At 41.6% G+C, this 70558-nt stretch overlaps 1 protein-coding gene across 3 annotated transcripts; it reads left to right on the top strand.

The window, feature by feature from the left end:
- Positions 1–12067: 12067 nt before the first annotated feature.
- Positions 12068–40358, top strand: PPM1A (protein phosphatase, Mg2+/Mn2+ dependent 1A). 3 transcript variants are annotated; one of them, XM_063399573.1, is made up of 6 exons: positions 12068–12793; positions 26655–27506; positions 29232–29349; positions 34347–34455; positions 37038–37095; positions 39347–40358. In XM_063399573.1, the coding sequence occupies exons 2-6, from the start codon at positions 26673–26675 to the stop codon at positions 39392–39394; spliced, it is 1167 nt and encodes a 388-aa protein (XP_063255643.1). In that variant the 5' UTR covers positions 12068–12793; positions 26655–26672; the 3' UTR covers positions 39395–40358. The 3 variants fall into 3 exon arrangements, with proteins under 3 accessions (XP_063255643.1, XP_063255642.1, XP_063255644.1); XM_063399574.1 differs by having other exon boundaries at positions 12145–12793; positions 39419–40358; XM_063399572.1 differs by lacking the exon at positions 39347–40358 and having other exon boundaries at positions 37038–37161.
- The last annotated feature ends 30200 nt before the right edge of the window (positions 40359–70558 follow it).

Genomic DNA, 70558 nt, shown 5'->3' with positions numbered 1-70558 from the left:
TGTTTTATAGCTGAACACAGCCTGTTCCCAAAGCAGTAAACTAGAGACATTGCACTTTTTTTGCCAGAGTAAGCTGCATCTGTACCAGTCAGTCAAACAGGGCCAGGGTGTGGAGTCGTACACTGGCATTTGGTCATCCATACTTTCAGTCTGTTCCTGAGGTTCCTGATCTGGCTTTGCACACAAACACTGTACCCAGGAGTGTGGGGCATGCCTGAGAGACATCAGCTACTCACACAAGCCAGGTCAGTCCAGCTGATCTCAGTACTAGAAAGCTCAAAGATTGCTTTACTTGCTAGCAAAGACGGAGGAAAAAGTCTTTGCAACTGTTTAGTTAAGTCAAGTGTAACTCTGAGTAAATCATTCTCTCCTTCCCTCCCCTCCTTACACCTCACTATTCGCTCCCTCAGAAAAAAAAATAGAAAAATGTGTAGAAAAATGTCTTATAACAACAAAGCATAGCAGAAAAATACAAAATAGCAATATAAAATACACAGGGGTAAGGCAGTGCTTATTCAGACAGCCAGGACAAAAAAGAAGAAGCACTTTCAGGCATGGAAGATGATTCCTGGTTGTTGGTCAGTGACTTTTTGTGGCATGCTCTGGGCGGGATTTCCTCAGTATAAGAAGCAAGAGCCATTTTCCACCTTGTACCTGGTGTGACATTTGTGTTTGAAGCAGTAAAACTCTGCAGGGATCCCAGCCACCTGCAGCTCCATTTGGCCCTGCCCTTCTTCCCAATTTCACCTCCATGACTTTTGATTTGATTATAAACTGCCTGGCTTTGGGTTTTGTTTGCAAACTGCTCTGTGAGCATTCACTGACACCTGCATTAACTGTATTTGTTTAAAAGAGGCACATTACTTTTAAAGGACAACGTTTGCCTCCAGACAAAGAACTCCTGCACATCAAGTCTCCCCCTTCCCCGACCTAACTGGATATTTTATTGTGATTGAAGTGATCCAGGTGTGTCACATAAGAGTGAACTCTAGTCAGGTCTGCCTGAGACCTGCACATTCCTCCAGACCACTCCATTTTGACTTCTCTTCCTGTTTATTGACATTAAAAGCACTTTTACTTGGAGAAATAATAAAAAGAGAAATCCAGAAAGACTTAAACCTTTTTTGCAGGCGATGGGCCATCTATATGAAGATAAGATTTGTTTATTATGATGGGACACTGATGGAACCCAGAGTCCTTGAGTCATATTATCCATTTCCTTTTCATAACACACTTTTTTTTAGTTTACATTATGGGTGTGACTTAAATCACCTGTGTTTATTTAAATAACAGAAATAGAGAACACATTCAGGTAAATTGAAGAAAATCCCATTTGATGATAATGGCATTTTGTTTGTGTGACATTACTTCTACATCATTCTTTATGATTATTCAAATGAAACATTGGAAGAACTCAAGATAGAAGTTGTTAATTCTGTTCTGCTTTAAAGGAACAGCTTTCTTGCTTTCTTGCTACAGAACAAACCATCTTCACCTCATGGTGAAGAGGCAGACAATATCATTGTTATTTACATTCTGATTCTTAGATCCCTGTTTTGTGTCTATCACCGTGGGGTGGTTTTTCCAAGGTCACCAAATTCAATGGAAAGATTTGCATTCCCTTTCTACATCTGGAGTTTTATATACATATCTATCTCTACATATGTGTACATATACAATATTTATTCCATTTCAATCTGCTGGGATGAATCTAGAAGGGTTTCTTTCCATGTGGGCTCTCTCAGAGCACTAGAATCAAAAGGATTACTCAAAGGGAACAGGGAAAACTTTCTTGCAACATTGAATATTGTGAGTGAGAGGCAGAAGGAGGAAAAGGAGTATTCCCAAAGGCTGATTCTGCTGAGTTTTGCCTCACAGGGCACCTGCAATAGTCAGCAGAAACAAACTCCGCCATGAGGGTGGCCAGGAAATATAAGTTGGGAGCCTGCTCTAAATCCTACACTGAAAGAGTTTTTCTTCCTCCATCTACTGACACAGCAGTAACTTAAGGAGTAGCTTGTGGAAATGTCTCTCAAAACCCGTGAAAAGATACTTCAAGGAATTGGTCCTTTAATAGCTGTTAGCCAATGACAGAATCATATAATTAAAATGTCTTTCCTAATTGCCAATTTTTTCCCCTTATTAGTTAGTACTACTTTTTGGACAGGCTCTTAATAGTGCATTTTTCTTAAGAAAGCTACTTTCCCTTCCGTTTCACAGATGTATTCTTCTTTGGTTTTAATAGACAGCTAAAATAAAGTGAGGTTGTTTGGGGATTTTTACACTGATATTGTTCACAACTTCAGCACAAATCTGGGACGGGGTTTGCTGTCTGGCTTAGGCCCCCTCTGCTGGTCTTCCCAAAGCAAAACACAAAATACCAGGGATTTTTCATTATTAATGAACATTTTAAGAGAAAAATCCTGATTTCCCTTTCTTAACCTTTTACTATCGGAATACAAATCACAAGGAAGTTCAGCTTTGGGGCTGTGAACCCAGCATAGGGGCAGTTTTTAAAACAAATTCAAGAAAATAATTGCATAATCAAGCATGTGAACCTGTGGAATTTCTCAGGCAAAAAGTCCAAAAGTGAACATGGCCTAAAAAGCTGATCCCAGCCTGATCTGGCTCATAGCAGCACCCTGTGATTGGCATTTTAATGAAGATATTATGTAAGGAGCTTGAGAAGCATAGGCTGCTGGGGATGGAGTTTTTCTGTATATCTCAGCTAACAAAATCCAGAGGCAGTAGTCCTGCTCTGACAGCACATATTTGAAGGAGAGAAACAGGTAAGGAGGTAGAGGGGCTAAATATTAGCACCCATTCCAGCAACACTGTGAAAGAGAGATCTAATTATCTGGGAAAATCCCTGGATGTCAGAGAAGTAAATTAAAGCACAGTGCTTCCTTAACCAGATGAAGGACAGGACACACCGGAATTGGGAGAAGTTTGGTGCACCTGGTACTCCAGGAGTTCCTTTCTGCTGTCCAAAACCAAGAAAAAGAAGCTCCAGGGATGCTCTAACTAATACCAACACCTAAAAATGTTTTCTGCGTGGCCCAGGATGAGGCAGAAAAGGGTGGTAGCACAGGCATCAACCCAAAGATGTTCAGGAGAGTCACAAAAGACAATAATGGTTTATTTTGCGTGGGTGGGATTTTTAGTGATGTTAAAAAGCATTTTACTTGTCACAGGCACAGGCAAGGTCCAGGCCATGGGTATTTAAGTCAAAGCTTTGCAAGCAACCTCCTGTTACCTGCCCTGGGTAAGTAAATTCTTGAATGTACTGGAGAAAGTGCAGTGGAGGCCAGCCAAGGTGGAGAGAGACTTAGAGAGCTGCCTTTGCTCAGCTGTAAGGGGAGAAGGATAAGGGAAGGTTTTATTGTTGCCTTCAATCACAGACTCTTTTCAGAGATACATAGTGAAAAGAGACCACATAAATTATAACACATTATATCAATTCTGATGGGAAACACAAAAACAAGTGCCCAGTCAGGTGAGATTTCCATTCTCAAAGATATTTGGGTTGGATGTTAGGAAAGGGTTCTTTACCCAGAGGGTGATTGGCACTGAACAGGCTCCCCAGGGCAGTGGGCACAGCACCAAGCCTGGCAGAGCCCAGGGAGTGTTTGGGCAATGCTCTCAGCACAGGGTGGGATTCCTGGGGTTGTTCTGTGCCGGGCCAGGATCTGGATTCCATGATCCTTCCAACTCAGGATACTCCATAATTCTATGGCTCAGCTGGACAAAAACCTAAGCAACTCCTCATTGGACCTGCTTTGAGCCAGGAATTGAACTAGGTGACCTCCAGAAGTCCCTTTCAACCAAAATTATTCCATGATTTTATGGTAAGTGACTACTGGATCATTAATCCAACTTAACCTGATGGAAATTACTTTGACAGTTCTAATGCCTTCCCAAGCCAATAAGAAATTTAAACCCAATCCAGACTTGCTGAAGTCAGTGGGAATCTTGAGCTTAACTTGAAAGGCACTGGATCAATTTCAATGCTTTTAGGATTCATGTTCAGAAAAGATAGTAAACTTTAGCTTTGCAGGCAACACTAGAAATTGCTTTTTATATATATATATAACTATGAGTATCTCAGTAGGTTGTCTCTGCAGTTGGATGAGAACTGCTCTCATTTCAGTAGTCACAAATCCTGCCCAGAGAGTCACCAGCAGAGCAGGACTTTGCTAAGTGCTCTGAGAGGTTGTAACTCCACTTTTCAGTTTGCACTTGCAGGAAAATTTCCATTTGCCAAGTAGGACTGGTAATGACCCTCTTGTCTAACGTGGGTTCAGCTCAGGTCAACTGCTGCTTTTGTGTTGAGACACTGTCTATAATAATTGAAATTTATGTCATAGAATGGCAATCATGTGATCTCTGTAGAGTGAGCTAATGGTTCCAATCCTGTTTTCAGCAGACTGCTGTGAATTAACACAGCCACTGCTTTCCATTTTTCACCTCATCATTTTTCTTTGTAAGACAAGCTTTTTCCCTTTTCCTTATCTTGTCTTTTACAAGGGATCCTATTATTTATCTTCATTGTGAAACAGAGTAAAACAACATAAGGGAGTAATTACAACACAATAAATGTCAAGTACTAGCCAATTATTTTGATTATTCCTATGAAGGTTAAAAAATTAAAAAGAACCCATGACTTTGTAAAAACATAGTGAATGCCTTTACACACACAAAGAGAATGGAACCATAGATTTATCTTAATAAATATGGGAGTAATATACTACAAAGAAAGAAAACAAGCAAGGAAACAAACATGTTTAAATCCTTAAAGAAATCACATTCCCAATCCCTCAAGAAGTGGCTGTCCTAGTCCCTTGGATTAACTGAAATTTCCTGAGAAGGAAGGATACCTTTCTGGTTAGGGTGGAGACTTGGATTATGTCCAAGTAGCATCCACGTTTTTGAGTAATCCTCTGATATGAAGCTGCACCTATGTTACTTGCACTTAAATGTTCTCCAAAGCAACGTGTGCTAATGTGACCTGCAACATGAGATTTTCCTTTCCTGATACTTCCTTCTCTGTGGACTCTGGGCTTGAACTCTGGGCACAACAAGCACTTTCTTTTCACAATGTCCCTTGTTGTTTTGCTAATATTTTGTTCTGCACCATCCCCAATGAAATAGAACATCATCACTGCAGGGTGAGGGTTGTCATAAAATGCTAAAAATCCAAATTGCTGCCTTTTGCTTTCCTAAGAAAGACAACACATGGAATTTGTGATCTCATATCCATTTTTACCATGTCCCTCATGACCGCAAACATGAAACAATGTCTTTACTTCTTTACTTCTTAGTCATACCCCATCAGCACCTATGTAATGAAACTAAATTTAAACTTTGGTTATACTATCAAATAAGAAAAGGCATAGGTGGCAAAAATTCAGGTCCAGACCAGGATTATCCTGTAAATCCAGGACTCTCCAGAATCCTTGGTACTGTGGAAAACTTACGTTGCAAAATACTGAGTAATGTTTAAATTTTAAAATACCTTGGTTATTTGATTTTGACATGTTGCTTTTAGCTTAATTTAACTCTTTAATTCACACAAAAAATTCATCTGCTCAGCCGTGTCCCAGCTCTCAGCTTGTTAAAAGACACAACTGATTAAACACATTTATGTGAGTGAATGTAGCAAAGCATAAATTGTATGTGGTTGTTCAAAGAAGATGACTCCATGCGACTACTGAAAGAAGAAAAGGACTGGTAAGACACATGGGCCCAAAAGGAGTTTACAGAATATAAATCTTATCCTCTCATCCAAACTAATCTCCCTCACATCTGGAAATTCTAATCTTTATCAAATTTCAGAGTCTCTTGCCTGGCTGTTAATAATTATAAACCCCTTGGGAGCATCATAAGACTCTTGGTGAGTCAGGATGAAGCATTCTTACGCATCGTCACTCTCTCATGTAATTTCAGCTGTGATTGCTAAGCTAATTCTTAGGTTCAACAACCGGCAATTGTGGGCAGGCCCATTACAATTGGCAGGGTAAGGGCGGGTTTTACAGCGCACTAATGACTGCGGGATTGATCCTGCCATGCTGAGGTCAGTGGCAGCTTTGTCACCGGCAGCTTTGTCCTCAGTGAGGACACGGCGAGGCCGGACCAGAGCAAACCAAAACAGCAACTTCCATATGAAAAGAGCGTCTAATGAACAGAATAGGTGAAAACCTGGCTGATAAAATATTCTGGGTGTTCTCCACTTCACAGGTTGTCTTGTAGCAAAAGAAGATCTTGCCAAAAGAATCAGACTTTGAGAAATTGAACACCAAGACATAGGCATTTCTTGGTGTCCAGTGATGAAGAGTAAATGAAGTGTACCCCTCCATGCTGGAAAGAACTTTGTAAGGGATCCCTGTTGGAGTCCTGGTGTGTATTAATCTGTCCCGGCCTTTTAAACATTTCAAATCAACTTATGTTGTCTCCTGAAGTGGCTTTAAGCTGATTGATGGTTTCTGTGCTGCAGAGAAGCACAGATGGCCCCAAAGAGCCCATGTGCATTGTACTGCCGAGATGCTGGTGGAGAGTTCGGGGACAGGGGCCAAAATGAATTGGCATAGCCAGGCAAGCCGTGCCAGCGCTTCTTCAGACCTCAAACGTGGTTTTTATCCTTTTTCCACAACAAGTTCCGGACACACAGGCTTTCTAGCAAGACTTTTCCATTTCAACTACTGAGGCAGAAGAGATTCTAAAGGGGGGGGGGGGGGGGGGGTGGAAATCACTGTTTAAATATTTTTCTTCTTTCCCCTCATTTTTCATTTTCTTTAAAATTCCTGTAGACTATACTGATATATTTTTTTAATTTCCCCATTAAAAGCAAATTTCCCACAGGAATAGCAAATTTTCCTAGCCACTGGGTCTTCGGTGACATTTTGCTACAGTAGAAGGAACCATGTGAAATGCAGGTGCTTTGCAGATGAGCTCTGAAAACCTCAATAAACTGCATTTCTCTTCCCAAGATGCCTGGATTTTTGTCACATTTGGCCTTTTGGAGAAATTGGGAAATGCCATGTTTTTCCCATATTTCATATATAAAAGAAAGAAAAATGGAGGGATGATCCCTCCCCAATATTTTGGAGTACAAATAATAGTTTTATATACTAATTTATATTTATGGTAAATATATTACCTTTATTCTCCTTTTTATATTTTCTTAATCTATAATATATTTTTATATGCTTGCATTTCATATGCTTTATTTTGTATTATGCTTATATTTATTACATTTTGATTTTTATTGTGCTTATTTTTAAAAGCTTTGTATTTTTATTATGTTTGTATATTGATATGTTTTATGTTAACTTTCAGCATAAAATGATTTTGCTTCTGTTGATATTTTGATCTTTATTCTACTTTGCTTCTGCTGATTTTCTTGAATTAGAGGTTACCTCCATCAGCAAATTCTCTTAGGAAAAATAAAACTCATGACTGAGCATCACTTGCTTTCTCTTACAGCTAAAATAAGAAAACCACATTGTGATGCTCTAATGATTTTGTACCTAGTTTTGTAGTTTGAAAATTACCAGCATTTGGTTTTTAAATGAGGTCATGACTGTTGTTTTTTAAAGCAATCAGCAGAGTGTGGATCCAGACTCAGAGGCAACAAAGTATGGCAGGCTGGGAAGCACTTTTGAAGAGTCCAGCAGAAAGGGAATGAAATCAAAAGTGTTTTGTTTCAAGAATGCAGGATATTGGCATGTGATGACCACAATCTGACATCCTTCAGATAAATTCAATTTGGATGCAGGATACACCCTAGGTGTGTGCTTTGGATGATTTAAACATCATGTGGTTATTAATCATCCCTACAGTACAGGCATTTTCTGGAGTTCCTAATGGCACAGCTGCCTGAGCAGATCCCTACAGGTGCCATCACACCAGGGTGCTGCAGGAATAGCACCAGGAAGGTGGGAAGCCTGCAGGGTAATCATCCAGCTGGCTTTGGGATTCCAAAAATAGGTGCAGCCCTGTGGAGAAGGGATGAGGCAGGGCATCAGTGTTTCCCAAACCAAACATGAAGTTATGGCAACATCCCGCTATTATAGGTAGCACATATCATTAATATGAAGAGTTCTGTAGATAATCTCTAAGCATCTCTAAGGTAATGAATTAATTTTAGCTATCTAAAAAGAAAGGATTTAGTCTAAGTAGTCATCTCAGCTTCTTCTGAACTCACAGAAACTACAGAAAAGAAAAAAATCACCTTCAAAGGACTCACCCAACCTGCTCCAGACACTGATGAAAACATGACAGTAATGATTACCTGTCTCCTTCCACCAAACCAAGGTAGCCTGGACAACAGCTTGATTATACATCTAATATTTAGATGAGTATTAGCAGGTGATACAAATCCTTTTCCAAACAAAACCCCACAGTTTACCAACTTTTTAGAGTGCGGAGTAACTTGAAATATATTGTTGCCCATCTACATCAGATATTGATGGCAGACCATAAAAGAGAGGAGGAACAGGGACAGTAAGGAAGGAAAGCTGAAAAAAAATTCAGATGAGAGAAATTCAGGGTTTTCTCTGAAAAGTCAAGAAATTTAAATGGTACAATACAACAGTTCACAGTTATAGCAATGATCCTCCACCTCTACTCTGCCCTAGTGAGGCCACATGAGGAGCCCTGTGTTCAGTTCTGGTCTCCTCAGTTCAAAAAGGACAAGAAGCTACTGGACACAGTCCAGCAGAGGCCACAGAGATGATCAGGAGTGTGGAGCATCCCTCTTATGAGGAGAGATGCAGACAAATATCTCGAAGGTGGACAGATGAGGATGGTACTATGAGGATGGTACCAGATTCTTTTTGGTGGTGCTCAGAGACAGGATGAGGAGAAAAGATCGTGAACTAAAACACAACAAGGTTCACCACCACACGAGGAAGAACTTCTTACATTGACAGCGGCAGAGCACTGGAACAGGCAGCCAAGGAAGGTGTGGAGTCTCCCTCTCTGGAGACATTCCGAACACATCTGGATGCATTCCTGTGTCACTGCTCCCAGTGACCCTGCCTTGGTAAGGAGTTGGACTGCGTGATCTCAAAAAGGTTTTTTCCAACCTGGCTGCTCTGTGATTCTGTGATCCTGTGATTCTGTCATCTTGGTACCAAAAGCCCCTTGTTTGAGGAAAACACAGACAAAACTCCAAGACTTCATGATATACCTTATAATAAAAGAAGTTTAATCACCGGTATTAAACCAGAAAGAGTTAAAAGGGGTGTTGGGCAATAGAGTGTGCAGAGATCACAGCAGGCTCGTACAGAACATGGCCCCTGTCATGGAAGCTGATTCCAAAATTGCCATGTGATCCCAGTAGCAACTGTGGTCCCATTTTCTCTTTTTATGGGAAATGATGTCATTGGGAACAGCTTCATTGGGCTAAGCATGGAATTTTCTAAATTGAGTTTTAATGAATAGACTGGACAAGTCATCCTCTTGCCTGCAATATATAAGTGTGCTTTGGTGACAAAAAACTTTATTTAAATACACAGGTTTTTATATATATATTTTTAGAAATACTCTTAGCAATTACCATCCACCTAAAGCCTTTTAAAAAGCTATAATAAGAAACAAAATTAAAATTGTCCAAACCAATATTTCCTAAAAATAGACTGCGGAGCAGCACATCATTTTAAATATGACTATAATGTTAAAAGAATTTTCTTGTTCCAAACAGTGAAATATGATCCTTCTCAATAACTCATAAATTATTTAGGATACAGAGTTGAGTTTCACAATGGTTCTTGTTACTGTGGTGCTAACGAGTGTGGTGACTACAGGTTTCAGCCATCTGTATCACAACTTGATGCACAGCTAAAGAGAAAATAAAGAGCTGTATGCTGGGAGATGTAGTCTCATCAACTACATATAGAGAGATATGATATATACAGCTGTTTTATCCTAATTAAAAGTGATGCTTGAATTTCTTGTAAATATTTATTACCATTGTCAGTGCAACAGGCCAAGCAAATCTACAGAACTAAATACAAGTTATGCTTTAAGAAAATACTGTAGTAATTTGACTTAGTCCAATTTCCCCTGAAAAATGTATAAATAGCAAATGAGAGCAGCAAACTCTCTGCTGTCATTATATTCTTCCAGCTTAAAATGAGGGCATCACCAGAAAGATACAGGGCCATGTTTTCATTCAGTTTTATTTAAAAAAAAAAACAAACTCAAACCACAGATATAGGTAACATGGAATCTAAATGAAATCTGTGATTGTATATAATTTGAAGTGCTAGGAGAGCTTTATTAAAGTGGAAAAGGGGGGTGAAAAATTAAATTTATTTTTAAATGGAGAGAGTACAGAAACACAGCACATGCCTGCAGGAACAATTCTGTGTAATCTTGGGAAGGGAAGGGTTAGGGCTTGCATTTAAATCTCTCTATTGGTCGTTTCCATCAACAAATTTTACTGCATTTAACTACAAAGGCCCAAAATTTCTTAACTAAAGGCACTTAATAGTTACCTGAACACTGAGCACTACTGAGCAGTGCTGAGTATTGACATAAGGATCACAATTAGGGTGAATACAGGGAGATCAGGTCCAAACATTCCATCCAGACACATGCAACAAATGGAGATTCTGCAATCCTACCAAAACATGGTAGGAAAAGGAATCACAGGAAAGCCATCCAGCGATGAGATTTCATTCTATTTTTCACAGCTCTTTTAGCTCTCTCCAGTAGGGTTTTGCTGTAAACTGCCCTCAGTCACTGATGAATTGCACTAATGGTTGTCGACAGTGGGAACACCACCTGCAGTTGGAGGCCTCTCTGATCATTCAGTTTAGGGAATGCTTTGGTTTGGAAAGGACTTTAAAGACCATCCAGTTCCAACCTCCTGCCAAGGGCAGGGACACCTTCCACTGTCCCAGGTTGCTCAAAGCCCCATCCAACCTGGCCTTGGACACTTCCAGGGATGGGGCAGCCACAGCTTCTCTGGGTAACCCGTGCCAGGGCCTCATCACCCTTGCAGTAAAGAATTTCTTCATAATTTCCAATCTAAAACTACTCTCGGTTTAAAGCCATTAACAGCCACACAGCTGTTTGCTGTGATTACTGTTAAAGATGGAAACTATCTAGACAACCTTGCTAAACACCCACTTCATCTTTCCCAGCCCTCAGCATCTCTCCCTCTGTACTCAATTCCTTCTTCTCATCCTCAGAGCTACAGTGGATTCCTAATCCTCCCCTTGAAACACTCCTGGCACACACTCCTCCTCAGAAATCCCCAGCCATGAGATTTAACCCTGGCTTGCTGGAATAAGCCATTCCTCCCAGGATCACCCCTCTCCCATCGCAGCCTCCCTGAGCATCCTCCTCCCCTCCTGGAGACAAAAGAGAGGTTTGTCTAAAAGCTTCTCATCTCCATTTGTTCCCCGCAGACTGGTGGGGGGAATCACCTCATGAACACACTCCCATGTCTTTTGTCCACAGGCCAGCCCTCATCAAAGGGGGCTGAAACCCGTGGGATCATTAAACCCATTACGCGTTCATTACTGGTAATCCGCTGCTGATTTTGCCAGCGGTTGTGCTTCCAGCGGGAAATCCTGCGGAGCTCCGATTCAGGCGAGGAGGAGTCCCTCAGGAGCAGGGGACATAGTCACAAGCTGTGCCAGGATAGTCCAGGTTGGACAGCAGGAGGAATTTCTCCACATAAAGGGTGATTAGACATTGGGAGTGATGGAATCGCCATCCCTGGAGGTGTTTAGGGAATGACTGCACTGGACATGACAGTCAGTGCCATGGTTTGGTTGACAAGGTGGTGTCGGGTCATAGCTTGGACTCGATGATCCCAGAGATCTTTTCCAACCTAAATGATTCTGTGATTAAGGGAGAAGAGGCTGATCCCGCCGGCGCCTCGGGACCCTCTGTGCGCTCCATCGTCCTCAGGTGGGCTGAGCTGCTGCCGCCACCGCACCGCGACCGGGATCCGGATTGGAATCGGAGCAGGACCGGGATGTGGATTTGGATTCGGGATTCGGACCGAGATGTGGATGGCGATTCGGATGGGGCCGGGGAACACCCGCCCGCAGCTCCGCGCCAGCCTCTCCCCCTCAGGGGCAGGGGCGGGGCCGATGACGTCACCGCGGCGCGCGGCGCGGGGCCCGGGGCGGAGGGTGATGTAATACCCGTAACGGCCCCGCTCCGTGCGACATCCGGGTACCCTGCCGGGGTGCTGCTTTTTTCTTTTCCGCCTTTTTTTTTAACTCTTTCTTTTTTTCCTTTTTTTTTTTTTAATCCGAAAAGCTCCATTTGTCGCTTTTTTTGGAGTGTTTTAATGATGTGATTTTTTTTTTTTTTTTTTAAACGGGGGAGGGAGACGGCGAGGAGGGAAAGGGCGCGGGGGCGCGCGCGCGCGCTCCCGCCTCCCCTCCCCTGCGGCGTGCGCGCCTGCGCAGAGGGGCGGCGGCGGCAGCGCAGTGCGAGTGTGTCCGTGTGTCCGCCCGTCCGTCCGTCCGTCCGTCCGCGGCCGGCGCTCCGCGCGGCGCTGCGCGGGTGGGCGCGGAGCAGCTCGGGCGGGGGACGGGGACGGGGTGGGGGGGGACCGGCGGCGGGGGCGAGATGAGCGCTGGGCTCCCCCTGGGCACAGAGCCGCCCTGTGAATGAGCTGAGGCGAGGCCGCCAGCCGGGTGCCCCCCTCCTTCTCCTCCTCCTCCTCCTCCTCCTCCTCGTCCCCCCCTCCTTCCCCTTCTCCCCCGCGCACCGCCGGGAGCGCGGCCCTGCCCGCACAGCCGGCGCCGACGCCGCGGCCGGGGGGGTAAGTGGCGCTGCGCAGTGCGGGGCCGGGGCGGGGTGAGGGGGCGGCGGGGCCGGGGCGCTGCGGGGCCCCGGGGCCTGTAAACAACCGGGGGCGGCGGAGCGCGGAGAGCGCGGGAGCTGCGCGCCGTCCCCGGCGGCACAGCTGGGAGCGGGTCGGGCGGCCGGAGGGAGGGAGATGGATGGAGAAGGGGAAGGGGGGAGCGATCCCGCTGGGATGCGGCTGCCCGGAGCCCCCTGCGCAGCCCCTGCATTGCAGGCGCCTGCTGAGGGTGGGGGTGTCCCCACACCCCCCCGGGCACGGCGGGAGGAGGGCGAGCAGCGGGGTCTGGGCCTGGCTCAGGTAGGAGCAGCAGCTTTCCCTTTCTCCCTGCCCCCTCCTTTCCTCGCCCAGAGTTCATTTAATAAAGGCTATAAACAGCCTCCTCTCCCTTCGCCACCCAAACGCTCGGGGCACGGCACCGACTGGGAAAAAAAAAAAAAAAACAACCAATACGCATCTATTTATAAAGCACCCCACCCTGGCGAGGGTCGGAGCATCAAGCACTCCCCAAATAGTGACATTGTGATGCAGCGGGCGGCTTTCCCTCGCCAACGCCTTTCGGGCGTTTTAAAGTTTGTGAGAGATTTCGGTGCCTTTGAAAATGTCGCGAGCAAAGGTTGCGCTGACGATCTGTGATCTGTCACAGCGTGCGTGGTAAAAGTCCGTGGAAGAAAATGCTGTCCTCGGTGAGAAAGTTGTGCGGTGCTGTGCTGGGTAATTGGGCTTGCGTGTGAAATGCCAGAGGTTCTGAGCGTGTGTCTAACCTTTTTGTTATGTTAGATTGGATTCTAGTAGCTGTGGTACAGCGTTAAGACAGGCTGGAGGTTGACAGTTTCAGGAGAACTGATTTTGCAGACGTCTGTTCGATATGTATTTGTATTTGGACGATTAAAATATTTCTTAGTGTTGCCGTGTGGATGGCAAATATTTTTTGGTTACAGAACTGATGTTTAAGTTTACTGTAGCACTTAGGAAGAACTAAATTTTTTTGAGCTGTACCTTCTGTCAAATAGGAAAGCACTGGCTGGTCTGTGTGGTAACCTTAAAGTTTAAGATCTTTAAGGTATTTCATCCAAAGGAGTTTTTTTTTTAAGCAGAAGACAGTTTTATATGACAAGAGCAGTAGCTGGAAAGAAGGTACATGATATGTTTTTCCTTAGATTGTGATATTTAGCATCAGAGTAAGCAGAATCAATTTATAAAGTAGAAGTTCTAGTTCTTGTGATTCTAAGGAATGAATCTGTAGCACTTTCCTGAGCTGTTTCAGTGATCAAGTGGCTGAAGCAGGTTTTGTGAAGTACTGGTGGAATTAATGCTGGAGGGCTGCTGTTACCACTCAGGACCCTGAGTTGCCAAATGACCGAGAATTGTGCAATTTCCAGCCACATTTCTTCTCTGATAACTTCCCATCTGTTGCTATTCATAGTTTCTTCTATGAGTTACATCAGAGAGAACGTGGGCCAGGGAAGTTTTGCACTCTACCTATCCAATCACAGTAGTGTTCAAAGGGAAGGTGTTAAAGGACAGCAGATTGGGTTGGTGCACCAGCATTGGCTCCTCCTAAAGTTTTCACTCCCGGGCTTTTCTGGGTCTCCCTTTTGTATATGAGATTGTGCTAAAAGAGCAGCTGATGCATCATGCCCGTTTTCCTCACAGAGATCTCTGCTAAAATCCTCAGATAAACATGGACTGGGTTTGTCTGTCCTCACACTCTCTCCTGGCATAGTCGTGTTTTTCTGATAGGCAGGGCCTAGCTCTGGTTTACAGGTTTTTAGTCCTCTGCTTGGTGGTTGTCAGGTAAATCTCTCCCCTGGAGGTACAGTAGAAAACTATTCCTGTTTTCCAAGTATTTCCTTACCTGTCTATAGGTATGCTTGGGATACTTTTGTTGAAAGCGAGGAGAGATGGAAATGCCAAATGAGTGCCGAAACTTGCAGGTCCAAACAAGCAGAACTCACTCAGAGCAATTTGAATTAAAGCAGAATACCAAAAAGTTGGGGTTATTTTTCTGTAAAATCAAGCTGGTTGTTTCTTATCTGGAGTGCAGCTTATACAGTGGAGTTGAGTCATTCTTGCTGAGATAGCATTTTGAGAACTGTTGTTAAAATGCTTAGATATTTAACTCTGGCACAGTATAATTTGCAGACTTATGTAACTGGTATGTTTTTGAATGCAGCTGTCAATAAGAGATCTTATTGCACTTTTCATTTTTAGTGGAACTAGGGAATGTAAAGCAGCTGCTTTTACAAGATGACCTAAATATAAATAATTTAAGAATAGCATATTTCTTACTAAAATTGCTGTTGGCTTAATTTTCACGTGTTCAGGTCTATTCTGATGTACAAAATACTTACGTAATTGGCTGAGCAGAACAGCATTGCAATTAAGTGATGGAATGATGCAGGTTGTGCTAATAAATAACAAGTTTTTGAATGGGAAGTACTGTAAAATAACTCTTTTCATTTTGCCTCTGCAAACCAGAGACATTTTAAAGACTTGAATAGTAGTAATATTTGAAGTCGGGACAATACTGGTTTATCATAGTTAAACCTGAGCCAAACTGCATTTATTCTTACTATAGCATGTGGACCTTTGTAATTTTTGCTCCTCTTTTCTCATAAATAATACTTGACTTTCAGTTTTTATTGAAAAAATTGTTGTATGATCTGTTTCTTTTTAAATGATGCAACTTGTAGTCTCATTTGTTCTTCTGGAAATTAATTTCTTTTTGGATAATACTTGGTTGCCAAACTCTTACTGATCTCCGTCATTTTAATGACAGTTTAGAATTCAGGATAAGATAATTCAGTTTAGAATACTAGGATAAGAAATAAACTTCTATAACATTTACCACAATCCTCTTCATTGAATGAATGGCAACTGCAAAGTATCAAGTCTGTGTATATAATATGTAATCCCTGAAAAAATGACAGTGTTCTCTAGGATATTTAGAAGATCCTGGGAATGTGCATAAATGTACATTTTATGTACATTCCATTCACCAGAGCTAAAAGATATTTTTAAAGGAGGATTTATATATTTGAGCCATGATGTGGTGCAGATCACAGTGGAGATAACATTTTCTACTTGTAGCTTCTTTGTGTTGCTCTCTGTCTGTGAAGGAACAGTTTAGCATTTATTAAGATTTAATATTTCTCGAGTAAATCACTTGACTCTTAAGACTGAGAAGAATGTTTAGACCAAGGGAATTGTAATCAGGGCAGGAGAAGAAAGCAACTGTGATACCATGGGAGTGAACAGGCTGATTTTTGTTCCTGGGTAGAGGCAGGAACCGCTGGGTATTATTGCTGCTAAACCACTGCTGCAAGGTGTGCTTTTCTGGATTTGTCTACTAAACTCTGCTCTGTGTTAAACCACATACTGGGTTACAGATCTGTCAAGTTGGCTATCCTTTTCTTATTTATTTTGTCTCTGTTTGAACACAAATACCAGTACAATTCACTAATGGATATTTCAGCTGCCTGTTGGAGTCTACAGAACAGAGTGTGTTTATAAATACATGAAACAGTTGCTCAGATTTTTTTAACAGCTCTTCTCAAAAGGTGTTTATATGTGACTAAAACAACAGAATAAAGACTTCTTTCACTGACAGTTCCAATGAAGTACACTTCTACTGTTTAGAGTGTAAACTTCATAGCAGTATATATCTATACGTATCAAAAGAGCAAAGGAAAAAGCAAAACTGGCTAACCACATTCCAATATTGAAATGTAGAGAAATGCAGTTTACAGTGAGAGGACAAAGTACATTAGCCTCTTCATTGCTAACAGGTTTATTTTCAAAAGTAAGAATACTGTAGCAGATAAAAAAACCTCTAAAGTCTTCTAAGATAATTTACAAACCCAACAAACTCAAGTGTAACATGACTTGTATTTTGATAGCTGCAGTTTAAATAAAGCAAAACACTTATGGTGATACGCCACGTGCAGCTGAATTATGTGGGACTACTCAGATTTGTGATGTTGCTCTCATCTTAAATGCCTTGCTGGATTATGACCTAGAGAATGAAATGTACTCTCATGTTTGGGTCTCGTGTGTAACTTGAAGGATTTTCTGTATCTATGTGTGCAATTCATTTTTACTGCCAACTGTCCTTGTCATCTGAAATTCGAATGGTAGCCTGTATTTTTCTTGACCACATGTCATAGCTATTTGCCCATTCAGTTTTGGGTTATTTTTTTCCTTAGAAATGCCCTAAAATGCAGTAGCCATGAGAACTGTGTAAATGGTGCCTGAGCTCTTTGTGTTTGGAGATGAGTTTAAGGAATTCTCCAGCTGTTAAGTAAAACCCAGTCTTTGGAAAGGAGTGCAGAATATGGAAAAATGTGGGTGGTTAAGCAGCTAGCATTAAATTGTAGGAAAATTTAATGAAGAAAGACTCAGTTGTTGTCAGTAAATAATTTTCTAGTTCTCTCAGTCAATTACAGCAAGTACTTGGACAGACCCTTGTTAAAAATCAACTGCTGCTGCTCTGTAAAAAACCATTCTGAGGCTGCAGAGCAAGGCCCTGTAAGCTTAGGAAATGCTGGCATTAGCACTGCTGTGATTTTTGAAGAACTGGTGAATTCGATAATGTCCTCATTAAGTGACCAGAATGTTTAGAACTGTCATGAACTCTGGTTTGGAGTGAGAGGAACACCTTTTTACCTTGTTTATCATGGGCAAATCACCTCTTTGCTGGTGGTGATAGAAGTGAACTTGGCAATCAATGGAAAGCCTTCTATCCTGAAAGCTTCTGTCTCCATAAAGGGCTAAGAACAATAGGGTTGTTTTTCTTATTGGTTTCTTTTTTATATTTTTATGTAGTCTTGGGTGAAAAATCTATTTTATTGCAGCAGTCATCCTCTGGCCTTGTTCTTTTAATGAGATAGGAATGCTGGGGACACGAGGGCAAAATAGCTTTGTAAATAAAAGCTCTGTGTGTGTACAAATGAGCAAACTCCAGCTTTTCCTAAGCTTTGAGGATTTGACTTCCAGATCTTAATGTGCTTCTGGCATAGTTTTGATGTCATTTCCTTGCAAGCAAAGCCAGGTTACAGCTGTAACTTCACAACATTTCCTATTTTATTGCCGTTTTATTCCTGTGTGTAGTCATCAGGTTTCAGTTCTCTCCTGTACGCTGCTTTTCCTATATCCTCACCAGAATAGTGTTAATATTACTGAGATTAGAACCCCACAAATGTTTTCATGTGAAGTGAAGGGTCTGGGAAATTGCTTATATATTATTTCATAATATTGAGTGCTTGACTAAACAGGAAGCTTTGGGGCCTTCATGCAAACATCATCTTTGAATTATTGGGCACACACATACTGGTTGTATTTTCTCAAAACAGTTTATTTTTATTTTACTCCCAAGCTCTATCTGTATAAACTTTATTTTCACTTGGGTTTCATTCTGCCATATTGTTAAAATAAATTGCTCATAAGACAAACCATAAACAGTTGGCCGGTGCTTCTTGTTGAAGTTAGGAAGATCTGAAGTTAGAAAGCTTTAAATAATTAGTTTTTAAAAGGAGCAGTGGCATTGGTGAGCAACTAGAAACATAGAGAGGAGAAATGAAAGAGCAGATAGAGGTTTGATTCTATGTGCTCACTTTTATTGAAATATATAGGACTGTATTAACTAAATTTTTGAGATGTTTTGTGGTGAGGTTGTCAGTGAAACAATACAACAGAGGGGTGGTGGGGTTCTGTGAGAGTTTGTACACATCCCCACAGGCAACAAAAAATCTCAACTGTTAAAAAAAGGCAGTTTCCTGAGTTTACAGTGACTGCATGAGTGTAAATTTTTTCCCCATATTTCAGGAATGGTTCAGCTAATACAGTTGCTGTTCTGTTGATTTTTATATTATTGTTATTCAAGCCTCCCTTTATTTTTGGAGTCTCAGCGAATAATCCTATCGGGACCTTTTCCCATGGAGCATCTTTTTCCTGGTTTATTTTAACACTTAGCTAAAACACTGACAAAGACAAATTGGCAGTAGCTGGACTTCAGTTGCATTTGAATATCTAGAACAGTCGTGGACAAAAGAAATCTTTACCTAATATCTTCACTCTTTTGGGCAGGGGCAGCGTGGGCTAGGACTCCCCAGTTGTCTTGATTTTTCTGAATAGGTTTAGCTGAACTTGATAAAAAAAGTAAATGCTTTTTGTTTGGTTAAGTTTGGTTTTTTCCTTTGACACAGAAATGGCAGTGGAATTATGTGAGCTTTCCTCTAAAGAAAACATTCCTCTGTGAATCTTTAACTTTTTTTTTGTGGCAGGTATTGTTTGATTGGTAATACTGACAATGAATGAGGATATTGAGGCTTCGAGCTGTAAATAAGAGATTAAAAAAAAAAAGAAATTTAGAGAGAAAGGGGGGGGGTTAAGTTACTTGAATTATTTGATATGTTCAGATTTGTTAAATTCTTGCACTTTAAGTGGCTTGTACTCAAGTAGGAATTTTCAGTTAGGCCCACAATGTTTAGGAGTAGGGAAATGATCTGCTATGATGAGAAATGACAGTGGCAGAGCACTCGTGGTATTACAAATACTGGAAAAAATTGTAATTCAACTTTTATGACTTACTATTGCTCCATTCTTTTGGGTTGTCTCTTTCTGTTTCCCTTTCACCCATGTTTTCTTTGTGGTGAAACTGTTGCTGTGTGGAGTTCTGTTGGAATGGCAGTGTAGTGCTGTGTACTCCTTCTGTCATGAGCAGCTTGGTTGGAATCCTTAAATTCACTTGTTTGCCTTGCTCTTTCAAAAAATGTGAATCTCATTGCATCTCATTGATATATAAACTGAAGCAAGGCCTTTCTTTCTCCCAAATTCTGTCTACACAGACTCCCTTGGATCTTCCAGTTCTTTTTTTCTGTTGTTTAGTGGGGCTCTGAATTTTGACTGGAGCCTGCAGGAATTTCTGCACTGTTAACAAAGCAGTTGTCTAAGCTTTTTGTCTAAAATGGGTGTCTTTTGTTTATCTACAACACTTCTAAGTAAGAAGTCTTTGGGAAATGAAGTATAACCAGAAAGGTGCTGAACTCAGCACCAGCATGGACATGTTTTTTGCTTATTAATGCTTTCAAGCAAGGACCTTGGCGTTTTCATTCTCATGGTGTTCAGACAGCAGCACTTGAGTTTATGCAGAGCTCCCTCATTGATTTTCATCGTTCTTGTTAGTGCCATTTTGGTTGTCTGCATAGTTTTTCATAGTGATTGGGCTGCTCATACTTTTGATGCTGCTGTGGTTTTTTCTCTTAGGCCTTCCCACTTCTAATTTGTAGTACAGATATTTAGAAAGACTCAAGAATGCTGTCTGGGTCAAGAAATACTCATTTGATTGTGTTCTGAGGGTGCCAGTCATGTCAGGATCCTGATGAGTGACTGGCACTCATGAATGCAAGTTGTATTTCCTCTCAGAATCAATGTAGTGATTTTTTCATTCCCAGCAGGGGTCTTGGTGATTCTGGAAAGAACTTGATTTCTTCCATAACTGACCAGATTGCAAAATTAACCCCATAAAGAATTCCTGAAACTATATCACCACCTTTCAAACCTCTGAAGGAAGAATTTGTTAGAGGTGAATTATCTATTTCAGTGTCCAGGGCTTCCTTTTGCAAAAATCAGGTTACACATGTCTCTGCTGGAGAGAGTTTGAACTTCAGCCAAAACACACTCATATTGAGAACCTTCTCATTTAACCTTGGAACAGGTTTAGTTGTCTGCAGGTAGGGTAGGCAGAAAATAATGCTTTAAGAAGAAGCTGAAACATGTTGTTGGAGGGAGGGTGTTAACTTAGAAATGGTTACCTTCTGTGTTCCAGAAGGCTTTAATAATCCTCTCCTAAATACTACCTGCCCTGCCGTACACACCACGTGGGATAAAATATTTTGCTGCTTAGTACAGGGAGGAATTTGGAAAGGCTAGGAGAAGGGATTTTAAACAGAAGCTATGTTAAAAAAAAAAAACAACTCAGTGAAATGGCAGTGCCTGTGGACCAGCTATGAAGAGGTCAGAGCTCATAGGTGTTTGTATCAGAGGTGCAGTGATTTGGTATTTTTTATTGTGCTGTGAAGTTGTAATAGCCATCACTGTTGCATATTAATTACTGGGAGGCTAAGTTGGGGAAGTTTGGAACAGTTCATACTTTCCTTCATACACACAGAGTTATTAACTGGCTTCCTCTGGGGTTTTTTTTGATTTTTTTTTTGTCTGCCACAAGCCATACCTCCTACATCTGTCCTAACCAAAAGTTCTTAATGTTAGTAGAAATTTTCTTAGCCATATGGGTAGTTTATATTCTTCCTTTTGCAGTTGTCTTACTGAAATATAACACAGACTGCAGTTGCATCCCCAAGAAACAAATGTTCTGATGGGGAAATGGTGGGTTAGTCTGTGTTTATTGAAAGAGCCCCACTTCTGTATTTTATTTCTTTTACTTCTTTTTCATAATCAGTTCACGTCTCGTAGCTGGCCGTGTATTCCTGTGTCTGAAAGTACACATTCAGAAACACCAACTGTAATTTTTTGGTGTTTTATTGATGTTTCAAGCCGTGAGTGCCAGAACTCAGTCATATAGCCTCCAATAGTTTTTAAATAGTTTCATTGGCAAGAAGCTTTTTCATGACTTCATTCAGCCCATGACTGTGGTGTAATTATGTCTCCTCATCTGCGTGTTCTGTTTTATTTTAGTCATTCTTCCGATCCCGGGGATGTTCTCTGACATGTTGTTTGTTAAAATTAATTGATTTGGGGCATCCAGTATGTGCTGTGAGTTTTTCATTCAGGGGGCTGTAACTTCTGAAAATGTTTCCACGTTTGCACCATTACATGCTGTCTGCTACTGCATCCAGCCTGCATAAGGCAGAGGGAAAAGCACTGCAGACCAGGCTGGAACTGAAGTGAACAAACGCCCTTTTTCTAGCCAGTAGCAGTCTGTATAATTTGGGACTTGCTCTGTGTCCTGTAGTTCAAGTAAAGGTTGTAATCTTCCTCTGTGGTCCTCATTACAACACACAGGGTGTAATGTCACTGAGAGAATTGTTCCAGGAAATTGGAGTGTGGGGTTATTTCTCAGCTTAGTTAGAACAAGTGCCTGTGACTTCAGTGTGGTTCATGTAAGCAGCTTATCCTAGCGGAGTGAATACAACTTGAGCATTGTTTAAAAAGGATTATTAATTTACATACTGTTCAAGTGAAAGTTTCAGATGGGGGTGGTTAGTTTTTTTGGACAAAATGATCAAATCTTTGTCCAAATTCCTTGGAAAAATAAATTCGTATTTCTGTAGGGGTTTGTGGAGCTGCATTAACTGTCCTTTGTGAACAATTAAGGGCTTATCTTCATTTGAACCTTCAGGCAAATGAACAAGCAAATAGAAAACCAGTGAAATTTATTTTCCTGTGTAGCAGAAAGCGATACAGTTGTGCTGCCTGGATAGCACAATTTGAGGAACAAATGAAGGGGCAAAGAGATTTCATGCATTCCAGTGATGTATCTGGGGTTGTCCATGGCTGTCCATGGCCTGGTATACTAATTACCCTCCTTTTTTCTTTGCCACTCTGTTCTCCGCTTGCATCTACTTTCAAGGAGTTTAGCTACTGACTCTTTGGCATGCTCCATTCATTATTTCAGTTTGGTTTCTAATGCTGCAATCCTTTGAATTTTGGCACTCTTGTGTTTTATCCAAGATCTTGTTATTTGTGTTGATCTTTCTAGGCCGTGTACGGTATGCTTATTTTTCTGTCTGCAAATTGTAGCTTGAGTTTTCTGTCCCCTTGCTGGAGAGGCTGTCCTTCAGTTTGACCTCCACAAAACCAGTGCTTCAGAAATTGTGGTTAAAATGCACTTGTAGGTGCAGAGATGCACCCCCTGCACATTCATTTCTGTTCACAGGGGTACAATTTAATGTAGTTTTTTTCAGATGCCTCTCTGTTCTTCAGAGCCAAAATCCAGAAACTTTAACTGCAGAAAGCTCTTTTCTTTTAGGACCTAAAACTAATGGAAGTCACTGATACGGAAATGGTGATCCAAAAATCATCTTAGATTAAAATTGAAGCTTGCTTGGCTGATGGCTGTGCAGTTGTAGCACCAGATGACGTGTGAAAGTCACAATTAGGAAGAAAATGTTGCACCTCTGACCTTTTTATAAGGCACCACCCTTACAGTACAGTTCAAAATGGTCCTTCTTTAAGGAAAAAAAAAAGGTGGTGTATGTTCGCCACTGAACATTATGATTAAAGTGCCTTTTCTCTTATTTTGCCTTTAATAGGAAGAGGAGGGAGGTTTGTCTCCTTCACTACATAAGTGCATCATTCAAACATCCCAAAAGTTGAGGCTTCCAGACTAAACGACTGGTTTTGTCTCCTGCCATGAGACTGCAGTTTTCTGACATGATTGTAGAAATGTGTGACTGGATTGACATAGTAAAATTATTTGGAGAATAAAGATCATAAAAGGAGGGCTCCTCTTCAGAAGACTAAAGATATGAAGAGAGGCTGAGTTAAGCCACGTTCAGGATCTGTTTTATGTATTGCACACATTGCATGCAGTTTGTTCTGGGTCTGTGTTTTTACATAACAAAGTCATGCTGTAACTTGGGCACTTGCACTGCTATAGGTTAATCAGATTTGCATACAGAGTTATGTGCTTAACCAAAGGTGTCATTCCAACTCAGTCACTGTAGTGCACAAAACACCTCATCAAAGAATGACAAATGTGCTCATAATTTAGGTAGACATCGGTGTTTGAAAGGTCTTTTCATAGATATGGACTCAAAAACAGGCCTAAAAGGTATTTTTAGTAGGAAGGAGTCATGGCTTTCTTATGTCAGCATTTCTCTGTGTGTGTCCATCCCTTCTTGTAAAACTAAAGGTTCTTTTTGTTCACAGCTAAGACTCTTGAAACTCTTCAGGTTTTAACTACACATTAAGGCTATGGGGGGAAAAGTAGCAGGTAGTTTCCAATGCATTGGAATTCACAGAGGGGTCAGTTTTAACTGAAGTCTTTCTGAATGAGAATTGAAATTCTGGAAAAACCCTAAAGGTCTGGCACATGCATCCCATGCACAAATAAACAATGCTTTTTCTGCAGATACAGTGAGGATTTTGAAAACCTGGCCTATTCTGCTGCAGCTTTAGACTGCAACTCTGGTGAAAGTCAGGTTAGCTGGAGTGTGGCAGGGAAGACAGCTGCAGTCTGTCATTGCAGTTTTCAGAGGGGAATCACTTCATCTTGTGGGCTGTGGGCAAATTCTGAAGGAGTTGTTCTATGGCCACTTTGTGATTTTCCTTTTGCCTGGCTGTATTCTCATCCACAATAGGCAACTCTCACCCTGAAGAATCCTGGATCAACATGTCACCTACAAAGCTTAGCTTGAAAGACCACCAGCTTTCGGGTTGCCTTCTGGGAAGGGATAAGGCAATTTGGTATTTAAATAGAGAGTGATTTGTTAACTTAGAAGGTGTGCATGCAGTTCTGTAGTTGCTAGAACTTCACTCAGACTGTCTGTACATATTTCTAATTTCCATGATAAACTACTGAGCGGGACAAGCAGTTTCCAAAGCACAGCTCTGAATGTTGTGTATATACTAAGGTGAGAGATTAGAAGAAAAACAGCCCTTATTAGTCCAGATTTCAACAGTGTTTGTGGTCAGTGTAACTGTACCCTGTTCTTAATGTTTTTCTGTTTTATTTTAAATAGTAATAATGTCAAATATCTCATGAAAGTATATTTGCCAGGGCAGTTTCTGCTTTTTGAGCTCTAAATTAAGGTGAAAAAGTTGAATATCTGCATTCTGTTTAATGATCTCCTCAACAAAGAGAACATTCAGTGTTAGATTCTGCTCCTATCATAGAATGAATAAAAAGTATTATTCAGCAAAATAATTCCCCATGTGATTTATAGCAGCATTCTGTAATTATTTTGATCCCTCTGACTTCACTAGAGTTGCATGTGAAGATAAAAAAGTCTTAAGTCATATTTTTTCCTAGCAACTGCAGTAATGTGAACCTCCTGCCTGTGCTTGGGACACAAGACACACACCATGCACACTCTGTTTTGTTGGTTAGTTACAGCTTGCTTGGGCATCAATATTTTGTGTTCACTTGAGAAGAGACAGAACTCCAGAGCAGGCTTTGGGGTGAGGGGAAGCAGAGGTGAATCGCTGCTGCTGTCCCCATACAGCTGAAATATGTGTTTTGTTTTTGTTAACAAAGCATATGAGCCAAAGAGTGCATAAGCAGTCCCCGTGCCTCACATTTGAATCACTGTTGTGGTGAGATCAAATATAAACATTTCTTGACTGTTTATTCTAACACAGATGTTTCAGAAAGGTTGACAGTGGCTGGAAGAGGCAGTGTAAAGAGCTTTGGTGGATATATGGTGTCACTAATGGTTGGTGCTGTATTGCAATAAAAGCATGTTATAAAAACATGATGTTGTCACTTAGAAAACAGGTCAAATATATTCCATGGTCAAGTTAAACATTTCTAAAACCCCCGTGTACTGATTTTTCTGCTAGTGCAGCTGTTAGTTGGGGCCTCTGGTAAAATCTGTTTCTGAGGTTCTTTTCACAGCTAATTTTTGTCCAGTCTTCAAATAGTAAAGCTCAGAGTTTTGTTCCATTACCTTGTATTGTATAACAGTCATTTGCAGACTCTTTGATGCTTCCCTAGGCATAATTTGCAAGTATGTAAAATGTGTGACCTATTTTGTACGATTTTTTAATAATGAATGCACAAATAAAGCGATGTGGATTAGAAGGGTGGGTTGGATGGTTAGGGTGTGAAAACCATGAAGATAAACCAGTCAGTTTACACTGCCTGCAAATATAACTCTGATTCTCTTAAGCATGAATATTTGCTGCATCACATCCCAAGGAGGAGGTGAGGGAGGAGAGGGTGTGCAATGTGTGGGTCTGGCTTGAATCTTGATTCACACAAGAATATACAATACATGTGATTTTATTTCCAAACAGACTTCCTCAGATTTCTCAGGGGCAGTTGTCTTTCAGTGAAGCATGAATATGTGAGGGTTTTAAGTAAATCTGCAGCACAGACATCTGAGAAGCTGCTGCGTAATTTAACCGAAAATCTAAGGATGAGCTTTCACAAGATGGCTGAGCCAAACTAATGGCTTGCTGCTGCCTAAAGGGACAGCTGCTCTGTTCCTTCCCAGTCCTGCTGCTAGTTTATCCAGTGTTGCTTTTTCCTTTATGCAGACTCTGGCATCCTCTTGGTCATTCTTATAATTTCTCTCTTCAAAAAAAACCCAAATAACAACCAAAGCCAAAAAACACTGAAACCCCCTTCTTGAAAAAAAAAACTCCTCATCAGTTTGCTTTCATTTCCCCATTGCTACCAGAAAAGCAGTGTTAGCAGAATTTGTGGCCAGCAGGTAGGGATCTAGGGAATGCCAGTGTCCTGGAAACATTGAACTCTTTCATGGCTCAGTAGCTGCAGAGAACAGCCATTCAGATGTGTGCCAGTTAACAAGTCCTCTTTGAAACTGATTTCATACATAGTTCTATTAGAGGCTTTTGTCAGAACCATGAATGACAGTGAATATAAATTTTTCTCAAGTAAAACAGCTGAAAATACAAAAATGTGAAAAGTACAGTTCAGCTAGTAGTAGTGTCCTTGTTTAAATTAGATGAAAGCAATGCAAATTTGACTGGAGACACAGAAAAATGAGCTTTATAGCTGTGTATTTTGGTCATCTTAACATCACTCGTACCATTATTTAATATCTTCCAACAGGATTTTTAAACAAGACGTTTAAGAAATATCTTAATAATCTTTATTTTTCCTTTGTAGAACTGAAGGAAGGTCACCATGGGAGCATTTTTAGACAAGCCAAAGATGGAGAAGCATAATGCCCAGGGGCAGGGGAATGGGCTGCGTTACGGTCTGAGCAGCATGCAAGGCTGGCGCGTGGAAATGGAGGATGCACACACGGCTGTGATCGGTTTGCCAAACGGACTTGATGGATGGTCCTTTTTTGCTGTCTATGATGGGCACGCTGGATCACAGGTTGCCAAGTACTGCTGTGAGCATTTATTAGATCACATCACGAGCAACCAGGATTTTAAAGGGCCAGATGGGCCACCATCTGTGGAAAGTGTAAAGAGCGGCATCAGAACAGGTTTTCTGCAAATTGATGAACACATGAGAGTCATCTCCGAGAAGAAGCATGGCGCAGACAGAAGTGGGTCAACAGCTGTGGGAGTCATGATTTCTCCCCAACACACGTACTTCATCAACTGTGGAGACTCGAGAGGTTTGCTGTGTCGAAACAGGAAGGTTCACTTCTTCACACAGGATCACAAACCCAGTAACCCGCTGGAGAAGGAGCGTATACAGAACGCAGGTGGCTCCGTAATGATTCAGCGTGTGAACGGCTCCCTTGCTGTTTCAAGGGCACTCGGGGACTTTGATTACAAATGTGTCCATGGGAAAGGTCCTACAGAACAGCTGGTCTCACCCGAGCCTGAAGTTTATGAGATTGAGAGATCAGAAGAAGATGATCAGTTCATCATCCTGGCTTGCGACGGTATCTGGGATGTTATGGGAAACGAAGAGCTCTGTGACTTTGTAAGATCCAGACTTGAAGTCACTGATGACCTTGAGAAAGTTTGCAATGAGATAGTTGACACCTGCTTGTACAAGGTAGCCAGATTTGAGAGAAGGAGTTTACTGTGTTTTCACTATTATAAGTTTATGAACAAGTTATTGATAACTTTGCTTTCAGTCTATAAATATTCAATGGTTTATGGTGACATGACTTTGACAGTGATGACCATGTTTTCTACCAAAATGGTGGTAGGGGGGAAGGAGCACACAACAGAAATAATGTTTTTCTGGGTGGTTTTGTTTAATTAAGAGGTTATAATCATGTACAGATACACTGTGATCAGTGGAAAACTAGAAGCTGATGGGCATTTATGGGCAAGCTAAAGACAGTAACTGCCCTTTTCTATTTCATTACATACTTTACAAACCTTAACTCTTAAGACTTAATCAGACTAGACAGTATTTTTCCCCTTCCTATTCTTCCCCTGCATTCTTGGGCACATAATAGTGACATTACTATCATAATTACATCAAGATAAATGCAGAATCAATGAACCTTGACTTCATATTTTGAAGACCTGGCTTCTAAGTTAGTTTTTATTTTGATTTAATTACTGTATTTCTTACTCACTGTTGTGTGATACAGCTCTGAAACCACTTCAAGTAGAAGATAAGACTATTTGGTTTAACAAAACTATGTAACTTTGTCTGCATTAACTTCTACTTTGTATTAATAAGTTGCAGTATGATGCAGTTGCTGAGTTTCATAGCTTGATACTTATTTTGCAAAGGCAAACTGGAAGTCATAGAGTCAAAAAGACATTTTTGTAAATAAATAAGACAACATCCCTGCTCTTCCCACATGGCTAACAGGATCATTGTTTCCCATCTGGAAAATTGTAATTGCTTTCTAACACCTTGGCAGATTGATAATGCTTATATTTTTGTTTATTATTTTTGTTTGGTAATGCTAAAAACAAATACCAGGAAAGGAACAGTGGCTTGTGGATGCTGTAAGCTTTGTAGGAGGCAACTGTCAGCACCTCCCCATACTCATATACTGTTGTTCTGCACACTGGCTTGTTCCTGATCTTGCTGACATCAGTGGAGTTAATTAGTGTTAAAAGTTAAGCCTATGGATGCATGTCTGTAGGCCAAAGCACAGGGGTATTGAAAGTAAACCAAGCAGTTACTTTGCGTAAGCAGATTGTGTTTGTATTTTTAAATATTCAAGTATTGGGGTCCCTTTATTTGGAGTTTTAAATGTAAACACTTCTTGCAAAGATCTGGGTATCTTACAGCTGGTTTTCTAGCAAATATTCTCACTTGCAACTTATCTTGTTTCAAATGAAAAGGAAAAGAAAAAACCTAATAGCTGTGATTTTTGGTGGAAGCACTGTCTGAATTCAGCACCTTCCTGATTAGTGCTTTTGAGCAGTAATGGTTTTGTTCACCCACTCAGCTGTTTTCCCAAAATGATTGGATGGTACTTAAAACAAGATGGAACATAACTTTGCTATCATACATCACTCATTACTAATGTGAGTTTCTAGACCACAGTGGGGTGTCTGTAACAGACTCCATGAAGTCTTCAGACCATAAAACAGGAAAAAACAATGAGTTAAGTGTGGTACCGAATGAATGGGCCTGGAATTCTGTAAGGGGTACAGGGATCTTAATTCTAATGATAATATTAATCCATAATATTGAATGTTGGATTCTGGTACCATATGATTTGTGCATTTCTGTGTTTAAAATGCTTTGATGTGTGTTTAGCCTGGTGTGTATACATTTCTCAAATCATTTTTTCTTTTCCACCAGGGAAGTCGAGACAACATGAGTGTGATATTGATCTGTTTTCCGAATGCACCAAAGGTATCACCAGAGGCGGTGAAAAGAGAGGCAGAGTTGGACAAGTACCTGGAAAGCAGAGTAGAAGGTGGATCATTTAAAAAAAAATAAGTAACTTTGTTTCTAAACAGACCCCTGGCCCCCTTCCCCTTCCAACAACTAAACCCTTAACACATACAGGCTTTTTAATAGACCTTCAAGTGCCATTGGCCATCCTGTGTACCTCTGAGAAAGGCACTCATATATGTCCTGAAAAAGTTCTGCTATGAAAGTGCAGCAGCCTGTAGCCCTGAAAATTACGCAGGATGGCAAAGAATTCATTTATGCTCAGTGTTCTTCCTGAGTCTGTTGACAGCACTAACTTCAGACCAGTGAATCCTGGTTCCTGTTACATGGAGTTAACTGAAATAATCAGAATGTCTTACAAAGTGTCTGTGGAGATGGTAATTTGAGTGCCATTTTTCCATCTAGTTAAGTACAAATCAGTTAGCTGTAATATTTTATTATCCAGTAATAGTAGGGTTAAAACTTGATTACTGTAATCTTTTAACACCTGCTTACATACTTACTTATTTGAAAGTATGTCAGAAATTTGTCAAAGCTAATCTTTAAGCATTCATGACAAAATCTGGGAACTCATCTTACTCTGATAGTAACTTCAAAACTTTTCTTTAAATTTGTATTTCAGGAGTTCTTAAACTTTAAACTGAAATTCCCCATCTGGGGCTTTTTGGATCACATAAAAATACTTGAAATCAATTTGATTCAAATCATTTCTGATTAAAACTGCATTTATAGTGCCTTTTGATATTTAAAACCAACTACAGCTTGGAGTTTATTTCTGAAATCTAAGACACGCTGTATGCATTATTTGCATAGGTTAAGTCTATTTTTGAAGTGGACTCCTCTATATGTTCCAAGTCTAGTTATGTGTGTGTATACTCCCAAGAATCCTGAACAGCACACAGGGCACGCTAGGCAGAGCTCTCCACTGCAGTAGTAGTCATCAGTAAGTTAGAGGAGTACATGATGCACTTTTCTCCTCCTTAATTTGCATGAAAGTGCAGCTGCAGAAATCTCACAGAGAACTTGCCTGCCTGGGATTTGTGGGCTCAGACAAATCCATGTGCCATTTTTAAAGCACTCACAAGCTGTGTAGGTGCTCCTGCAGAAAGTGCTACGTTTTTTGAGGGCCTCGCTCGCCAGGTCTCGGCAAACCGCGTCTGTTCTGCCCCTGAGCAAACAGCCAGGCAGACACTGCTGTGTTTTAATCTCCATCCTTGCCTGGGAGGAGAGGCTGGTGCACAGTCAGTGCTGGTGTGAATGTCCCTGCCAGCACGGCAGGAATATCCCAGTGCAGTCACAGTGTGGGAGGGAAGTGTCAGATGGCTCCCCCTGTGCGGAGCGGCTTCGCAGCAGGCATGTGAGGAGCTCGCTGTGTGTGTCCACCCCCAGACTGGGTGAAGAACAAGTGTGCTGTACATTCACACACTGATTCACAGCGTGGCAATTCTCTTTATCTGGGCAAGCACTGCCTCCTTACCTTAGATATTGTGTCTGACTTCAGACAAACCCCTGACCTGGAATATGAAAATACGACGAGGCCAAGGCTGCATCTTCAGCTGGCCTCATTGTACCCCAGGAATGTTATGGTGAGGAAAGCTGGCATTTCTGTACAGCTGCTTCATTTTATAAAGCAAGAGCCTAAACACTGGACCTGCATGTGATTATGGTACATACGAGGAGTTTGACTGCTGGTACTTTGCATTTATACAAATAGGAATTTGCAGGAATGAGCAAACTGTGATAATTGCATAGAGGCAGAAGGATTCTGTATGTAGTTATAAAGCACTTTAATATTAATTTAATGGGATGATATCTAAACAACTTGAGGAAATGTATTGTACTTCCCCTCAAGGGTCTTTGCTTAATTTTTAGAGTAATCCTCAATCTTTTGTCTATTATTGCACAAAAGTATTATTTAAACTAATGAATATTTAGTAAACACTACTCAACCCAGCAGTGATTTGTATCAGCTGTTTGCAGAATTTGGCCTTTTATGCATGAGGAAAGTTGAAAGGCCTGAGCTAAAGCAGAATTTCAAGAACAGGAGTTGATAACTTTGTTATCTTTAACTTAATTCCTGTGGCATTGCATTGTTTCTGAAGTAAATGGATAATGCCTTATTGACTAGTAAGGTAGGACTGCTGCAGCATCTGAAACGTTAACACACTACAGTGAATAATCTTGTTCTTATCTTAGGATACTATAAGAGTGGCAGTGCTTAACTTTAAAAGTCTGACTTTTGGCTGAAGGAACTAAAAAATACAAAGAATACTTTTAGAATGGTCTTACCAATCTAGAATATCAATTTAAATTCAAAGTTCATTAAAATGGAAACTTGGTTGAAATGCATATTACATATTTTTATGCACTTCAGTACTCAGTGAAGTCCAACAAGTAATGAGAGTCAATCCTTTCTAATGTGCATTTTTTTTTCTGGTTGTACTTTTATCCCCTCAGCCCAGAATATACCTTTATACTACTAAAACTAATGCAAACTTTAACACTGAATAGGATTTAATAATGATGGCCATCTTGAATAAGGAGAGATGATTCAGATTTTTTAAAATGTGGAAACTTTTCTACATACCATGTCACTTCAGACTCTCCTGATGTATTTGTGGTCCAGATTTGTAGCTGCAGCAAATAATGGGAGAAGCAGCAAGTGTGGAGAAGCATCCTTGTGCCATTACTTGCAATAAATCAATGTTACTCCTAAAGTATCATGTGAACTTCATGGTAGAAGTAATCAGTCATTCCAAAATGTGTTGCTATGATTTGCACTAATATGTGTTATTGATGTGTTGACTCTAAAAAGAAATTTGTCTAAGCTTTTTTTTTTCTGTTCTCATTTTTTTGCCTAAAACCATTCCGTAATAGATAATCCCTGCAGTATTTATACCTATGTAGAGATAAATAATTTTAAGTTAGCTGTTATATGTTCCTTCCCTAATTTTCACATAAACAAAGTTCTGACTTTTTCTTAAACTTTGTATGGAATTCCCATTTCTAAATTCTTTATTTTAGGGTTGTAAGTACATTTTTCCAATACTTGATGCCATGAAAATGTGTAGAAGGTTTAAAAGCAAATTAAAGACTGGGGGGAGGGTTGAAGGTGTATCAAAACAAGATAATTCCAATAAATTAAACACAGCTAGCAGACCGACTCCATTTGTTGTGTCTTCAGTGTTCATTCAGTCTGTATCTATAGTTTTATCAAAATATAAATGTATTCATTTAGTGGAGACTGTATGTTAAATGTACTGCAGTTACAGGTTGTGAAACTGTGTAGTATAGGTCAACTATAAATTCCTTATTTTTGTACAGCAGAACTTTAGCACTAGCACAATGTAGCATATTCTAGATGTTCAAAATTGCACAATAAAGGAACTTGGCAAACCAAATCTGAGATCTTGGCTTCTTATTCAGATTTAAGATTCATAGATTATTTCTTTGCTAAATGTTAGATGGTAAAATGAACTTTGTAGATTTTGAGGAAATGGCAAGCTTTTGAGGTGTCTCTGGCGTGCGGTGTCATGTATTTAAAATTTAGGTTCTGAAGTAAACAGCTTAAAGCTTTGTGCTGCAGAGTTTGATGCTGGTTGAGGACTAGGCAGAGTTTCCACTATACCTTGCAAATAATTTACACAGCCTGATTGCAAAACAGAGCTGATTGTTTTTGTAAACACACACAGCCCTGAAAACCATTACATACACAAAAAATCATTGACAATTGTTGTTTTTTAGGTTTTGTTTTACCTAAAAAGGACTGGATAAATGTTGGTTTTAAAAACTTTCAATGTGCCTTATCTCACAAATTATAAAATGGAAACTTGGTATGTTCTTCTGGAAATTCAAGGCAAAATCTGAATGCTTGAGTATTTTTCAAAGGCGGTACTGATGAATTCCAGCTACTTTCAAACTGTAAATGCTTTGTTATGTGAAGAGTAGAGTGCATGTACATACATGCATGTCTAGATGTGCACATATGTACACATTATTGTATGCATGTTACAGTATTCACTTGAACATGAACAGCACCAGGTCTTAATTCATGTGTTTTGCAGTTTCTGAGAGCTCATATTTACAGAGAAATGAATGAGATGCATTTTTAAAAATGTTCTTGTTCTTTAAACTTCATGAAATCACTATTTTAAGAGTGACTCTTCACAGGTGGTATGGTCTGAAATGTCTTGAATTCAAATAAAATTGTGTGCTTTTGACTTGAGGGGAAAAGTGAAAAAAGCAAACACAAAAAAAAAAAAACAACACAAAAAAAAAAAGAAACCTAAAAAAACCCCACAACCCCAAACCAACCAGGCCTAAGAATAAACTTAAAGAATGAATGTCTTGACAAACGTGGCTGTGGCTACAATACAGATTCTCTTCACCCAGAAGCTGGAGTGGATCAGTTTAAGTTTCTGCCCTGTATTTAAATATCTCCTGAGTTGAGGATGAAACCATCAGTTAGATGTGATGTCCCTGGCTTTTAATTTATATTAGTAGTTCTTAAAATTTGCATGTTGCTGTAATGCAATGAGGTACAAATATTGGTTAATACACATACAGCCATGGGAATTATTTCTGACATGTCTAACTTTTTATTTCTTGAAAATATTGTGTTTTCTGTGATGGCAATAATATTTTATCTTGTGCTGCAGCGATAAAGCTGATGTTAATATCTGCCCCGTGCCTTGGGCATATTGTGGGAAGATATTACATCTTCTATCTAATGTATAGCAGGAAAGCCATTAAAGAGTTTTTCCCCACTGTTACCAGGTAGCTGTGTATTTCTAAAACCAAGTCAGCATGTTAACAGCAGTAAATTTATGTCAAATCTGTTACAGGTTTTTCCTTATGGAACCAAAGTTAACAATTACCATGTCGAGTACGGTCTGTCGCTTTAATTTTTTTTTAATATATTTTTTTAATGTTAAGCTGCCTTTTTATAAAACTGAGTGTTTCAATCTTTTGAAGTTAAATTTGGACTGCACTTACAAAAAAAGTACTTCTGATTCCCAGAGATCATAAAGAAGCAGGGTGAAGGAGTGCCAGACTTAGTCCACGTGATGCGTACGTTAGCAACTGAGAGCATCCCAAACCTCCCACCCGGGGGGGAGTTGGCAAGCAAGTGAGTTCACATCAGTGTACATGTGGGGTTTGATTGAAATCACATTTTAACTGCAAGGCCACTCTTAAAAGTTGGGGGGCAGGGAGGGAGGAAGGGCACAGGACAAAAGGTGATGATCTGTTCTGCAGTTTTTATTACTCAGTTGTTCTGGGTGAAAAGGACAAGCTTAAGAATGGAGTTGACTGTGAATCATTGCAAAAATTAAATGTCAAACCATAGTTATGGGAAGGAATGAGGGGTTTTTAAGGGTGGCCTGAGTGTCTGTTTTTTGTAATTAACTGGGGTTTCTGGGGGGATGTTACATTTGAACATGTGAATATAATGCCCTGATTTTAATTACATGGATTGAAGTGTTATACACTTCAACAAGAAGTGATATGCACAAAATGTTTTGCTTGGCAGCTTTCTTTTCTTGTCTGTAGCCATGTTGTAATTGCTTAAAAATTTGCTTTTGTTCCTCTCTGCTTGTGACAAATCTGAAAGCAAGATAGAAGTCTATCAAAAAAAGAAAAGTGGGAAGTTAAATTTGTAGCTTTATATAGCTGATTTTGTTTTTGAAGGGTTCAGTGGTGATGCTCTGTGGTTTCTCAAATACTCAGTCTTTAAGGAAGCAATGGGCTTAGCTTGTTTGCACCCCAAACCAAGTGCATTTTTGTTCAAAAGATTCTTCATGAGCCTGTGCTCATGTGAAATGGATTGGGGACATAAGATACAAAGTATTTTTTACCTTTCAGAGTATGATTTTTGTATTGTTACACCAAAACATCAGGACTTTAGGCATGCAATTGAATAAATTATAAATTAATAAATTGAATAGATTATAAATTGATAACGGTAAAGATGGCTTCTAGAAAACAATATTGTTGCTATAGGAACTGTTTGACTAGGAGAAGAAGAGATGGCAATTTAAAGTATAATAGCATCTATTTAGGATGGGCTGCTGTACTGTTGAAGTATGAGTGAGTCAGTTACTCATGAAATGCAGCATACAAATTGATTTTTCTTAATCTCCTTTGGCTATAAGTAGCATCATGGTTGTGAAAAAAATGCTGAAATGATGTGACTTTAGTGGGATTTTGTGTCTCAGTGATGCTAGTTTGAATAGGGACTTAAAGAAATATTAATTTAATAGGGTGTTGATGTAACTTAAAGCACTATTGCAAATCTGAAAGGAAAATAATGCTTTCCAAGAAACCTGCCTGTATTTAGCCTCAAAGGTACCTATTTCTTGAAAGATATGGGAAGCTTTCAAATCCATATGTGCAATATAGTTTGCGTGTAATTGCTTGATTTTATTGCTTTAAATCCAGCGTCTTCTTTCATGCCCTATAATCATTCACTATGATGTTTATACATGGTAGTTCCTGACTCTTCCGTGTTGCAGGATGATTACAAACCTTGTCATCTGCTTTTTTTCTTCTCTTGCACTCCTTTGTGATTGCTCTGCATGCATTCATCAGCAGTTTAAAGGCTGTTCTTTGAAGTTTGTTTTATTATCACAGTCTGCTGCTTCATCTTACTTGGTTCTGCAGAAAGGGATCCAAAATAAAGTTGCATTTAAAGTCTGATCCATCATTTCTGTTTTTTACTCCCCTCTTTCCTTCCTGTTCGCCCTCCAAAGTTGTTTTCTTATAAACTGGGAAAGGCAAAGGCAGCTTCTTCCTTCAGCCTCACACTTGGTTGTGCTTTGTTTTACTTGTTTGTTTTTTTACTACCAGTTTTCAAGGGTTTTTTTGACTGTCAGTTTTTTACCCTATGTTAAAAGAAATAAATAAAAATCATGTTGCTCATTTGCATGTTGATTGCAAATATTGTATTCATATTTTATCAGTCTATATCTTATCAAATTTTTATCAGTATTAGAAAAGTCAAGAATCTCAGAGATAGAGGTTAAGTTCAATCTGTCTTAAATATGCTAAGCATGGGCCTTTTTAAAAGGAGATAACTGTCAAAATGCTTGAGTTAATTTTTTGATTTTTTTACCAGACAAAATTTATCTAAGACAGAAAATAGAATACACAAAACTGCAATTTTATTTTTTTAGATTTTTTTTAAATTGCAGCAAAGTAGTGGGCATGTCATTGTAGAAGAGTACTGTTCTAGAACTATTTTTTTCATGTTCGCACATGGAAAGTACATTTTAGGATGTAACAGAAATGTACTTCAGAATGTAATTTTTGTTTGTCCAGAAAATAACACAACACTGTTCCCTTATGGAAGTAACACATGCCATAATACATGAGGCACTACTGCAGAGGGTTTTGGGCACACAAATTACCAGGACATTCAATGCCCACTGAGGTTTCTGCTGCCCTTTTTCAAAGTGAACACCTGACTCTCAGGTTGTGCTCTTCTCCTGCTGAACTCTGAGGGATATTCAGCCCTGTTTGTCTTGAGTCTAAAGGATTTAAAGGCTATGGAATGTTTAAGGACACTTAGTGCTATCTTGCAGTAAACATGGTTCTGTGAATTTGGAATCTTCTGAAGTTTGCATTTAAATTAAAATTGGGAATTTGACATGGGGGAAAAAAAAGAACACAGCCTTAAAATCTTGTGGGTTTTGTTTTGTTTTTTTGCTCTAGACGGAGTGTGATTGAAGCTGTGTATAACAGACTGAACCCCTACAGGAATGATGATGCTGTAAGTATCTTTTCTCTTACATTCTCTTTCTCCTCATCCCAATTATTTTAGCTGTTTTGTAAAGAAAAATATTGCAAAATCCTATTGAAGACCCCTTCCCCCAAGAAAGGAGTAATAGTGTTGTGTTCTTTGGACTGTGTTTTGTAATTGTTTTCTGCTGATCATCATCTCAAACTCCAGTAGGGTTGGTTGATTTGTCCTCTGGAATTCCATTATTTCAATCCTACTTGAGTTTCCAAGTGCTGCCAAATGGTGGAAAGAGTCACGGGGGTTTTTTTCCCCTTCTTTATAGGAGACATTTTTCCCTAAATATCAGGAAGAAAAATGCTACATCTAAAGGTTAAACAGATGTGTTAAGAATGTATTAGTTTACCAAATAGACTGTGTAAACACTTTTATTCTTAAGCATAGAGCATCCTACAGCAAGCAAACACTTTGGGTTCTTATGAGTCAGTGCTGAGAGAGACATAAATCCACTGTCAGGATGGGGGGAAGAAAAACCAAGCAGTGAATATGAGCATGATTCCTGTGGCAGTTTGATCACCAGAAACAACATTTTGTCACTGAAAGTGCAGTATCTCATAGAGCAGGCAAACTGATCCTGTAACTATCAGCAGAAATAATTACTTATGTGCTTGGATGTGACATAAGTGAAATGCAGCCAGACATAAAGATTGTGCGTTGGCTTTACAACTCTGCACTAGTTTTATTTGGCAGCCTTAATTCTATTTTTAGCATAAAAATTCCTAAACAGGGGCTGAAAGAGGATGCTTTACCTTCAAAATACGTTCTGTAGTATGTTGCTGTTCTGCAAATGTACAGTACACAAACTTTGTGATCATGTTGGCAACTGAGATACAGAAATTTGCATATGGAATAGTTGGCAAGCAGCTCTTGCATTTTTACTCATGCTGCTTTTATTCTTCATTCTTGAAACAACCATTTTACTCTTTCATATAATTGCTCTCCTTTGCTACTTCTGGCCTTGAAGGAAAAGCTGGAGGTGGTACTTTTGCAAAGGGCAGTTTCAGTTTGTGTTTTTTTAACTACACCTCCGTGCCAACTGTTCCTCTCTGGTTTGTAATGGATTCTGTGTGCAAGTTTGAATGAAGGGTGCAGAACTTCAGTGCTAAGAAGTTATCATGTGTGGCATCACTAGAGACTTAATTAGCCTCTCTCCTCTCCAAGGAATCACTAAGGCAGTGCTTTTGAAGAGGAGTAACATTTCTACCTCCTGCAGCCCCAGTAATGATGGGGAGGTGTAGCTGTGGAAGCAGCAGGATGTGCTGTTGTAAAAACCCATCCTGCCCCTTAATTGCTTAGGGAAAAGGAGAGGTGATGCTCAAACCACCAGAGGTGGTGCCCAGGAGCAGTTTGCTCTGCTTCCTGTGCTGCTGGTTCATTCTGCTGTTACTTCAGCTGCAGAGCTGTGTTCCCCCCTGCTCATGGTTAACCTGTGAGCCCACCTGATGAGGCTGGTAGAGAAAGCTGAATATAGAGCACTCTGAGCAAGGGAAAAGGAAACAGGCCTGACACAAAGGCAAATGGATTAAAAAACACTTGGTAAAATTAAACACTGCTTAAACCAGGAATTGGTTAAACATTTGTCAGGCTTGTGGTAATTACACAAAATCTTTCTAAATGGAAGAATTTTTGGGACACTCAGATATTGGATAGGTTGAAATACCAAGTAGTGTGGGCATACAGTTACGATTTGGAGCACAGCATAAATTTACTTTCAATTTTTTTTTTGTTATATACATTTCTTTTTTTTCCCCTTGCAGTTTTATTACCATCCAAAATTACGATTTCCTTCAGTTGCCTAAGCTACACTTCTGTAACCTTAAATTAAAAGTGTTAAAATAGCTCTAAGTTATACCAGGGTGTCAGTTGATGTCTGTATCTTCCCATGCAGCGAGGGAGGGCTGAGAACACAAAAGATGATAATGGTGATAACACATGGCATGAGCACATCCTGCTCTTTTCTTGCACCTGTGAGCTGAGTGTATCCATTTTGTGTTGCTTCTAACCACTCAGGAAATAGCTAGAAGGCTCTGGAAATGCTTTTGAGTAACATTCCAAGGATCTTAGATCTTGTTTTCAGGATTGATGAAACACTTGGTCATATTTTAAAATTTCTTCGTTCTAATGTTTCATTAATTAACAATATGTGGGGTTTAGATACTTTTTAAAAGCTGAAAGGGGAGAGAAAACAGACTCCTGAAATGATTTAAGTCTTTACCCTTTTCAGTCTGGATTATCCAGAAACTGCCGCAAGGATGGGCACTCCAGACTTTAAAGGGTTCCTTCTTTTTTCTTTAAGGATTCTGCCTCAACTGATGATATGTGGTAAAACTGCTCATCTAGCTGTGGAGTTCACGTTTCATCCTGCAAATGAAAGTGCAGCCCAACCTCAGTGACCCTTCTTAACATCCATCCTCAACCTTAATTAAAGAAGGGAAAATGATGTGTTGGTGAGAGTGACTACAGCAGTACAACATCTAGCCCAGGAACTGATCTTTTTTGTAAAACAGACTTCTGTAAACGTGATTTCAAACCATAAATTCATGTTGTAAATCAGACTCCAGCAATTTCTGTTGTATGATTTTGTTTTTGTAAAGTGCAATTGTCTTTGTACAAAATGCTCATATTTAATTATGAACCGCTTTAAATCACTATAAAGGTTAGAAGAAATGTTTTGGCTTGTGTGATGCAACAATATATATCCCTTTTAAAAATCATGTTGTGGTTTTGGATTGCAAGGAGCAGCAGCCTAGCCAGCTAGGTGCTCAAGAGGTGCACAAAACTGTTAAAGATAACTTTTTGGTTTAAATGAAAGCTGAACTCATGGGCAACCTACCAGAAATTACAGTGTGTGAATCTCGCTTGGCAGTGGAAAAATAACTTAGGAGTAGTGCACATTCTTCAACAAAGAATATATCATTTTCTTGGATGCACTCCTGCTCTCACAGTGAGTGGAAGGGATTTGTGATTTGGAGTTCAGCAGGAGTTAAATCATGCCCTGTTAACAGTATCCTGTCCATACATGTACCAATGTTGGGATTAGAATGCCTTGGTTCTTTGCACCTCTTATTTCATTAACCCTTACCTGAAGTTACTAATCACTGAGCACGAAGACAACTTTCTACATAAAGTAGGAGTCTGCAGCATTTTTACAATCCTGATTGGCTGGGTCTGCTGCTGTTCCAAGTAAAATACTCTGAATTCCATTTTATCAATAAAGCTTGATTTAACAAACCAGACATTTACCCATAAATGTGTAATTCCTTCTTTTCCTGCCTTTTAAAATGTCAGTGCCATTGTAAATTATATTTTACTTGTGGAAGAATATTTTTCTTAATTGGTAGCCCATTTTTAAAATGGGAAGGATTTTGATTATTGCCCGAGACATAGCCATATGGTAGAGGATGATGTGGGATTAATCCGTTACCCTATTTTTTACAAATGTGGGTTTTTTCAGGCTTTTTGGTGTTGCTTTTTTTTCCCCCCTCCCTACTGAAGATGTGCATTGGTTTGAATTTGCCTACTGTTTGATAAAAATACATTTGTCAAAGCCTGACAATCTTTAACATTTTATGGTGTGTGTTTTTAATTGACCCACTTACTTAGAATGAGAGACTAGTGGTTAAACAGTACTTGTGATTTGAGGTATAGCATGTTGACAATATTTAACTGTTTGTTGTTTAAAATTCTAATTTAAAATTTTATAAGATAATAAACTAATTTGATTTAAGCTTAGCTTTCTCCCATTGAGCATACGAAAATTAAGTTTTCAAGTCAGTCGTGTTTGCAAAACTGCTGTTTTGTGCACCTTGTATTGTCTTTTTGGTTGAGAATATTGTATTTAATATGTAGTTTACTCATTTAGTAGGCAGATTCCTCAAAAGGAAAATCAGTAAAACAAGTAGATTGTAACATTTACTGCAGTTAAACAGAATCAGAACTTGGTGTATAATTACTTTTTGATAGGAAAATGTAGTACAATGCATTTTGCTATATTTGTCTTTCCCTAACTTTGACATATACATATTTGTATATATAGCCTTAAAACTAATGCAGAGTTAGGGAACACTGAACAGTGAAAAAGTAACTTATAGTGTCTTGGAACTAAGTAGAGTATATACCAGCAAACTTTTCTTTTATCCCTCTTGTCTATGTGGGGTGCTTAAACGTAACTTCATTGTATTCAGTTTGTAATCTGTTCAAGCATGAATGAAGAAAACATAAGCACTATTTGTATTTATAAATTTATAGCAATTTTTGCTTAAACAACCAGTTCCTTACCTACCTATGAATAAATGCTTAAAATGTCTAATTTTGTTGTAGAGTGCAAAACTATAATGATGTTAAGTTATAGCTTCACAGGCACCTAATTAATGAGCATATTTAATAATACATGGCGTATTAGTGCGAAAAGCTAAACTTAATTTAGGACTAGGCAGATAAAGTTCTGTCCTTTTTTTTCATAGAGACTGAAGTTTAGTTTTGGAAACTGCAAAACCTTGAACTGGACTGTGGAACTTTTGAGTTTTAAACTTTAAAAATCGGAAGCAAACTGTGGTGTGAAAAGCCATACTTCAAACCATAATCACTTAAACTGTCTCAGTGACAAAGGAGATTTTTGAAGCCTCTTCTGACGAGGTCTCCTGAAAGTTAGAAAGAGAAGAATTCTGCTGTTGCTACAGGCGATGTGAGGAGGTTTGAGGGTTTCAGGCCTTTCTCTCTCCTGCCTACCTTCAGCGTTTTGATGAGCTCAGAGCACTGAATTGTGATGTATGCATAAACACTGCCATTTTAGATACAGACTTTGATTACAGAATAAACGAGTTCAAGTATATAAAGCATCCTAGAAAAGAGGCAAGCTGTACTTTTTTCACTGCTCTGAAAAGAAAAAGGCACTTTTGCACCTTTGTGCATCTCCTTCTTGCACCAGAAACTTTTTTTTTTTTTAAATGCTAAAAACATTAGCACCTCAGGGGCAAGGCAGCAATTTTTATTTTGAAATATTGTATGCTATTTATTTCCCTCTTGGAAAAAGATTCCTGTGTGACAAAAATGAAAATTGTGTGATGTTAACAGATGTATTTTTAAATACATGTTCAAATAGGATGGTCCCGATTTGCTTGTTTTTAAAAAGGAAATGACATTTGTAAAGCTACTTTGCTTCGTATGCCATGCAATTTGTTTTCCTTCTACATTTGACAGCTTCACTGGCTACAGTTTCTGTGAGTTTTGTTATAGTCAGATTCAATGTTTCGCTGATCGTTCTGGGAGAATACCTGTAACTGCTTTATAGACAACTGTTCCAAATAATTCTCACTAATTCAGCATTGCAAATATGTTCAAGACAGAGGCTTCTAAAATGTGCTTTAAACCCATGTTGGATGAACTAAATGCAGTGGCATTAAATAGGATCCTAGGTTTGCAAGGCTCTGTAAATCCTTTGTATGCATAGAGTTGGCAGTACTCGCTGGGGCAGAAACAGAGCCTGAGCCTTTCAGCTGGGCGTGCTCTCAGCTGGCCCAGGAGCAGCCCCACCACGAGCTTGAGGCACGGCCATCACTCAGTGAAACTTTGAGCTGGAGTCAGAATTGTTGAGAGGAGTTTGCTCAGCTTGTCTGTGAACTGCTCTGAGCTGCGGCAGCCGTAGGTGCCCGGTGAATATGAGCAGCAGATGGGTCATGGTAGCGCTTACCTTGAGAGCTCCTGCAGGTGCCAAAGCTGATCTTTTCAACGTTTACTTGTAGCAAATTGACTTCACTGTCCATTACATTATTTATTGCAAAGCTGGTGCTGTCACTATATAGGTTCATGTCTGAGCCATTTTGCTCAGTTTGAGAGTTGGAAGCTTAAGATGATTTAACAAAATTAGGGATCAGTTTTCACTTCAGTTGATTCCCTGATGAGAATCCCGCCTTAATTTTATACACTGGGATAGGAGACACTTCCTATTGCATTCCATTTTTAGTAGTTTATGGTCTAAGGATATGGTTTCATGATCTTATGCCAAGACTAAACCATTGCTCCTAGTTAGTTCCTACTGCCTTTTTTTGTGCCAGTGCTTGTCCTTACGTGGGTGTGTAGTTAGGAAAAAGAACAAAATTGTCCTCTTGAGCTGGGTAAATTGATAATCCAGCTGTGGGGTGCTGGTGCTAGGGAAAAAATGGAGAGACAGGACTGAGAGCAAAGGAATGGTTGCCCCACCCCTCCTGCTGCAGTTTGGGAAACCACACCCAGATAAATGATGGCCTGTGTAGGGAGCATTGAAGCCTTTGCAGATCTTTCCCCACTCAAGACAAACATTTTGCTTTGATAAATGTTTCTTTTCTTTAAACTGGAATCATCAAACTTTGGTCTCAGTATCTTGTGTGTGAGTTCTGTGCTGTCAGCCTTGCTCTGTGGTCTCATTCTCTAGAGGTTTGGAGCTCTGTGCTGTGGGAGAGACAGCACGGCTGCCACAATTAGGTTAATGATATGGCTGTTAGAGTCTACCTTAGTTCAGTGTAAATCAGGATTTCATCATGCCAAGATGTTCACCTCCATCTCCACCTGCACCTTCTTGAACTGCTTTGTGCACAGATGACTTGGTGTGTTTCAATTCCTTGGTGTTTAAACTTGGCCATGTCTGAAAGGGGCTGACCTTTAGGAAAGCAGTGCCCTGCTCCTCATCCTTTGGCAAATACAGTATTTGATACAAGCCTGATGTACCTTGCAAAGGTTCAGAAACAGCAAAACTGCGGAGCTACAGGGCTGTACATTCTTGTGTAGAAAATGAATTGTTACTTGGTGCCAAGCTTCACCAGATAGGAAAATAATGTCTCCTAGAGAACAAGCGTGGCTCCTTGTTACTACACCTACCTGGGTCTGAGGTGATCATAGCTGAGCCTTTATAGACCAGTTCAGGATGTAAACTCTCCATCTGGCTGGAGAGGCTTTTTGACTCTTTAAGTGGTGAAAAGAGGCTCCAGACGTGAATTTCCAGGATGCTGTAGCACAAAAAATGAATGTGATTCTTGCTGTAAGCTGTAAAAAGGGAGCAGAATTTAAAAGTATCACTCTGTGGCTATATAATTTTGACTGACCTGTCTGAAATACTAATCAGAAAATTCAGTCTTTTGTGAGCTTTTTCTGTGGAGTGCTTGCACAGTCTGCAGCTTTCTGCAGACCGAGGTGTGCACATCTGAAGCACTCTGTGGCCTTATTTTGCCTAATAACATTGCTTTGTAAATGAGGTAGCATTTACTGGGCTGTGGCATGTGTTCACAGGAGGTCAGGAAGCTGTAGGAAAACTTGAAGCTTTTCTTTAGTATCATGAACCACTAAATGCATTCAAGTAGAAAAAAAAATAGACATGTTAAAAGTTGAGTTTACATTGTCTACCATTGACAATTTGTTTTTAGAAAAATGACAAATATTTCTACCATTTATTTAATATTTGAAAACAATGTCTGGAGCTTTACTCTCCTGATTATGTCACAGTTGTTGACCTGTAGTTACTTAGGCTTTGTGCATATTCCTCATTTTCTCTATGTTTGTGTTTGATTTTCCTTTTGAGTAGAAGTAAAACAGATCTTTCTTTTCCTCATCTCTTGTACACATTCTTCTGAAGTCTTTGCTTCCAGGCTGAGGGAACAGGAGTGATAATGATGTCTTAGGAAAGTGTTTTGGGAGACGCTTGCTTTAAATTCAGTGACTACAGAACCCCCTAACTTTTGCACCACAAAAGTTGGGAAGTGGGCTTAAGTTCAAAAATGCCTTTTATAGAACCAAGAAAACCTGGAAGTGTCAAAACTTGGGTAGAAGTGGGATGACAGGTCAGATTTGTAGAGAGGTTTATGCATAGCCAGATTTTTACACATAACTTGAACTGATTCCTGCCCAAATGCTTTTAAAAATATAACTAGGCACCTGCTTTTTTCTTTTTTTTTCCTTTCTTTTTCCAAAATGAGAAGAATAAAATCAATGGTCCTTACTGCTGTGTAACCAGCCATTTATCTGAAGGATGGGTCAGGCAATACCATTTTCCTTTAGGGATCTGACATCTGCACTTCTCAGCTTGCTCAGTAACATTGAGGCAAAGCTGAAATTCCTTTTTGTTCCTTGAAGTGTGGGTTCTGAAGAGCTTGGTGGGGGTGTGGGGTTTTTACACGTGGACAGGACTCCCCATGTGTGTTGTGAGGAGGCCTCTGGGGTTGAAGGAGCTCCCATTGTTATTTATTTTGAGAAATACCTTAAGAAAAATGAGCAAGCAGACTGTCATGTCCTAAAATATTCAATACTTTTATTCTATTGATGCCTGCAGACTAATGGCCAGAGTTTCATTTCAGCTGTTACTGAATTCCAGCCAGTCTGAGCAGTGCAAATACTGGGTAGCTAATTTCATTTTCACTGTTGGGATTTCAGGCTGGATCACAGTATTTTTGTTCACACTGGAGGGGAAAATTAGAGTCAGGCTTGGGAAAATCAGGCACAGATTTAACTTTACATCCTGCTGACGTTGTTGGAGTTTTTGCTCACAACATACAAATTTTGCACGTGTTGTTGGAGCCTTAACTGTCCCACTCCTCTTAGAATGAAAAACAAATGTAATCTTTATTCAGTTTAGGTTTTGAAAAAGCTTTTCAAAGCCAAAGGGAAGACAGTGGTAATATTAAAGCAAAATGTTTGATTAATCTGAAATAATTTCTTAATTCTTTGAACATATAAGAATTTTTTTGCTTTTAAAACCTCTGAACAGCACAGTTTAAGAGGTTTGATCTTTGATGCAGTGCTTTTAGCTGCAAATAAATTAAATCCAAAATTACATATGTAATTTCATACATACGTCCTTCCAGGATGGAAAGACAATGAGACCCTGAAAATGTAGGAATAAATGTCCTGAATTTACACAGAATTATATCCATGTCCAGTGATGGACTCCTGAAAGGTTGGAACTAGATGTTCTTGAAGGCTCTTCCAACCCAGACCATTCTATGGACCATTCTATGAAAGGATCTTTGACAGTGTTTATAGGGGAACTTTTTATTCCTGCTGAGTTTGCTGCAATTTGGAATTCCCAGCCTCCTAAACTGGAAACTGGGCATTGCACACCAGAGTTCCCAGTGTTGGGATGCTGTTGCTCCACACTGTGCAGGTGAATGCCCTGCAGCCCGTGGGAGTTGGGAATTGGGGCCTGTACTTGCTGATGACCTTGGGCACCAAGAGTTAAATTGTGTTTAATAACGTGATCTAACTCTTTGGTGCCAGGAATCCACTTTTTGGAGTAAGTGCTGAATTATGCAAATATTCTTGGCAAATGGTGCCGGGTATTTCACTGCTCTGAAAACTCAATTATTTGTGACCAAGAGTTGATAGGAGACAAAAGCCGAGGTTCATATCTGAAAAGTGTGAGCTTTGGCTTCCAGGACTGGCTATTTTATAAATCTTTTTGGGTTCTAGCATCTGTCTTGTTCCTAAGACCACGTACAAACATGCTGAATTAGAGAGTTTTCACCTGTCTTCTCACAGAATTGACTCCACGCCGTACCATAAGAGTCTCGTTTGTAGTGACATGCTGTGCCTGTCTTTTTAGAAGATTCATGACCTCTTTATATCTATTTTGTGGAAAGTGTAACTTTTTTCATTGATGACCTGTATAAATGTGTGTTACGAATGGAGAGATTTAAGCTTGAAAAGCATGTTTGCAGATTACACAGCTTCATTATGGAATTTATAAATTTAACAGAGTAATATACAAGAGCATAACTATTTTCCTTAAGTAGAATGTATAACAATATATAATAAATTATTCTCCACGTAGTTCACCCACTATTTACAGTTTTACACAATTCAAACTGTGTGTTTACAGAAAGTTCAATAAATGTATATTTTGTACTATGTACAGATTCCTGGTCCCAAAGAAAATGTGTGAACTTAGTTTCTAACTTAACTTTTGAGATTGTACTTTTTTTCTTTCTTTTTTTTTTTCCTTTTTTTGTTTTGTTTTGGGGGTTTTTTTTTTGTTTGGAATCAGTTGAACAAACTGCGTTATGCCTGTCGATGGTGGAGGCTTGCATTGGAGCAAATGGGAATGGGAAATATTTCTAATCCACAAAAATGATTCCACTAAATAAAACAGGCAATGACATCGTGTGTGTGTATTTGAGTACGATACTACACAAACCATCCTCACAGCTCTTTTATTGTCCCTGATTTACAAACTTTCCAAGCCTCCTTCAGTTTTCTGGCACGAGGGAGTTAGATTAAAATGAAATACTGAGGGCTTATCGTGATCACTTTTAGTTACAATTACAGAACTCCCTCCTTTTTGCTGTTGTTTTCCCTTTCATGTTGAAATTCCAAGATAAGGCTGCACGTGCTTGGCTCCAGCCCCAGCATTCCCCAGAGGCCACCTGGTCTGGGGCTTTCAAGAAGAGCTAGGAATGGATTAGGATGCCCAGCTTCTGGAATACTACATCACACAGGAGCAAAATATATTTATATCTTTTGCCCTGATTCAGATTCAGTACTGTAAAATAAAAGCTAGACCTTTGTAGTATAATTTCTAAGGGTTAAAGGGTGCTAAAGGCTAAAATAAATATGCTTTTAGCCTTTAGGATTTGAAGCAAAAATGAGCCTTGTATGTAACCAGCTCACATTTGTCATCTGTGGAAATCTTTATGGAAAGAGCTGGAAGAAATCTGACATGGACTAAATAAATTAAACTGGGGGTGGGGGCAGGAAGGGGATTCTGCTGTCACCTGAGACCTGGAGCAAACTTGTGTATTAAAATAACTAAAAGATTTCAGCCTCATCCCTTTAAGGATTAAAACTCAGAACCATGGAATTGTCTAGCAAAATAACAATATTTTCTGTGGATTAAAGAAATGGAATTGCTGTGATAAGATTGACTATTAGCCTTGGTTCACATTAGGGGAACAGACATGGGAGACAAAAGATATCCCTTTGTTTTCCAGCTCAGAGTGTATAAAGACTTTTTTATCCTATCTAACTGGAAAATATGCATTTTAATGTATTTTTCCTCAAAGCCAAAGAGTAATATACCTCTGAATAGCATTGTTGGTTTGTTTAAATGGGTTTTTTCAATCCTGACATGTAATAATAAATTTGAATGCTCTCCAAGCTGTTTAGATAGAAATATTAAGCCAACTGCAGATGTTCATCGTGGCTGAATTTCATGAGGCTGCATTTATGTGAACTAATTTAAAAGAGGCAGAACCCTGAAGCCTGGTTAAGTCATTTATCTCATTTCAGTTTTAATTTTCAGCAATTTTTAAGAATACAAGACATTATTCTAACAAGTTCTGAAGGAACAGAGGTGAATTTGGCAAAAAATAGAAAGAAGATCTTACGTTTACTGAAGATCTCAGAGGTCTTTCCCAACTTCATGACTCTGTGATAGAAATAACTAAGATAATTATCCCTGCAAATGCACATACATGGGAGAAGCTCTGGGACTTGGGTGAATGTGGTGCTTGGCTCTCATTTGTGAGCTTGCAGGGCTGGAAGTTCACCAATATAATGAGAATTCCTATCTTGATGAAGTTAATTTGTACATACCAATTTTAGTGCAAACTTTCCAGTGTTTTTACTGGAAGTGGGAGAGCTTAAAATTATCCGTAGCCTTTCAAAGGTCCTGCTTAGCCACAGCTGTGGGAGAGATTTATTCTCCTTTCCCAATTAGCAGGTTTTTCTGGGGTACATGCTCTGCTTGAAGAAAGTGCTTGCTACAGGTTTTTAATCCTATAAAACGGGACTGAAAACTTTGTGACCTACAACTTAGACTTGTCTTAGTCTAAGGTTTGCTGAGCAGACATTTGAAACAAGGAGTTTATTTTTACAGTAGAGCAGATACGAAGAAAATACAGTTAGCTGTGTGTTTTCTTGTCTTTACCCCTTAGCAATAAAAGTGTTTGTGACACTCTCCAGTGTTCTGCTGATTGTCTTTAGTAGGAATCATCTTGCTGAAGCTGCATCGTGGCTCTTCCCTCTTGCTCTGAACAGAACATCAGAATTTCTTCTGGCTCGTGAACACCAAGTGGAACTCGGTGAGAACACTCACCTCCCTCTGAAATCTGAGTCCTGTCCCATGCTATAAGAAGGTAACAGAACAATTCAGGGTATATTACAAGCATGCAATGAAAGATTTTTTTAAAAGACTTTTAAGGAAACAAACATTTTCTGGTCTGTTTTTAAAACAACCAGGCAGTCTCTGGGACAAGAGGAATAGAATAATTTGGACAAGCCTGTCCTCCAAGTGTTTTGAGCTGTGCTTTGTTTTTTATTTTTCCTGCTTTCCTGCTTATCCAAATTGCCTTTTCCAAAATGCAGGAAAACTTCTGAAGTGTTCTTTTAGAAGAGTAATTTATTCTTCTGGTGATCATCCCTGTCAGGGGTACAGTAGGAGTCTGTTACCTGAAGAATGTGAAGTGACACCGTCAACTTAAATCAGTCTTAATCCTGAGAAAGTTTTAGTTCATGTTTTAAGTATCTGAAAGTGTGCACTTCAGAGTGGCTTTTGGATCTTTGTGTTTGCAGTTGTTACCAAGTTGTTGTTTTTTTTTTTTTTTATTTGAGGGATTTAATAGCCACCTACAGGTGTTTTAGCAGACTACATACAACTGGAATAGGAAAGCAAGTGAAGTCACCCCCAACTGGTTGTTGTGAACTCCCAGTAAAGAACTGGAGACTGGTCAGATGTCAAGAATCAGTTTCAGGTGGGGAAAAAAAACCAAAGCAGAAGGCTGATTTAGAAGGCTTTTACTGATAGTAATATCAATTAAATGTGCAGCATGGATTAAAATTATGTAAATGTTTAATTGCAGAAATATATTAACTTAATGCTTCTACACTCCTAAAGCTCATGGGAATTTCAGTATGAAAACTTTCTGTAAGGAAATATTGATTAGGTGCCAGCCTGAAGGGCTGAAGCTCCCCCTGTTTCACATATTAGGCTGAGGGTCTCAGTTTGCCTGCACCCAAACACTCAGCATGGGCATGAGTTCAGTGCCAGAATAAGCCTGCCCCAGGCCACAACCCAGCTTTTATTGTCTAATAGCTAATACAGAGCTCTCATATTAGCATTTGATAAGGGGCAGTACTCACCTTATCACCTGGTTTCTAGATAGACTGTAGCCTTTAGCCTGGTTTTTATATTCCCTTTACCCAGGGATCAGCTGGGTCTTGTCCTGTGTGCAGTGAGGCACATTCCTTCTGCCACCTCTCCCGTGCACCTGACCCCTTTGATTCTTCTCCCTTGTCCATCTCTTTTTGGCCTGACGCTGCCCAACCATTCTGTAAAAGTCTGAAAATCCCCTCAGTGTTGGGAACTGTGTTCCCTCTTGCCTCTCCTCAGCATTTTCCAGGTTTTCTGATGCCAGGAATGGTATTGTTCTCCATGGCCCCACCTGGCTGCACCCTCCCTCAGGTAGCTGTGGAGAGTGATGAGGCTCTCCCCTACTTTTCTGCAGGCTGGACCCTCTCCCAGGTTTGAGGCACTGCCAAAAAGCCAAACTCTCTCTGCAGGCAGGTAACTCATGGTGTGAACACCTCATTCCATCTGGCCACGCTGTATCCATTCCTCCTGGTTCAGCAGGGCCTGGCTGAACACGTGTGCTGTTCATGATGTGCTGAGCATCGCTCCCAGCTGAGGCCAGGCAGCTCCTTGCGTGCTCAGGACTAAGCCCCTTCAGATGTTTGTGTGGCACAGAGCTCACAATTCATTTCCTCTGCTGCTTCTGCTGCTATGGGGGATTTTCTGAGAGAAGAAACAACAGAAGACACAGTTGCACAGTCTGTGTTAGCTGACGCAGAAAACCAAATGGAGCTACTTCTGATCCTTTTTGGGTTGTTTTTTTTTTCATTTCAGTACAGCTTGACTTCAAAAGTTTTTTGCATCATTTCCTGGAAAATGTGCTCAGTCTGGTGAACTGGTGCTGCTGTATCATGTTCTCAGTGTTTGAAGAGTGTGTGTTTTTAAATTATGTAATCCCTGTGCTCCAATTTACGAGTTTGTGCAAGCAATGCTCTCCAACCTGATTCTCAATTCTTTGGATCATAGAATCATTTACATTGGAAAAGATCTCTAAGATCTTCAAGTCCAGCTGTTAACCCAGCACTGCCAAGGCCACCACTAACCCATGTCCCCAAGTGCCACATTCACACATCTTTTAAACACCCCTGGTGTTGGTGACTCCACCCTTCCCTGGACATCCTGTCCCAGTGCTTGACAACTCCTCCAATGAAATTTTTCCCTAAAACCCAATCTAAATCTCACCTGGCACAACTTGAGGCCATTTCCTCTTGTCCTGCCCATGGTCCCCTGGGAGGAGAGCCTGACCTCCACCTGGCTGTCAGGGATTTGTGGAGAGTGAGAAGGTCCCCCTGAGCCTCCTTTTCTGCAGGCTGAGCCCCCCCAGCTCCCTCAGCTGCTCCTCATCAGGAGTTCTCCAGGCCTTCCCCAGCTCTGTTGCTCTTCCCTGGACAAACTCCAGCCCCTCAATGTCCTTCTTGTCCTCAGGGGCCCAAAACTGACCCCCAGGATTTGAGGTGCAGCACTGGGTGCATGTCACTGAACCAAAAACTTCACCAGTTCTGCTCTAATGAGGATGATGGAAACAGCTATCAGAACTAGAGTATTGGCCCAGTGACACAACCAAACTCATTTTTCTGTTTTTTGCGAGCACCAAGAGTCTGAGAGTTGCCAGTTCTTTGCTGCCCAGATCACCATTCTATCTATTCTCCCCAGAGAATGACTCGGTGGTTCTCTCCTGTGTCTGACTGTCTGACACCAAACCTCATCTCTGTGTGCTGGTCACAGCTTTCACTGTCTGAGCAGTGCAGCTGGAACTGGGCAGGAGTTACAAATCCTGAAGTGCAAAAAAGGAGACTCTGGCAATTGGACATACCAGCTCAAACTCACCCCATTTCACCAGTCCCAATTCTCCTGTACTTGGAGCCAGAGAAAACCTTAAGACAAAGGCACAGGGCAGCCCAAGCCTTCAGGCCAGCTGTCTCTTTTGACATATATTTCACTAGGCAGTTGTAGTTCCTGAATTACACACGTTCTTTGTCTATTACATCCTGACCCCCAGCACAGCTGGTGATGTTTCTCTGAAGGGGAAGAGGAAAACTGGGGCTCATCTATTTTGCTCTCAAGGAAATCAAATCTTTTTGAAAAGAAAATCCATGTTTTCATCTCCTGCTCTGAGGAAGAGTAGCTGGGAGGGGCTGTTCCCATCGTTGTCCTTGGCACCATGAGGCTCTTGGGCTGGGACCCCTCGTGTGTATGAGCTCAGAGGAGACGTGGCTGTTTTCTGCTGCCGTGCAGGGAGGGGGTCATTGACTCCATTCAGCTGAAGGCCTTCTGTAATCGATTTTCAAAACAGTCTGAGGTCGTTGCATACTGTGCCCTATGGCGTCGCAAGGATTTGTACATTGTGTGCTTTGACCTGATTCTTTTTCCCCTCTCTCCCAGCATCCTGAGGTAGATAGATCTGCCATGCTTTGTTGTCCCTAGCACGCGTCTGGAGGGGGTGGGGTGGCAGTGATTTGATTTGATTTTTTAATTAATGCCTAGAAATGTACATGCAGCATCAGCTTTTGACTTTCCACCGCCCAAGCTTTGGTGTCATTGCCCTGAAGTGCAGCCCTGGTGGGGCCTTTTGCTCGATGTTTGGACCTGTTCTGGAGCACGTTCACAAAAAATATTTGTCAAGCCACAAGGCATGGGTTTCTAAGATGTAAAAAAAAATATAAATTTTGAGTCATGCTCCTTAGTTCATTGCAAGACCCAGAGATACAGCTTTGCTTTGTGTAGCTCCTTGGTCTCAGCCAATTAACTGAGCCTCCAGGAGAGGTTTCTTCATCATTGCAGTCAGCTCAGAATATTTTAATTTGATACCTGGAGGAGTTAAAATGTTTAGATGGATCTGCCCATACATGTGGCTGGTGCTGTACAGTCAGACATAAACAGGAGATACCAACCCAGCACTTCTCACGGCAGAAATTTAGAAACAAAAGAACTTCACTCAACATTATATGTAGGGAAAAATTTGCAGTGAAAAGAACCTTTGAACAGCAAAAGATGATGTTATTTCTCTAGATTAAATGTTAATTAGTTAGATTAATATTTGCACATATTGCATACTTATTGCTAATATTTGATTAAAGTATGAAAGTAGGATAAATACTTCTTTTAATAAAGTTTGGCAAACAAGCTCAGCCCTGTATAAATGTCAAATACAGACTGTGTTTAAATGAAGTCACTGCTGTCAAAAACAGACATAAAAAGTCTCAAGACATTACCCAAGCAAATCCATGCCTACATTCCAGTCTCGTTCAGGAGCACAATCTCTAATTGCAAAAGTGCTTTTGAAAACTGTATTAGGAATTTTCTCCACTGGCAAATCAGCAATTTTCTTTGCAGAAACGAACAATGGAGAAGTGACCTAAATACACACAATTATGCAGGAGATTTTGCTTTGGGGCACAAAATGGAATTGTAGGCTGAGTATGAAAGTTAATTTGAATTTCAGACTGAGTCCCAACTGTTGCAGAAGGGAGAGTCAAAGGAAACTGTATTTGAGGGGTTTTTCCAGCCAGCTGTGAATGCTGAACTTTCCTGCAATAATCTGTTTATAAGCCAGACTTGTAAATGCTTGTGGAACAGCCTCTCTCTCACTACTGAAGTTTTCTCACCCCTTTCCCTCCTGTGCTTCAAATAATTGTCTGCATGTTCTCAGGGAGATGTCCTGGAATAGGCTGGCCTCGTTCTCCTGGTTAGTGAGGAATGCTGGATCTGGGATGTTGCCACAGAGTCTGGCTGCTGCAGAGCTGAGCAGTACAAAAAGCAGCCCATGTGAAGATAAGGTCCAGGCATCCCATCTATAGAAAACTGGAGAGAAATCTGAGGATCAAAATGCTGTACTTGCCTGCTCTTTGCAGACAGAGAAACAAGGTAATGAAAAGCAAAACAGTCCCGTGTAATCACTGGGAAGAGGCCAAAACTGTTTGTTCATCTCAGCTGATTATAAAAAGGAATGATGAAAAAGTAGCAGAGGAAATGAAACAGAAAATCAAAATAGAAAAACTAATAGAAAGATTATAGAAAAACTAATAGAAAGATCATAGAAAAACAAATAGAATTAATAAAAGGTTACTAGTCAAATTTAATAAACAGAAAATTAATAGACAATCCAAAGCTGGTGGTCTATTTTTATACAGGCGAACCTTGCAGTCTCTGACAAAAAAAATCCTTGCATTTTAAATGTGCTTCAAAAATCAGGGTGTTGCAATATGGCAAACCCACACCTGTGGTCTGCAATGCTTCTTACTGAGCAAATTCCTTCACATAGAGAGGTCAAAGCCTTTCCATGGCTCCAATTCTGCTCCTGGGCTGGAAAATCCTCTTGTGGGAGAGCCAGGCAGAGTGAGGCAGCGGGGTGGGACAAGCAGACAGGCTGCTGTCATGTCTGGGATCCAGGTGAACCTGAAAACTCCAAGAAAGCTGCAGTGCAGCCTCTCACCCATTCCTGTGCTCCTCTTTTCAGCAGCTGAGGGAAACCTCTAAGGGTGATTGTGGAGAAACCATGGAGAAACAGGTAAAAACCTGGTGAGGGCTTCATATGAAATAGGATCCTCACCCCACTGGTGAGCCCATTTCCTACAGTGCTTGGGGTTAAGTCCAATTTGGAGATAGGCAGGTTTTATTACTTTTTGTGCTGTTCCTTTCCAATTTAGAATAACTTGTCCATGTGAGAAATATTTGCTGCATCAAATGGCAAGGCTCAGACTGCTGGTTCAAATACCCAAGAAAAGCAGTGTCCCTCAAGAGATTTATTTCCCAGTGCTCCTGGGTTTAAATCACACCAGTCTCAGTGAATGCACAGATGGTCCTGGGCATGGCCAGGGGTCCTGGGAGCTTTACAGGTAGCTGCAGGTTTGTAGGGAAGAGGTGGAGGTGGTAGGAAGGAGGGATAGATTTTCATTTGGTCCAGAGAGAAGCCAAATTGGGAAGATTTCTGTATTGGGATCTCCGCCTTTGTGCTGTGCATGTGCTCATGCCTTAATTTCTTTAGGAATAATTACACTTGGCTCCACTTTGTCTTACAGTTCATACAGATGGAGAGTATAAAAAAATGGTGATGTAATGTCTCTGTTAAAAATATCTGCCCACTTCCTCCTCCAGCCCATGGGTCAGAGGGAGCCATGGAAGAAAGGACATTCCTCCTGCCTCTGTCTGATTTCAGCCTTGATAGGGCTCAGACCAATGTTGCTTCAATTAATTTATTTTCTTCTATAACACATGTTTCAGAGCACTTCAAAAGCTGGATTCCCTAATCTTTGGGAGATCAGCATGAGTCAGAAGCATCTGCAGGCAGAGCAGGAAGGTGCCTGAGCTGAGTTTTCCAGAGGCAGCAGCAGGCATGCTCCTGTCAGGGGGAGCAGAGCTGTGGCAGGGGTAACTCAGCAGCAGCAGGGGCTGCAGGAGGAGGCTGTGCTGAGCTCAGCAGAGCTGCTGCCCTGCTGCTCTCCTCCTCTGCTGAGAGCTGCTGCCTTAGGGATGCTCAGGGAAAGCAACTTCAGTACTGCTGCCCTCCTCTGGACCACAGAACCATGGAATTATCTGCTCATTCTAACGCTCCTGCCATGGGCAGGGACACCTTCCACTATCCCAGGTTGTGCAAGCCCCATCCAACCTGGCCTGGAACAGGAATGGGGCAGCCACAGCTGCTCTGGGCAACCTGTGCCAGGGCCTCAGCCCCCTCACAGGGAAGATTTTTCTTCCTAATATCTCATCTAAACCTTCTCTCTTTCAGCTTAAGGGCATTGGGATTTTTATTGGGATTTTTCTGGCAGGGAAAGACAGGATTTTGATTTTTACTTTTGATTCAGGATGGTGCAAAGAGATTGTAAGAACCTTGCAAAAACTCTCACATGCAGTGGGATGGCCAGGCTGGATGGGGCTCTGGGCAACCTGGTAGTGGAAGATGTCCCTGCCCATGGCAGGGGCTTGGAGATGATCTTTAAGGTTCTTTCCAACATAAACAACTTATAATTCTATGTGTGCCACAAGGGCAGGGCTAAGAGGGGAGCACTTCACCCCTGGTTCATCCATGCCTGGACTTGCTGCATCAAGCCAAATCAAAGGACAGAGCTGCAAGACTAAATCATCTCAGTTCTCCCTTTCCTGGGATTATCTTTGTCACTGTTAATTGGTTTTAGAGCAGAGCCCAGAGACACCAGTCATGGATCAGCCCAGGCTCAGGAGAGTTCCTGCCACAGAAGGATGGCTCCTGCCCCGTGTGGGTGCAACAGGCAAATTCCAGGAGAATCAACAAAACAAAGGCAGCATCACGGGTGCCACCAGCCCCGTGTTTTCACAGCACTTCTGCTCCTGCACCTGAGCCCAAATGCAGCCATCAGCACAGCATGTGCCCAAAGGGCCCCACCACACGGTGTGAGGCACCCAGAGACGGGAAACCCTGCTGCCAGGGGCTGGGGAGGGAGGGGGTGAGCACTGCCTGAGCTGAATGCCCTCCACCAGCACCGAGTGCCCTTCCAGTTTCAGCACTTCAGAATTGAAACTGGGAATAGGACTGGCAGTGTTTGCCCACAGTGATGGCACGAAGGGCTGTGGTTGGTGTGGCTGCAGGCAGCTCTGGCTGCTGCTGGGGAAGCTCCTGCCAGCCCTGCTGCCAGCCCTGCTGCCAGCCCTGCTGCCAGCCCTGCTGCCATGCTTGGGATGCCACAAAGGGTGCCTGGCTGTCCCTTCATGGTCACCAGAAACTGATGCCTTGGGAGGGCTGACTTGAAACAGAGACTGGACAGAGCTGGAGAGTAAAGTAGGGTTTTATCAAAAGGACTTTAGGGTACACCTTGGGCACGACAGAGCCTGACCAGGGCTGCACCCAAGGTGGACTTAGAATGGTCACAAAATGGATGATTGGGCACGAAGTCTTACACTTTTATAAGTTTTGGTCCATTTGCATATTGGTGTTTAATTGTCCAATTCCAGCTTCAAGTTGTGAGGTCTCATCCTTCTTGTTTCTCCGTTCAGCCACCATTGTTTGTGCTTTTGGACCTGAAAGAGGTCTTCAGCAGGAAGAGGATTTGTTTTGTCTCCCAAATGATGGGAGGTAACTCTGTGAAGAGAGCTGAGTGACACTTAATATGAGGCTCAGAACTGCACCCCTGGGCACCACAGAACCTGAAAAACCACGAAAAATGAAACATAAGGCATCAGAGGCTGCTGTCACTCACCTGCAGGCAGCTCTGCAGGTCACCTGGGGCAGAGGCTGCAGCACCAGTGCCCTTTGTTCCCCCGTAAATTCCATTTCCCTCCCCTTTGTGCCGTGCCTCTCGATGCAGCGCTACCCCGGGGCTGGGACAAAGCACTGCAGGGGAAGCTGCAAATCGCCATCCTTCACCTGTGGGTGGGAACGGCGCCGGGATGGGCTGGAGCCGTGCTGGAGCTGTCCGGAATTACGGGCTTGAAACGGGGGAAGGGGCTGAAGGCGAGCAGGAGCTCAGCTGGTGGTTGTGGATGGTAAAGGAAGGACTTTTCTGCGGGAAGAACAAATGGACTGCTCAGGAGTCTGCTGATGATGGAAGGATTAATCTTTTCTCTTTTCCTCCTCATTCTTTCCTTGGTTTTCAGGGGGTTTTGTTCATCCTCTGCTGCCTCCCCTTTTTGTTTGCATTCCCAGAGCAACAAGTGGAGGTTGTTCCAACCAAGATTGTATTTCAAGTAACCTGTGCCTCAGTTTTTCACCAAAACCCCTTTGATGTACAAACTGACCAAAATACTGAAGCAGGAATTTGCTTTGTCAGCCACCCAAGCTGGATTTCTTGGACCTGCAGCTGCTGTGTGGCATTAAACCAATGCTGTAGGTGATGGTGGTGATTCTCTGCTTGCCAGAGATATCAGTGCTGCTGAGCACTGGTCAAAGTTCTCTTCTGGCAATTCTTTGTACTTTCTGCCACTGCAGGAATCAAATGAGCTCATGTGGGTGAAATATGAAATAGAGAAACATCTTTAACTGGGAGAGTAACACTGCTCTTCCCTTTGAGGAGGAAATACTAGGGATTTCTAGGGGTCTCTGCATAAACACTGGGGCTTGGAAATGTGTGTGCAGACAAATGTTCTTCCAAGTTCAGTCTCTCATCTCCACACAAGTGGGAAGAATCAGAGAATCAGGGAATGGTTTGGGTTGGAAGGAACCTTAAAGATGCCTGGCACAGGTTGCCAGGAAAGCAATGCCCCATCTCTGTGAGTGTTCCAGGCCAGGCTGGGTGGAACCTGGTCTAGTGGAAGGTGTTCCTGTCTATGGCAGAGGAGGTGGAACAAGAGGATGGGATCATCCACAGCTTCTCTGGGCAATCTGTGCCAGGGCCTCCCTGCCCTCACAGGGAAGAATTCTTTCCTAACACCCCCTTTAAGCTTGTCCTCTGTCAGTCTGAAGCCATTCCCCCTTGTCCTATCCCTCCATACCTTTGTAAACAGTCCCTCTCCAGCTCTCGTGGAGCTTGTTTAAGCACTGGAAGAGGCTTTAAGGTATCTCTGGAACCTTTGCTTCTCTGGTTGAACAGCTCCAGCTCTCTCAGCCTGTCCCCTTAGCAGAGGGGCTCCAGCCCTTGGATCACCTCTGTGGCCTCCCTGGACAATGACATCCCTGTACTGACCCTTCTCCAGTCCAGGGACTTGTGCTGCAGTGAGAGACCCCTCTTCTTCCCAAACGTTGCTTTCAATCATACCAATTCTACAATATATGTACTGAAACACAAGCTATTGATCCTTGGGCAACAATCCTGCATCCCCAGAAGAGACCATGAAGAGCTGTTCACTTCCATGCTACTTCCAGACACAATGATCCAGGGAAAGACACCCTGAGGCCAAACACACAAAGCCTCTGTTGGTTTCCCAGTGCTGGAACAGTGCAGGGGCTGGTAAACAAGTCTCCCTGCTCGGATCTGGGGGAAATCTGCTGGGTGCTGCTGGCTTTTCAAGGTCAATTTTTTGACCCTGAAGTGAACATGATTGAAAAGGCGTTGTGGAGATAAGATTAATGATGGGAGGTAACTCAGCCCTTTGGGAGAGATTATTTATAACTCCTTAAACCAGAGAAAGGTAAACTCTGAAATGAACCCCTTAATTTTTATCATCTTCTTTTCTTCGTGTGCCTTGTTTTCCAAATTTTATTATCAATCACCAGAATAACAATAGTAAGGGTACATTTTACCACTATGTGTGATTTTATTTTTTTATCCACCTCTTTATCTACTGTAGTTCTTCCCTCTCCCTTCCCCCTTCCCCTCTCCCCCAGTAATCACCATAACTCGAGGGGAAAGAGTCAGGATTCTGGCAAAACCTGTTTCTGCCTGAACAAGTGAAATCCTGCCCCCACTGACACCACGGGCACATTCAATTTGCCCTTGCTGAGGCCAGAGTTTCAACTCCTATTTTTGTTGATCATTTTGCAGAGGGCATCAGGGAAGAAAAGAGGAAAAAGGAGAATTCAATTAACAGGGACCTTTCGCCCCAGAGCAGGTGTAAGAGCATACACAGGCTGAGGACTGGAGTTAAACATGGGAGAGCAGCTGAACATGAGCCACCCGTGGATGCTTTTTTTTCATCGTGACACATCCACCTCTAAAAAAATGCTTATTAAAAAAAGAAAAAAAAAAAAGAAAAAAAAAAAGAAAAAAAAAAAAAGAAAAAAAGAGCAGCTTCAAAGGCAAGATAAGCCTCCTTTAAAAACATTTGGTTGCTTTCCACGTTTTAAAAAGTCTGGGAGAGCAGAGGGGCTGGGGAAAGCCTGGCCATTTCCCCGCTCTGATGTTATTTAGCTCTTGTCATGCTCTGTTTCTTCTCGTGGCCATTACGAGCGACTAATGCGGCACCACAGCGCCGGGCAGGGCTCTCCCTGGGGCTGGGGATCTCATGTCAGGAGGGTACGATCCAATTCACATTCAGATGGGTACATTAAATCTCTTTACTCCGTGCCTTGTCAGGAGAAGCCGATCTCTCAGCACGGAGAACGCCCCAGCCCATGAGCAGCAGTTTTATGTGCTCGTTGATACAGAATGGATTGCCACTAAACCTTTCAGGCATTGTTGTCAAGGTCAATAATACTGATCTGTTTTAGCACAACAGGGGGGTAAGGAGGGGAATTTCTGTCAAGATATGACCTTTAAAAGACCTCGTCTTTGGAGAATCAAAATTTAAAAAATAAAAAAAGTGGGAAGGATGTTATTGTGGTACATTTGTACTTATCTGAGTAATTATCCATGTTAGCAAGAGAACAGCTTGAGAAATTGCATGATCCATCCAATGAGGCAACCTGGGGACTAATTTGGTGAGTTCACCTATAGATGTTTAAACTTCATTTTTCCAGTGGTCATTTTTAGCAACATTCTTATAATCATGGAGTAATTAAGGTTGGAAAAGACCTTTAAAATTATTGAGTCCAACCGTTCACACAGCACCACTGTGTTCACCACAAAACCATGTCCCCAGGTGCCCATCCACACATTTCTCTGAGCCCTTCCAGGGATGGTGATTCTACCACTGTCCTGAGAAGCCTGTCCCAATGCCCAACTTTCTTTTCAGTCATGAATTTTTTCCTAATACGTGTTTCAAACATCCCCTGGTGCAAGTTGAGGCCTCTTGCTTTCCTCCTGCCTCTGGTTACCTTTCCCCAAGTAGGATACAGAGGTGGCACATCCAGCTGCCCCCACCCTTCCCTGCTGCCTCAGGTTACCCTACACTTCAGCTCTGCAGATTTAACCCAACCAGATGGTGTTCACAGCCAGGGTTGTGCCTGCCTTGGGTCTCCAGTGATGATATGAAGAATTTGTTGGGGTCACACACACATCTGCAAGTTGGAAAAGTCTTCAGCCACAGAGGAGGCAAAGCAGAGGCAAGGCCAGGAGTTGGATTTTGATGATCCTTGTGGGTCCCCTCCAATTCAGGATGCTCTGATTCTGTGACTCTACGAGATATGGATTGGAACATGACTTCCCAACCTTTCTTTAGGCACACACTTTCACCACTGCTTTTCCTCCCTTTATCAGAATGATAATTGGGGATGGGTTACATGTCTTAAATCACTTGGCAGTGAATCATTGGTTAACTCACACATCCAGCACCTGCAAACATTACCAGCAAAAAGATCTGATATGCAAAATTACCAGGCTGGTTACCTTTACCTGGGGAGAGCTGTAGGTAAGAGGACAGCAAGTGTGTAGAACAAGCAGTTTTTCCAGCCAGCATAAATAAGTCATTGCCTACTTTGCTCCAGGGAGCTAATTTTTCATGTGCCACCAACACTGGCTTTTTCGCTTGACTTGATCTGTATTGTGGCATATGCAGCAAGCCCTTCTCCCTCTTTCTGTGCTACATTTATTTTAGGCCAGTATAAATACATCTCTGGAAATCTGGAGAGAGTCTAAAGGTGCTTTGTGGATCGTCTGAAAAAGCTGGGCTTGTGTAGTGTGCTCAGAGCTGCCATTCTGCAGCCTGCAAGCAGAAATCCCACCTGATGTGGGATTCAGTGTTTCCTTCCACTCCCCATTTCCCTTGGCTGCTCTCTTCCAGTCTCATCCTCAGCAGCAGCAGTGGCAAACACAGGTCTCCTGTCCCTAGTGACCAGACTGAGGATTAAAGACACTGTTCCCAGAATTTAATTTTTAAGTTTCCCATAGAGGTAGCACATAACACTTCTAACTGATTTTAAATGTGAGCAGTGTTGGGGTTTCAGAAGTACTGGCAGAATGCATCTAGCAGGTGATGGAAGTTCCTTTCAGCATCCCAGTGCAGAGTTACTGGGAGCAGCTCTGTCTGTGTCTCATCTGCATGCAAACTGGGAGTTTTTTCTGAACAGTTCCCCTCATTCTGGCTGTGCCAAGGCCTCTATCAGATGTCAGAGGGGGATGACTGAGTATGGGACTCCCTCAGAGTGGGAAAGTTTAACTGTGCAAAAAGGGAGTTTTAGACATTATTTTACCTGGAAGTTATCAATTTCCTGCCAGTTGTAGCAGACATCAAGGATGGCACCTATTTGATTCCTGCTCAGATGACAGGACCTTTGGGAGACTGAAGCCACTGAGGACCTTTCCTTGTTGTATGAGGAGCAAAGTTCTACTTTGACAGAGTTCTCTAGAGTGGAGAATTCCCTCCCACTTCCGCATCTCATGGTATAACTAGGAGATACTGAGTATGTAGGGCTCTGTCTATTGAGAAATTTGTCTTTTTGCACAGTTAGGCAGTACTGAATGTTTCCAGCAAGAAACTGGCTTGGAAGTCCCTGTGCCACTCCTGAATCTGAGGCTGAAATGAATTTCCATCTCAAGTCCTTTGCTCTTGGTCACTTAAACATCTCCTGGAAAAGCTGGACTCAAACTCATTGCTACTGATTCTTTACAGCTCTTCACCTTGACCTTATCCCAGCAACAAAATCCCTAGCCCAGGATTGTCCCATGCAAGGTTCAGTTTTGGGTTGTCCTGTGAAATTCCTCTGTCTTACCTTTTGGAGCAGGACAATGACAGAATTCAAATAGAAAGTATTTCTTGGGTCACTGAGCTAAACTTTCCACCATGGGGACCCAAGTCCTGTAATCCCTTTGACAGACAAAGGCAGACACAAGGAGTGCAATGGCTTTTAGTCTGGTTGGATTATCTCCTGGAGTATAAATGCACAGACACATAAATGGATGACTCAGTCAGAGCAGTGAGTAAGCACGAGATAGCAACATTTCCATAGCTTGGGGAAGTCCAGACTGTGTGTGCTGTTTGGTGTCAGCTGAGATGAAAAATGGTGGGCTTAGCTAAAATACATCTGCACAGGAACAGGGCTTTTCATAAAGCAGGCAAACACACCCAGAGAAATAGTCCATCAACCCTGTGCATTATACTTTCAAAAGAGGCACCATATGTACAATTATATGATAAAGTTTATCAGAATCTGCGAGCTCTGCCAGTGTCCTGAACCATGAAAGCTGCAGATATTTATAAATGTCAGCAAGATCTCCAGTGAAACCGTCACATTGGTATTTACTTCGGGACTTCATTACTATTTATTAATGTATAAGATCATAGATTTGAAAGTATAAATAGATGGAGGAATTTTCTGTGGACAGCAAAGGCATGATTTGGAATATATGCATCTGGGAGGCAAGTGGAATATCTGATGCACAGGAAACATTAAACAAAGGCTTTTTCTTGGAAATCTTTTTATACGCTCTAGTTCAGTTTATATTTCCACCATCACAAGCAAGGCCCAAGCACAGGCAAGGAGGAATTACATAACTTCTGTTTATATTTCTGTTATTTTTGTTGATGCATTTAGAACAGCTTGATAAATTAATCATGACTCATGGTCCAGTTCACAAAAGTTTGTCGGATGGTTTGCATTCCTGTGTTTACAGAACCTAAAACATGATGCACTTGAACTTGGGGCACTCAGCAAGTCCTCTCTGTATTGAACTTACCTGTGCCCTAAAACACCTTCTCACAGAGGGCTATGAACCAGGAATTCAGTGACAAGAATTACCTTAGGTTTATGCAAAATGAAAGGTTTGCCTTTTCAGGGAAGCTGCTTCCTGACTGCTGTGTCCTTCCTGCCCCACATATGCTAAAAAATCCCAGGGTGACAGTCGTGTCACTGAGAGAATTACACTTCAGATCTAGTCATGCTTGAATGCATCTGGGTGCATTGTTGGGGTTTTTGAAGAATTTCTTTTAACAAATCTTCTGCAAATTTTCTTAAATCAAAAGGAAAATTCCAGTAGCACTGATCTCAGATACAAAATTTTCCTTGCCTCTTATTCCTCTGCTGCTCATTACCCACATGTTTCTAAAAAGATGTTCTTTTACTCTCCTGGAAATTCTACCTTAGCCACTGGTGTGTATCAGTCCTTCTGATGATCTGTCCCCAGAAGTAAACAAGGTTCAGCTTCCAAAAGTGCAAAAGAACTTGTCATTTTCCTCTCCAGCTGCTTTAGCTCCTTCAGATTATCTCCCTGACCTCACTGTCAATTCTCATGAATTCTCCAGGGCCCCACGAGCAGCGGCAGCAGCAGCAGCCTGTGACAGTGCAGCGTGGTGTCACAGCTGCCCCTGCCCCCATGCCAGCCCCTGCCTGCCTTCCCATCCCACCATTCCCACTGCAGAGGGCTCCTGGAGCAGCAGAAGGCTCCTGGGGCAGCAGAAGGCTGGGAGAAGTTGGGCACTGCCCCACCATGTTCTCTGAGGGTGGTTGTTCCTTTTCAGCTTCACATCCCATGGCATGGCATCCTCTGATGGATGGTGTCAGCTCTGCATCCCTCAAAAGGGGCAGAAAAATCACAGAGCTGCTCTTAGTTTGCCACGGGCAGCAGGATTCAGCAACCTGTTCATCAGCACTGATCTTCTCAAGACAAGAGTTACACATTTGCAGTCGCCAGAGACGGCCCTCAGCCATTAAATTAGAATCACAGACTCAAAGGGTTTGGGTTGGAAAGGACTTTGAGGATCATCCAGTTCCAACCTCCCTGCCATGAGCAGGGACACCTTCCACTATCCCAGGTTGCCCCAAACCCCATCCAACCTGGCCTTGAACGCTCCCAGGAATGGAGCAGACACAATTTCTGTGGAAGCCTAGTGGAAGGTGTCTCTGTCCTTGACAGGAGTTGGAATGAGATGATCTTTAAAGTTCCTTCCAACCTAAACCATTCTATCATTGTGTGACACACAGCTCTGAGCACGAGAGCTCAGCAGCATCCCCAGGTAAAAAAGGGAGGAAGATTTAGCTTCAGAATGTCTTGGCCAAGATGAATATCTAATGAATAAACAAATAATCACTGGTTCAAATATTTCAGAAGTTGTGAATCATGTTGATGCAATTAAGCTGTTCATAAAAGCCATTTTGCCATAAGTAATATTGAACATTTTGATTTCTATGAGAATTTTTCATTTTAAGATTCCTTCATTTTAAGGACAATTGCATCAAGGAACTTCGAAGAAAAAAAGGGCTTCCTATTTCAAGTTAAACACAAGATTAAATTAAAACTACAAATGATATTTGCAGCTTAAAGAAACCCTGACTTTTTACAAATGCAGGCTGCAATCTGAGTAGATGGGATGGGAAGAGGATCAGACCCTAATTCTTCTCTGGTTCAAGACCAGCAGAGCAGGAGTAGCTCCATCAGCTTCCCACGAACACCTACAGACACCTACAGCTCCATTGGTGATGAAGTCAACCATGATTTAAGAATGTGAAGGTGGTGGAGGGAGGTATTTGGGGTTGTGCAGCAGCAGCAGAAAGAAGAATGGATGCTCTCATCTGGATGTGAAAGGAGAGGCTGGACTGCAAAGGGTGTTTGAAGAACAAAGCACTGCAGAGGTCAGGGAGAGCAGCAGGGTGTGTACATTTAATGTGTGCATTTAATGTGTACATTTAATGTGTGCATTTAATGTGTACATTTAATGTGTACATTTAATGTGTACATTATCATCACATCCTTCCCAGGCTGCTGTTCTGACTCATGAGTTCTCTCCAGAGCCTGTGTGTAACACAGGTTATGGTGCTCTGCAGCCATGAGTGTGTACAGTAATTAATATTAGCTCCTTTTTTTTTCCATTATGAATGGGGAATAGGGCATGTTTATTGCTCTAACAACTACAAACCCAAGTGTTAGCTCTTCCCTGAGATCCGTGGTGCTGCCTACAAGTGACAGGTGACTTTGTGCTGACCTTGGGCTTGGGACAAGCATTTCACTGCAAAAGATGCATCCAAGAGGTAAACGATGGGAATGCTGCTGCAAAGCTTGTTCTGAGCTGTCAGGTTTCCACCAAGGGACAAAGTTTCTATGCACCCTTTTTAAATTTTCAAGAATAAAATAAATGGAAAAATACTGTAATGTGGGCGTGTTGGCTTGTCTCAAATTGTATTGAGTGCAAATATCTTAAATACAGAGTTGTAAATAGGGTCATGGCACACAGCAAGGAGACTGTGGAGTGTTTAACATGCTACTTTATTCAAATCAGCAAGTCCCATTAGAGGACATTACCATAATGTCCTCTGTCAGAGCCTTCCCTCCTTGCCTTGGCTCACACACTCAGCTGCTGCTGGCAGGAGGTATTAAGGACTCTCTCTCAGTTAAAGGTACCATCAGCATCAATTATTTCCATTTCAGCTGCTCTGGGGTGGGACTCAGCCCCTGCTCACTGCAGTTCAGGCCCTGATGGCTCTGAAACCCAGACCAGAAAGGCTGAAATACCTGGCAGTCACCTCCCTGAACCGTAAAAGATCATTTTGCCTGTAGGTGTGGTGTTTAACCACAAGCAGAGGAAATGCATCACCTGCCAAAGACGCTTTTGTGGCAGATTATAATCAAGGGCTTTGACATGGGGTGAGAACCAGGAGGCAAAATGGAGAAAGATCAAATATGACCTTCATCTGTGCTAAATTTATCTATGTTTCCAACCAAATGCAGACAGATTTTGTTTTAGTGACTAATGTTTGGGGACATTTTTATCTTGTTTCTTTTTTTTTTTTTTTTTTTTTTTTTCACAAATAAACCACTGGAAGCATCATAAAAGGCCTGAATTTTGGAGCGGTGGTCACTGTGTTGTCCTATCAGCTCAGAAAGCTCCAACTGCTGCAGAGAATCTTTCATCAGAAGGATATTGCAACAAATACAAGTATCTCCAAACATACAAACATAAAGCAAAAATCATAACAGGTTTTCCTCAACTTTGAACAAATTACATTATTGTGGTTGCTTAAGTACTTGCTTCTCAAAATAAAATCCTGATGCTTCTATTTGAAGTTGTTTCAATATCAGCTTTCACTGTCAAGCTGATATTACTAAATGAGGCAGAAAAGCATTATTTATGCATAAAAATAATGATAAGTAGTACCAAATTTGCATCAGTTTCCAATAATCTTGGAAATTCTCAGCCATCAAGGTGCTGCCCCTTCCCAAGTGTGTACTGTTCTACTGTAGCCACAAACTGGAAGATCAGGTTTAGACAAACTGAGTGGAAATCAGTGGAAATCAGAGGAAATCAGTGGAAATCAGTGGAAATCAGTCCTGTTGCACAGCTCTGTGGCAGGTGTGAGCAGATTGATTTATATCTTTGAAATCCGAGGGAAATTGCAAATGCTGCAGTCATCTTTCTAACTTATGCTCCCTACCTATTTGGTACATACTGTATCCTATGGATTAAACAGCAGGGATTAAAAGTGGACCTGTTGGAGCAAATCCAGAGGAGGCCATGAAGATTCACAGAGGGCTGGAGCTCCTCTGCTCTGCAGACAGGCTGAGAGAGCTGGGGGTGTTCAACCTGGGGAAGAAAAGGCTCTGGGGAGACCTAAAGCCCCTTCCAGTGCCTAAAGGGACTCCAGGAGAGCTGGAAGGACTTTGGACAAGGGCATGGAGTGGCAGGACAAGGGGGAATGACTTCAAAGTGATAGAAGGCAGGGTTAGGTTAGATTTTAGGAAGAAATTCTTCCCTGTGAGGGTGTGAGGCCCTGGCACATGTTGCCCAGTGAAGCTGTGGCTGCTCCATCTCAGAGGTCAGGGAGATAATCTGAAGGAGCTAAAGCAGTGTTCAATCTCTGATTGATGAGATTTGGACCAAACTGGGATAATGGAAGGTGTCCCAGACTGGCAGGAGTGGAACTGGATGATGCTTAATGTTTCTTCCAACCCAAACCATTCCGTGATTCTCTGAGTCTACGAAAAAGCCACATTTTTCAGAAGCTGAGATTAGATTAGGAAGGCTTTAAATAATAAGATTTTTATTTTTTATAGTTAAACAGGTGGATTTGAAGCTGAAATCCATTTCTTGCCGTTATTGTGTGCAATGTTGCTCCAGAAGCAAAGACAAATAGTGCAGATGGGTTCCTATTAATAGCAGCTCGCCTGCAGCATCCCGGTGAAGCTGGGCTGCCTTCATCCGAAGGGATTTCCGAAGGGATCCTTGCACGCTGCAGAACTCAACACAAGAGGGCTCCAGCTCCTTTTGTCAGGGGGAAAAAAAAATAAAAAATTTAATCGCAGCTGGTGAAAAGAGCCCAGCGAGGCTGCGAGGAGCAGCCCTTGATGAAGAGCTGGCAGGAGATGCCGTGTGTGTGCCCGGCTCCCCAGGGGATGGCAGCAGGAACACCTGGAACAACCGAGGCGTGAAAGCATCCCTGAGAATGAATGAAAGCGAACGAGAGCCTCGGGGTTTGTGCTCCGGAGGCCGAGAGGAGTTCGCCCCGGCTGCTGCGGCCTGAGCCTGCTCCGTGTGCTCCCCACACGGCAGCCCCAGGCTGTGCTGCCGGCAGCCGTGTCCCTAAACACGACAGCAGGTGGCTTTGAGGCTCTCTGCGAGCAGGCTGCCGGCTCAGGAGGGCACAGAATGCCTCTGTGGAAGCGGGGGTGCCGGTCAGCAGTGGCTGAAGGCGGCCCGGGTGGCAGCGGGCCCGGGTGGCAGCGGGCCTGGGTCAGGCAGGGTGCGGCAGCAGGAGCAGGGCCGGGCCCGACCCTCCGTGCTGGGCACTGCTGAGGCTGCGCCTCAGATCCTGGGGCACCTCTGGCTCACAAGAAGGACCTTGAGGGGCTGGAGCGTGTCCAGAGAAGGGAACAGAGCTGGGGAGCACCAGGAGGGGCTGAGGGATGGGGAGGAGAGCTCAGCCTGGAGAACAGGAGGCTCAGGGGGAACCTTCTCACTCTGCTCAACTCCCTGACAGGAGCCAGGTGGGGGTCGGGCTCTGCTCCCAGGTAACAAACAACAGGACAGGAGAAAACAGCCTCCAGTTGTGCCAGGATAGTTTTACTTGGATATTAGGAGTGATTTTTTCACTGAAGGGTTCGTCAAGCACTGGAACAGCTGCCCAGGGCAGTGGTGGTGCCACCTTCCCTGGAGGGGTTTAAAGCTTGTGTGGGTGCTTGGGGACATGGGTTAGTGGTGGCCTTGGCCATGCCAGGTTCATGGCTGGGCCCAATGGTCTTAGAGGCCTTTACCAACCAAAACAATTCTGCAGTTCTGTGATTCTGAATTTACTAGAGTGGACTTCAGAGGAAGCAAGGAAAGGCATTGTCATCCATGTCTGAAAATAGCCCAAAACAGAAGGAAGGAAACGGATGTCAGTCATTTCTGCTGCTTATCTCTCATTTTCCCTTGGAAAATTTTATTCTACATTCATTACAAGGTAAATCTGCTTTCTGGAGGAGATATTTAGAGCCTTCCACTGCTTTTCTCTGCTCTAAAGCATTTGAACTAAACATTTTGATTGACATCAGTATTTAAAATATTTTCCTTGTGGTGTGTTTCTAGCCTGTGTGTCCAGGACAACAAACATCCCATGGAAATGCTGCATTCCAGCCAGGAAACTCAGTGCACCCAGTGGGGGGAAAAACCAGCATTTCCCTCTGTGTTTGCTGGCAACAAACAGTTATCTGCAAAAGGTTTGATTGGGCTAAAATCTGTAGTGAGTTGGAATGAAATTATACAGCATTTTATTTACAGATCATGAGTGTATGATAAGGCTGGCTGTGAGCAGGGATTATAATAATAGTAATAATAATAGTAGTAGTAGTAATAATATACCTAATAGAATTAGGTATTAATTATTAATTTGAAGCACTGCATGAAACATGGCCATGGTACTTTAGAAGGACACAGAGCTGGACTCATGCTCACTGTTGCATTTTAGACAACACAGATTTTAAATACTGTCTGAATATTCTAAACCATGAGGAAAGCCCCAGTTGCACTTGTATTTAAGCTCTCTAAGTTGTCTTAATTACCACTCAGCTTTGTTCAGTGGTTTCCCTCTTTATGTTCTGTATTCTGCACACCCTCAGCACCAGAACTTGTCCCTGGAAGGTGAAAGCTCTGCCACTTCCTGCTGTCTCCACTGCAGGAATCATCTTAAAAGAGCTTCCCAAACCCTTTCCTGTGGCTCTGACCCTTTAGTGCACAGAAAACCCCAGAGAAGTGGTGGGGAGAGCTGGGGGAAGGGCCTCTCACCCCAGATGCATCCCCCTGACGTGATTCAATGTACAGATGAGTGTTGGCACAAGGCAGTGGATATTCTCGGGATTTTAACATGCTTTTTACAAGGAGGCAACCCCCGTGTCCCTGGTGGGAGGGGTGATGTGCACTTAGCAGGTTGCTGGTGTTGTGACATGGACATGTACACATGAAGCTTGCGTGGCTGAGCGTGTTATGTCACAGGCCATCTCCTCAGCTGTGTGAGCAACTGCAGAGCCACTTCAGCGTCAGACCCATTAGCACTTCATTCCTTAAGAGCTTAATCTTGCAATCCTTCCTACTGCTAGTAGCCCTTACTCATGTGAGTAAGCAGATCTTCCACTTCAGCCCTTGTAGCCTGTAAGCTGCTCCCTGTTCCTAGAAAATCCTCGGTGCCAGGAGGCTTTCCAGCAGTGCTGCTGTTGCTGTCATGTT

The sequence above is a fragment of the Prinia subflava genome, chromosome 5 (assembly GCF_021018805.1).
Source record: "Prinia subflava isolate CZ2003 ecotype Zambia chromosome 5, Cam_Psub_1.2, whole genome shotgun sequence".
Classification (NCBI taxonomy): domain Eukaryota; kingdom Metazoa; phylum Chordata; class Aves; order Passeriformes; family Cisticolidae; genus Prinia; species Prinia subflava.
Note: the sequence above shows the minus strand (reverse complement) of the source record. Positions and strands in the feature narration are given on the sequence as shown.

Coding starts and splice junctions, on each gene's coding strand:
- PPM1A (XM_063399572.1), top strand. CDS start 26,673: ATGGGAGCATTTTTAGACAAGCCAAAGATGGAGAAGCATAATGCCCAG. Junction 29,350..34,346: donor CCTGGAAAGCAGAGTAGAAG/GTGGATCATTTA, acceptor TCTGATTCCCAG/AGATCATAAAGAAGCAGGGT. Junction 34,456..37,037: donor GGGGGGGAGTTGGCAAGCAA/GTGAGTTCACAT, acceptor TTTTTGCTCTAG/ACGGAGTGTGATTGAAGCTG.